This window comes from Vitis riparia, chromosome 7 (assembly GCF_004353265.1).
Source record: "Vitis riparia cultivar Riparia Gloire de Montpellier isolate 1030 chromosome 7, EGFV_Vit.rip_1.0, whole genome shotgun sequence".
Classification (NCBI taxonomy): domain Eukaryota; kingdom Viridiplantae; phylum Streptophyta; class Magnoliopsida; order Vitales; family Vitaceae; genus Vitis; species Vitis riparia.
This window is the reverse complement of record NC_048437.1, coordinates 8,513,326-8,574,592: the sequence shown is the minus strand read 5'-3', so window position 1 is coordinate 8,574,592 and position 61,267 is coordinate 8,513,326. Positions and strand designations below refer to the sequence as shown.

Sequence of the window (61,267 nt, the reverse complement as noted above, 5' to 3'; positions counted from 1 at the left end):
TTTAATTATATATGTACATTTTTTATTTTTTAATTACTTTTTAAAATTTTATAAAATATATAAATTATATATTTATGAATTATGACATTATTATCAACCGTTTCTTCAATAAAATTGCTTCAATAAAACTGTTTCTTCTGTATTTATGTAGATTATGTCAATAAAAAAATATAGCATTTGTTCATCATATCTTGAAGGGGTGGTTTCCAATTATTTTATACACGTTTTAGAAGGCGGTCGCCGACTAGTGTGTGTCCACCGATGGCTAGAGACAAACAGCTGACTGCAGAGAAACCACGCGAATGAATACGATGTGCTGTTTGTGTGGTATGACATGAGACTTGTAACTTGTAAGTGAGCTCTTCTTCTCGCGCTACGACTCCTGCATGGCTTCCACGTCTTGCCTCGGCTTTGCTACGTGTAGAACTCAAACAACTCCCCCTCTCGTTCAGTGCTACCTCACCTTTGAAGCCAATTCACCCAAATTTTCAAACCATAAGTACTATACTAAAACTTCCAATCTGCCATTTTCAGTTTGATTTAATCTTCAGTATGTCTTCAACAGAGAAAAGTTCACAACCCATAGTAGGTAAGCTCCATAGCGGTGAAGGTTTTCGCTCTCTCACTATTTATTTATTTATTTATTTTGGGTGGCAGATTTAGCGAGAGATATATTGCTATGGAGGAGAAAGAAGATGAGCGTGGTGGTGTTTTTCATATCAACAGCAACATGGGTATTGATGGAAGTCTACCAATTCAACTTCATCACCATTTTTTGTTGGGTGGGCATGGCGGTTGTTACTTCATTGTTCATATGGGGCAACATGTGCAGACTTCTTGGAAAGTAAGACCCTTCCGTTTCATTAATTTATTTATTCATGAGCTTTTTTATTTTTTTAGCATAATTGACCTAGCATAGAGTTTTGATTCTGGTTGATTGGGTTTCAGAGAGCCCCCAAGCTTGTCCGGATTGGAAATCACAGAGCAGTCAACAACAGAGATGACAACTTTATTCAGAGAATCGATAGAAGAGGCAGTACGATGGATGTTTCGCGTAGGAGCGGAGAGTGAGTGGTATGTTTTTGCAGGTGTAGTTACTGGTCTCTGGATACTCTCCATAGTGGGAAGCTGCATGGATCTCCTAACACTTGCTTACATAGGTACGTAACGTTTAATTGATCTTAATTAATAGAAGGCGCTGTAGTTCAATCTCCTGGATATATTTGGTTTGTGATGGAGTTACAGGTATTATGATGAGCATGACCATTCCTGTAATCTATATAAAGTACGAGGACAAGATTAAAAGGTATGGAGAGAGGGTGAAGGTGCATTGGAGAAAACTTGTCGAGATTGTGGATGAGAAGGTGTTTATGAACGTGAAGAACAAGTTATTCAAACAGAAGGAGAAGGAGAATGAGAAGAAGGGGATGGAGAAGGAGAAGAAGGTTGAGTAGTGGGTTGCCTTTTTCCAACCCAATAAAGGCCTGCATATATTCTTAGTAGTTCTTCTCGTTGATGTTGTTAGTAAGCATTGTAAATTTGCCGTTTCAGTATTTTCTTGAATGCGTAACAAAATATGGATGTAAATAGCAAGTTGTTTCAGCCCATAAAGGAGTATGATCCTTTTTCATTTTCTTTGATTATGTAAATTTACAAGAAAAGTCAAAAGTGGATCCGTGGCGCAATGGTAGCGCGTCTGACTCCAGATCAGAAGGTTGCGTGTTCGATTCACGTCGGGTTCAATGTTAAATGCTAATTTTTTGTTTGACGGAATTCCAGTTTTAGGCGCATGGGCTCTGGCTTCTGGGAAGTAGCGGGGTTGACTGGTCCATTGGAATCTTGCGAAGCAGCAACGAAATTAAGTGCAGTCAGTCCATTCCAGTTTTGGGCCGTGGGCCCTGGCTTTTGGGAAGTAACAGCGTTGACCGGTCCTTAAGCTGAAAAGTAAATGGGGAGTTTTAGGCCCGTGGGCTCTGGCTTCTGGGAAGTAACGGGGGTTGACTGGTCCATTGGAATTTTGCGAAGCAGCAACGAAATTAAGTGCAATCAGTCCATTCCAGTTTTGGGCCGTGGGCTCTGGCTTCTGGAAACCAACGGGGTTAGGCTGGTTCTTGAGCTGAAAAGTAAATGAGGAAAAAACTCAACTTCGCGTCGAAGTAACAACGAAATTAAGTGGGATCAGTCCATTTTAGCATGTATAAATGAATATACCAGGGGAGAGACATGGAGGCATCAGGTATGGCGAGGGGAGAATTCGAAATGAATATACCAGGGGAGACACGTGCAGGTATGGGAGGAGGAGGGGAGGCTGCTCTAGGAGCTGTGATGGGGCAGCTACTGAGGGCCGTACTGCGTGCAAAGGATAGGGTTGTGCGATTCAAACCCATGCTCCAAGAGCTCCAATCCACACTGGAGTCCATCATCCCAAAGATATCAACGAAATTGACAGATTAAATCAACAGTTGGATGATTCTCAAAAGGGGGATATAATTAAGCTGAGGGTGGCGTTGGAGAAAGCCCAGATACTCGTGGAGAAGTGTGAACGTCGCTTGCTGGAACTGCTGGAAAAGAATCGTTACGCCAAAAAGCTTCAGAAATTGGATCATGCGCTTCTCAGATTGTGTCAGATTGAATTGCAGGTTGAGCAGTTAAGGGATGCCAGAATGATATTGGTTGAGGTTAGGCAATTGTATCAGAAATTGGATTCCTTGAACAGGAAAATGAACTGGAGAGTAATGCCATGCACGACTATTTCAGCCACTAAGATATTAACAAGATCCCCCTAGTCCATACCATATAAAACGAAGTGTGCGATTGTATTATTTTAGATTTTCTGTTGTTGTACTCGTTGGATTGCTATTTTGTTCCCTTACAGTAAAAACACAATCAACTACTTCGAAGTTATTCTTAGTACTGTATAATCAGTAAGGGCAAAAAGAAAATACTGGAATGGCATAGGTGAATCATCAGTAGTCTCCACAAGAACAGTTCCCATCCTCAAAACAATGAAACCAATTCGAATCCCTCACAATTATTTTTTTCTTATCAATCTCGGAGATGAACTTAATGGCAGTGTGGAGTCTACACAAGTTCTTAAGTTCTTAAAAACCTTGATCAACATTCTTGCTGGGGTAGAAATAATGCCAACTGCGACTGCAAGCTTTTCACTGTGGCAGGAAAGGTTTTGTTCCTTCTGCTCCTCCTCCACATCATGCAACACGAAGTTCATGAATGACTTGCCCAAAACTCAGCTCTCCCCAGAAGTACAGATGCTGAAACAGCACATGTGAGCCTCATATCATCAACTGGTTCACTTGAAATAACCATCTTCTTGAAATACCACAAAGACTTCATCACTGCTTAATCAGTACTGTCATCACTGCTGTCACCTTCATGCTCGGAACAGTCATCATCACTTTCTGGGCTGCCGTGATCAATATAAGTATAGGCCAGAAAATAGTAAGTGGGTATATTCTTGACTACTTTAGCTGTCTGCTTGAAGCTAAAGACACAAGAGTGCACATATCCCTCAGAGCATCTAGATAAAAAGAGCAACATGCAGGGGTCCGAAAATCCCACAAAGGAGTCAACTCCTTTGAAACTTCAGGTCCATAAGCCACATTAACAGCCAGGTATAAAGGTATGAATATCAGCAAGGGTATCTTTATCACTACGTCCACACCCAGAAAGTAGAACCGGACAGCTTTTAGAATCTCACCTTTGTCCATATTCTGAATCTCATTCTGAGTTTCTGATATTTCTTTCACAGCTGGGTCCTTCACCTAAAATCTTATCTGCTAATAACAATTGGCATGTAATTACTGGCCCTGAATTTATGATTTGGTGCTTCACAGAGTAGTTGTCAAAGATGCCTTCCATCTGGGGGTCACTCAGTTCTCCTTTGTGCTGGTTTAGTCCCACAATATTGCCTCTACATTTCTGAGATCCACACAGGCATGGAATGTAACATGATACACATTTAATTCCCTACAAAGAAATCCACCACGCCTATGAACATATTCAGCAGTGGGAATATTATAATTCTTCTTCAGAAACATCCATCATCACATTTTCGGCCAAGTATCTTGATACTTCAATTGATGACCACTCCTTTGACTGCTCAACAAGACAACACATAGGGACCAAAAGAAACCAAACAATACATATCCCACTGGAATCATATTTACAGTTTTAACTAAAGGAAGAATCCCATCTATAAACCCAGAATTTTATGTTTACCCAGCTGGGCCATGGCAAGAATGAGGACACCCACTTAGGTGATTTAGAGAGAATATGAATTGTTTTACCACTACCAGTTTGCATTTGGACCCCGTAGTTGCATGGGTGAATGCTGGATTTCCTGGAACAGTTCTCCCCTGTCAGCACCATCAAGGACCAGAGCTCTTTTAGCTGCAGCTTCTGTTTTCAAACTGATAATGGCTATCCTTCTGATCTTTCCACTCTCAGGAAACGTCACACAGTGGAGTATCCTCAACTTGCCTGGTCGGAAATTCTTTCTTCCATGTTGCCGAGATACCCTTGGGAAGTACAACAAGAGGTCTGGCTTGGGAAGACTTAGCCAGGAAACTCTGCATGAAGCTGATGATCATGAAAGTTTTCCCAGACCTTGGAGTATGAGCCAGAATGCCACCCCTGGGATTTTCTGCCACCAAGTTGCTTAACAGAAACATGACTTGCCTATCCGTATGAAGCACTTGCGGTTTTTGCAATGCAACCAATTGGATCACTCTCAGAAACTGTCTCAGGTTGCCAAATATTCTTCTACTGCAGATAGTAATCACCGGCAGACCCATCCCAATTTACAACTTGACTTTGACCACTAAGGCATTTCAATCCATTATTTGCAACTTGCTCATGCTATGACATTTGTTGGTGAAGAAATTACCTGACAAAACATTTCTAGTTTGATTTTACTGATCATTGTCCACAAACACTGAGTGATTTACAGATGGATTATAAGACTAACAACCTCCATTCTTGGTCAAATGCACCATAGTACCCCCAGGATACTGTGGGTCAAAGAAGAGTAGCAGTTTCAACCACTTCCACCATCTCAGGCTCAGTGAAGGCAGCCTGATAGTGATTCCACTAATGAATTGCCCAACAGATAAAGCTGCCCAAGTGGTACATATGAAGGCAAATAAAGAACTCTACACCATGTCCTATTAACCGCTTGATATGGAGCTGGTAAGGTTGCATGACCTGTTCTTGGAATTCTTCAAGTGAGTGAAGGTAGCCACTGGTTTCTACCTCTCAGGCCTGGTTCATCTCTGGGACATTTCGTTTAAAGAAAAATTGAATAGTTTTCCAATAGTGGTCACCGCCAGCCAGCCATGTGTCCATATGCATGCCAGTAGGAAACCCCACAAAGATGCATTGGCTGGTATCTACAATAGAAACAAAATTGGAGGATGAAATACTTTCAAATCCATCTAGGTCATCATAATATTCAGTGTCACTCCCTTCTTCAGAATATTTGAGATAATCATTCCATTGAAATTCAGGAACTTCCTTATTTACCATGAGTGGAAAACAATCTGCATAGAACTTTCTGAATCCACCAATAGATGAAATTGAACTTCTGACATCTTCTCAGTTGGTTGAAGGCCACATGGACGAACATACATTTTCCCATAATCTCTCCTCTTGAGATTGAACAGAATACTGCACAAGCATGGGCTGCACTAGTCAAAGCTGGGCCATCGAGATGCTTCAATATATCACAGAAGATATCACTGCTCAAGGAAGCCATGTTGTCAACCTGTGAAACTGACCTTGCCAGTCCTCTGATCACCATAGATTAAACTGAAAACAGTTGCAAGCTTCCATCTTCATACTCAATTGTACCATCAATGAGCATTTTAGACATTGCAAGCGTTCTTCCATGAAGATAGTAGCTGCTTCAGTGGTTCTTCTAGAGCATTTTGATACCCATCCTCGAGTCAGAGATAGACAAGCCAGCATCTAAGCATATCGATCATCCTTGAGAATCCAAACTTCAAGATGGCAGGCAGTATTAGATATCCGTAGTAGCCAGGGAGGAGCATACTAGGCTCCTTCAAACTGATGAGTGGGTGAGACCAGGAATTGGAACTGGTTACTGGCCCAGAACAGAAAGGTCGAGGTTCAACACGGAGCTCATGAGGTAACCGGATTATTTTCCAAGTTGTGGTATAACCTGCTCCTTCACCTTCAAGTTTATCAGCTGAGCCACCCAATGGTAGAGCAATTCCCCACAAACTTTTCCTAGAAAGATCTGCGCAAGGGTTGACATACTCTTCCAAATATGCCTTCCCCTGCTCATAGAGGATCATCGTAGAGATATCTAGCAGAGTCACGTAAAAACTACCATCACCAATGCAAGAAATCATCACCCTCTTGTTTGGCAGGGCCTGTGCATACCCAAGAGTGACACCTACTAACCAACCAATTGATCCGTATTGCATTTGGAACTCATATCTGCATCCTCTAGGCAATTTCAGTTTCTGACAGTTAAACCAAGAATCCTCAGTCTCAGCAATGACAGCAGTCTCACTTGACAGCATTTTCTGTATATGCTGGAACAGAACATAAACCCTCAAAGGCTCCTTGGGATCAGACTTAGGAGACTGTCCCTCAGGAACATAGACTCTATGGTAGTTCTCATAAGCAGTGGTATTGCATTTGAGCCTCTTGGAGAGTGACTTGAGGAAATCTTTCATCAAAATGCACCCAAATGCAGGCCCGTTAGCACTCCAAACACCATTATTAGATTCATTACATCACCATGCTACAGAGTTTATATAACAGGAAGCACTAATTGATGGTGATTCTGGTAGTGATTTCCCTAACCAACCAGTTCAAACAGGGATAAGCAAAGTACAGTATAAAAAAAGATGGAAGAGCAAACAGAACAGTGATCAGAATGTACTGGGTCAAGATGGCTGCACTGGTAGGTATTGCATACAAAACAATCAGAAGAAATATGATTACCAATGGGAACTTGGCCATCAAGTGAACCTGATATCAGAAGCTGAAGTTCATGCTTTGTACTCTTCCATTCCCCCATTATCAGCAATTCCAATGGAAACAGTAGGAGAGCCTCAAGACTCTGTATCCATTCAATAACTGGAGGTACATCAACCACTTTCTGATGAGTTTGAACAGGATATCCATCATTAAATGGCTGAGGAAATTGACATCATCTATCACCTCTGTTTCTCAGTCAGGATGCAGAACTCCTCCCCAATGATTCTGCAACTGCAATCACAGGAGCCCCACTACTGCCAGTTCCTCCACCCATTCCGGCAGCAACAAAGACCAGACCAATAACTTGAGCTTTCGACTTCCCCAGTCCATCAAATCCAGAAACCACTTGGAGTTAGAAACATTTTCTACCATCATCCCAGAACTTCCAGGTAGTTTACAAAATAATGGTTGGTATTTTTCAAAAGCAAAAGAGGAAGGCTCAAGAAACAGAGCACGCTCAGAATCCATTAATCAAGACTCCATCTCATGCTGCACTCAATGGGTCTAAACAGGTGAGACAAGCAGAGAGCAGTGGCATGATTAATCAAATATCAAGCTCAAAAACAATCCATACGTCAGTTATTGGCATGAGAAATCAAAGAAAGCAGAAAAGAACCAAAACAGAGAAAGCATAAAAACAAACTCAAATTCAGCAAAACTCAATCCACAACCAAACAAACTAACAATGCTCAAGTAGCAAGAAAAGATGATGAAGAACAGTGATAATGAGGAAGACCCTGAAAAAACACGATACTCCATACCTGTGAAACTCCTCTCCAATGAAGCTCACTTAGCTTACGGCCATCCTCTGCCTCCAGAACCAGCCAGATTTCAAGAGCTCCTCTGCTTCCTGTATCCTTTCTTCTGCTCAAGAGGCTCTACCCCCCCTCTCTCTCTCTGTAAACCTCTCTCTCAGAATATCTGAATATTCCCCTCTCTGCTCTGGTTTTTCCCCACGTAGCCCCCGAAAATCCTAAAAACCTGCTCCCTCTCTCCTCTAATCACCACCAGAAAATGCCCTCTCTGCCACATGTCTTCTGCTCGTGTCTTCCCAGAAATGTGCTGTCTCCCTGCTGCAGAAAAATGTCTCCCACTATGTTACAGAAAACCAGTCTCCAGGTGGTAAAAAAAAAAGTCACAAAAGAGTGTTAAAAAGGAGAGCCCCCCTGTCCAAAAGGAGGGGTCTACAAATGGATTTGCCTTATATATGATGATAATGACAATGGATGGTTTCATTCTAATCTCTGGGTCTCTGATGAAACACACACTCCTGATTGGAGAATGATCTTCTCTCCCTTTGAATGGCTATTTGACCGATTTAGATATAAAAATGTTACTCCCATCAACTCAACCAAGCCTGGACACACCCTCCTGAATTCCTGAATTGGAGAATGATCTTCACTCCCTTGGAATGGCTATTTGAGTGATTTAGATAATGAAATGTGCAATTGTATTATTTTAAATTTTCTATTGTACTCATATTGGATTGCTATTCTGTTCACTTACAAAAAAACACAATGAACTACTTTGAAGTTATTCTTAACACTACATAGTCAATAAGGGGAATAAGAAAATACTGGATGGCATTAGGTCAAAATCAAATCACCAGTAGTCTCTACATGAACAGCTCCCATCCTCAAAACAATGAAACCGATTTGAATCCCTCACAATTATTTTTCTCTTAGCAATCTTGGAGATGAATTTAATGGCAGTGTGGCAGTCTACGCAAGTTCTTAAATTCTTAAAAACCTTGATTAATGTTCCTGCTGGGGTAGAAATAATCCCAAATGCGACTGCAAGCTTTTCGCTGTGGTAGGAAAGGTTTTGTTCCTTCTGCTCCTCCTCCACATCATGCAACACAAAGTTCGTGTCAGGAACATACCCTTCTTCCTTCATCCTCTTTGAAAGCTTCCCCAGAAACTCATGTATTTCCTTGGATTTTGCATGGGATGTGTCTCCCACTAAGAACACATGAACCTCTCGCTTAATCTCAATCCAACTCAGACCTGGTTTCTTTACCACTCCTCTAGCATCCATCACCTTCCTGACTTCTGCAACACCACCCCACAAACCAGCTGTAGCATAGATGTTGGCCAGAGTTGTATATGTAGCTGGGTTCTCAGGCTCTATCTCAAATAACGCTTCTGCTGCTCGTTTTGCAAGTTTAAGATTTCCATGAATTCTACAACCACCAAGCAAAGAAGCCCACAAAAACTTATCAGGCTTCATTGGCATTTTATCAATAATATCTTCTGCTTCTTGGAGTCGACCAGATCGGCTCAATAGATCAATGAGACAAGCATAGTGATCAGCAGTATGTGTTAGCCCATGTTTTTCCTTTATTGAGTCAAAATACTCGAGTCCTTTATCGACTAAGCCAGCATGAGTACAAGCAGAAAGAACCCCAACAAAGGTAATGTGATCAGGCTGAGTTCCTGATTTGAGTAGCAGCTCAAAGAACTGAAGAGCCTCATCAGGTTGACCATTCTGAGCATAACCACTAATCAGGGAAGTCCATGATACTAAATCCGGTCTCGGCATCCCATTGAAAACCTGTCTTGCATTCTTAATATTCCCACACTTTGTGTACATGTGAACAAGCGTGCTAGCTGCAAATGAGGACGGGTCAAACCCAATTCTTGTCATATACCCATGAACCTGCTTACCCAATTCCTCCGCAGCATGATCTGCACATGCATTTAGAACCCCAGAAAAAGTGAACTCATTGGGCCATATCCCAGATTTCAATAAGTCTGAGAACAATGCAAATCCCTCTTCCCTTCTACCCTCCTTGAAGTATCTATCAATCATTGCCGTCCATGAAACAACATCTCGGTCAACAGTTTTATCAAAAATGTGTCGAGCTTCCCCTATACTCCCACACTTCCCATACATATCCGATAATGCGCTCCAAACCACGCCATCTAAATCCAACCCTATTCGCAGTATATGCCCATGAATCTCCTTCCCAAGATGCAGGGATTGAATGGCAGCAGAAGCAGCAAGAGCACTAGACATTGTAAATTTATTGCATTTAAAGTTCTCATGCCTTTGCATTGCTCTAAACAACTCCAAAGCTTCTTCATGCCGGTCATGGCGAACATACCCAGATATCATTGCCGTCCAAGAAAAATTATCTCTTTCCGTCATTTGATCAAACAGTTTGCGAGCCTCCTGAAGCCGACCCGCTTTTGCATACCCAGAGATCATAATATTCCAAGAACACAAGTCTCTCTCAGCCATTTCATCAAATAGCCTTTTAGCATTAACAAGGCTATTACATTTGATATACATATCAAGAATGCGGTTGGAGATGACAACCCCAGGAACAAAGCCGGAGGTTTTGGTGTGGGCATGGACCTTCATGCCCTCATCAAGGGCTCGAAGCTGGAGGCAGAGCTGTAAAAGGGTGGAGTATGTTGCGGCAGAGGGTCGATCAACGTGGTCCAGTATCTGAATTGCCTCACGCAAACGTTTCTGTTCGCATAGAATGTCTATGGCTTCTTTGAAGTTGTTGTCTCTGCAGAGACGTTTTACAAGCTCATCTTTGGCACCTGATTTGAAGAAAGTATTGTGAATAGGAGGCTTACTCAACTGGGGCTGAGAAGTAGTAGAAGAAGAACAGATAGCCCTTCTGGGACTGAAGAGTGTTAAAATTTTCCCGACTTTATATACTTGCTCTGATTTCATCTCCAAAACACAGCAGAGAGTGGGATCACATACACAACTAGGATTCAATATGTTTATACACTGCAGCAGAGCCCCACTTCGTCTCTGGTGCAACAGGGATGGCGACGGGCGGGTGCGGACTGATTTCCATCCCACTCGATTTTATAGATCTATTCGCATTCATTCCCATTCCCATTTCCATTCCAACAAAAAATTTAAACAAAAGCGCAATTAGGTACGAATATTTATACCATCTTCTCGTACCAATTCCATTTTTTTTAATTAATTATATTAAAAATAAATATATCTTTTGAATAAATATCATACTTTTTCTAACCTAATAAGACTTGAATTGCAAAAATTTAATATAAATAATATGTTTTTCTATAAGTTGATGGTTATGAAAAAAAAAATGGAAAGTTACTTTGGAAAAGCAATGGATATATTATTTGAAAAATGGAGTGTTTTAGGGATTTATATTAAATTTAATGATTTATAAACATTAGTTCAATAATACTAGAAATAATATTTATTTAGTTTTGTTATAAATTATTTATAAAATGATATGTAGGGGGTCAATTAAGTGGGATAATTAGGTGTCAAGGGTTTGAGGAGAGAATAGAGTCAGAGTGAGAGAAAGGGAGGAGAGAGTTGAGTAGAGTTAGAGGGGTTTGGAGAAAGTGATGGTGGAACCAAGGAGAGCAACAAAGAGAGTGGGAAATAATTTTCTATTTTGAAGTCCTAATTCTTTATTTTGAAATAAATGATTTTTTTTTTTTATAGTGTTCCAAAATAGTAACTCTCACATTAATGGATTGGTAATAATGTGAAAGCTTTTGAAAATTAAAAGTGTCATAAAGGCATAATGGTCCTCCTTCCCTCTATCCCTCTTCTCATTCAGCCTTAAATGATTTGATCCATAATAATCCTACCTAGATGAACCTCTAAATCCATCTACCAAGGATAAGACACTCAAACCAATCCCAAAGTGCTTAATGTGGTAAGACCAATTCCACTATTGACATTACAAGCTCCACTTCCAACTCAAGAAGACATATTCACATCAGAGCATTATATCAAAGGTAACTCCTTTGAGGGGGATGTAGGAAATCATCTAACTACTTATGAAAGAAACATCCTTCTTGTAATAAAAATAAAGCATCTAACAGTCTTAAGTACATCTAGTTTCACCATTACCAAGAGATAGGGCAAGAGGGATCGCATTGCAAGTTTTACAAGCCTATTACTAACCTTAAAATATGTTTAGAGATAGATGTCTAAGTTCAAACAATGCAACATTATGGCATAGGAGTTCTATAAGGAGAACACAGATTTGTCCATGCATTGAAAATCAAAGGCAAGATGCACAAAGGGTCATGTAAAAGGAGAGTGATCTAGAGCGTGTACTATTACATACCACATGTGGCAATATTGTTATATCATAAAAATTGATCAAACAACCAATAGTAGGTACTTTCTCAAATCATTAAAAATTGCTCATGATTCTAGAAGCAAGTTGTATTTGATAGTTATGCGAATTGCCTTTTACTAAAGATAATCTAATAATACTATATAAAGATAATGTTGAATATATTGTTTATATCAAAAGAAAATATATTAAAGGTGGTCAAATCAAACACATTTCATCAAACGCGTCTACAATAATCTAACAAATCTATTAAAAAATGTATCACCATCGACTACATCAAAGAAGTTAAGACACAAAATTAGAATATAAAAATTTAAAGATTTTCAAGTTAATATTTTAAAGAAAGCGTGATGTGGATGTAGTATATTATACTATTTTTTCCCCTTGATTTACGCTTTGTCCCATTAAATGTTATTAATAAGACTTTTAATGAGGTAGAACAAGTCATTGAAAGAATATTATACTATTTCTTCTTTATGAAAATATTTCTTACAAATCTTTTCTAACAAGCTTTCAATGAGACATTTTAAAATGCCCAACATGCAAAGGGGAGAGTTGTAGAGGTATTAAAAAATGTATGGATATTACATTTTCCATTGAACCTTCATCCATATAACTTTCATCATCATGGTAAAAAGTATTTGTTTTAGCCATTATGATTGTGAACCTACAAATGAGGTCAAAGTTTAACTTTAGAGTTGATTTTGTCTGAATTTGTCTCTCAATTGTTCTCCTTACTTCTTTCCTTTTGTAATAAAAAATAAATTATTTCGATATCAAAACTTAAAAAAAGAATGAAAACTAGTTCCATTGTTCCATATCGCCTACTTGGGTTGAACTGGCCCGTCTGGGCCTACGACCGAGCCTGGTCCATGACAGGAGGCTGACAAGAAATGACCAAAGGTAATAAAGAGCGGGAAGGGGATATCAAAACTTTGTTCCTCAATAAGCAATTCTTCCGTTAAAAAAATAGAATCCGATTCGGTCAACTGAGTCTTTCGGGCGAACAAGTGGAAACTTCTTCTCCATCTTTAAGAACTCTTCCTCACTGATCTACAATTAAGAATCTCTCAATGCCCATATCCTCATCCCTTAGGTTGCTGAACAAACCCAAAAGGAGATTTGAGTTTTGGATCGTTGTCTCCGGGGACCACTAGAAGTTGATCGGTTGCGTTGCAGGGCTGGGTTGGGTTCTGTTTTTGTTCAACATCTTGATTAATTTCTTTGTATTTTTCCTCCATATTCTCGGCAAGCAAGCTCCAGAGTTCTGATTTTGGGGGACTGAAAGCGCTTTTTGGGCTGAGGAGAGAGGATGGCTTTGGAACTTATTGGAGGGACAGTCGTGGAAACACTGATCGGAGAATTGATAAAAGCGATTTTAGATGAGGGGAAAAAGGCAGCTGAGTTCCAGGCCATCTTCGATCGCCTCCAATCCACGCTCATCTCCATAGGTCCAACGATCCAAGAGATTGAAAGGTTAAACAAAGAGTCGGATCGTTCAAAGGAAACAGAGCAGTTGGTCCAAATGTTAAAAGATGGGAAGGAGCTTATTCAAAAGTGTTCCAAGGTCACATGGTGGCACTATCATAAGAAGTGGAAGTACAGCAATAAACTTCTGGACCTAGATGAGTCTCTTCTTCGTTTCTTTCAGGTGGATATGGCAGTGCAGGGATTCAGGGACATCAAGGAGATTAAGTTGGGTCAGAGAGATCCATACCATTTGAAATTGGGTCCATGCCAGGCTCCTGATCCCCCTCCTCTTACAGTTGGACTGGATATACCCCTGCAAGAGTTGAAGATGCGGCTGTTTAGGGATGATGCATCGGTGATTGTGGTTTCAGCTCCCGGAGGATGTGGGAAGACCACCTTAGCTAAAATGCTTTGTCATGATCATCAAGTTAAAGGTATATATCCAAAAGTAAATTTGATCCTGCCTTCTTAGTTTTAATATAGTAATTTATCGAACCAAAACAGAGCATTCTGTCCAACTCTAATAATTACTTTGCTCAATTTTACTTAACTTTTTATAGAGGAAATCTCATTTATGTTGCTTGAACAGAAAAATTCAAGAACAACATCTTCTATGTTACCGTATCAAAAGCCTTCAACCTGAATGCCATTGTACAGAGTCTATTTCAACATAATGGTCATGGGGTTCGAGTTTTTCAAAATGATGAAGATGCAGTCAACCAATTGGAACGACTACTGAACAAAATAGCACCAGCTCCTATACTTCTGGTTCTAGATGATGTTTGGAGTGGATCAGAATCCCTTCTTGACAATTTTGTGTTTAAAATACCAAATTACAAGATTCTGGTTACATCAAGATTTAAATTTCCAAGATTTGGTTCTACCTATAAGTTGCCATTGCTGAAGGATGAAGATGCCATGACTCTTTTTCGTAGCTCAGCATTCCAGCAAGATGGGAGGTCTTATATGCCTGATGAAGACCTTGTGGAAAAGGTGATGATCGCAATCATTTGAGTGAAGATTAAGAACTGGGCCTTCAATTGGTTGTGCGCAATTCTGCATTACTTTCTGTAGTTTTTGCTTTCCCCTAAATATACAACTAAATCCTTTTGGTGGCATTGAATTGCAGATTGTGAAAGGCTGCAAGGGATTTCCCCTGGCCCTCAGAGTCGTTGGTAGATCACTATGTGGCCAGCCTGCAGAGGCATGGGAAAGTAGACTGCTGACATGGTCAGAGGGCCAATCCATTTTCAGTTCAGATAGTGATCTACTTCTTTGCCTCCAAAGTAGCTTAGATGCCTTGGCTGACAAGGGTATACTGAAGGAGTGTTTTATGGACTTGGGCTCATTTCCTGAAGACCAAAAAATTCCTGCCACTGCTCTTATAGATATGTGGGCAGAACTGTACAAACTCCATACAGGTGGTGTCTTTGCCATTAATAACCTCCAAGAACTCTCCTTCCGGAATCTGCTTAGTCTTGTAGATGCAAGGTACTTACACATGCTTCCTTTTTTTTGTCTTCTAAAAGGACTAAGGGCTTGTTTTCTAACTTCAAAAAAATATTTGATATTGAAAACAGTTTTTTGAAGATTTATTTTGAATACAGGTAGTTTTTTAAAACAAGTTCAAGGTCTTTTCAGATGTTTTTAATATTCTGAGGAAAACATTATCGACTTTTTTTTTTATATTTGAGTTCTCAAACGCAATTATATTCTTAAAAATAAATGAATGGTCCTAGAAAGCCTGTTTTTTGATAGCTGTCTTTGAAAATGTTACCAGCCAGACCTAATTTTCTGTCATTTGTATTCTTTGTCTATTAATTAACTACAATTGCTACTAATAAAATGCTGCAACCTCCAAAATAATCCCTAGTAATAAAATTTCTACACCACCAACACAAAATGGGGCCATGGATTTTTCTTATTGGCACAATATCTCCATGAACAACCAAATTCTGCCTCTTCGCCAGGAAAGATGAAAGTGATGTTGATGGCTGCTACAATGACACCTATGTCATGCTGCATGATCTTCTCAGAGAGCTAGCTATTTATCAAAGCAGCCAGGAACCCATAGAACAGAGGAAAAGACTAATTGTGGACTTATCTGGAGACAAAGTTCCTAACTGGTGGACACAAGACAACCAACAACCCTTTGGGGCTCGCCTTTTGTCTATCTCCACAGGTTGGCCCTCTTTCTCCCTTTCTTAAAATATGATCAAGTGCATAATATATGGTACCTTGCCTTCTGACACCTTCTAGTATATATGCTTTTGCAGATGAACTGTTCTCCTCAAGCTGGTGCAACATACAAACACCTGAACTGGAGGTCCTAATACTGAACTTCCAGTCAAAGGAAAACTACACATTACCAGAGTTCATGAAGCAAATGGAGAAACTGAAGGTTCTAGTACTAACAAATAATGGCCCCAGCCCTGTCCAACTGATTAATTTTTCAGTGCTGGGCTCTTTACCCAGTCTAAAGCGAATCAGGTTCGAGCAGGTTCGAATTCCTCCCCTTTGCAACACCACAGCAGAATTCAAGAACTTGGAGAAAATATCCTTGGTTATGTGTAAAATCAGTGAGGCTCTCAGCAACCGTAGCATTCAGATTTCAAACATGTTTCCAAATCTTGTGGAGCTCAATATTGATTACTGCAATGACTTGGTGGAATTACTTGAGGGGCTTTGTGATTTAGTGGAACTAAAGAAGCTTAGCATCAGCAACTGTCCAAAGCTATCTGCTCTACCCAAAGGAATAGGGAAGCTGGGAAATTTGGAAGTGCTAAGGCTCCGAGACTGCGTGAAACTGTCAGGATTGCCGGACTCAATTGGAAGGCTCCATAAGTTGAGCGTACTTGATATTAGCGGTTGTCTGCAAATAAAGGAAATACCAAAACAAATGGGAGAGTTATGTAATTTGAGAAAGATCCACATGAGAGAGTGCTGGAGCTTGTGCAGGAGCGAGTTGCCAGCATCAGTGATGAATCTGGTGGGTTTGAAGAAGGTAATCTGCGACACAGAAACTGCCAAGCTGTGGGAACCTTTTGAGTACCATCTCAAGAACTTGAGGATATCAGTGCCAGAAGAGAATATCAACTTGAACTGGCTTTGAAGTCTTTCATTTCTGCGTCTCCAAAGTGGCGTAAGCACTGCTGTTTTCCATTCCATGCTCTCTTGCTCTTCGTGTGAAACATGTAACATTATAGAATGCCTTTTAGCGTAATCCAAAATCTTTTATTTATTTATTTATTAGAACTCCATCTTGTTGGAATTTTTTATGCGTGTGGACTTATATAATCAATGTGATAATGTCATAAATTAATGTTATTTTATTTTTACATTGTGATCCATAATGAGACTGGAGACATATTGTTGGTTAATTTTTTATAGGTTCACCCTAAGTTAAGTGGTCCAAATAATGTTGTTTGATTTTTTATGGGCTCACCCTAAGTCAAGTGGTCCAAATAATATGTGTAATATGTGATATATATATATATATATATATATATAAGTGCAAAGAAAGACTTCTTCTTTTTGGAGTAAAAAAAAAGCATGTACTGCACACTCGTCTTGAAAATACACACGAACTGAACCTTGGGTGTAGAAAGGGAAGAGCTCATTGAACCCAGATTTTCATACCATCATGGACTGAGCATATTCTTGGACATGGACACCAGTTGATGAGAATCAACAAGCATTCAAGGATCCATTGCATGTTCTAGTTGGACCTATTACTAAAGCAAGATCCAAGAAGATCAGAGAAACACTTAATGGGCTAATTCAAGATATTTGGGTTGATTCTAACACAGGACATTCGAAACTTGGCCCAAAGGAAGATGAAGGTGTAAAAAATTTAATCCAAGCTATTGAAGGCTAATCTGGCTTGATTGGGCGTGATTTATGGCGTAGATTATTTAGGGTTTTAATATTTAGTACGTTTTTTTTCAATCATCACATATAAATAACTTGCACTTATAAATAGCATGCACTCATTGTAATAGAGGATTATTGAATAAAAAATAAAAAAATGTGAGACTTTGCTCTTCTTTTGGTTTTTCAAGAACTGTAAACTTATCAGGGATTCTTTCTTGTGGCGTTCAAACTTTATACCTTCAGTTCATGATTCCATTGTAATTATTGGGTCAAGGTCTGTTACTTATACTTTTAGTTCACGTTTCACTTATAAACGTTGGGTCAAGGTTCTATCAAAAATCTGTATTTTAATTTTCTTGGGCAATTATTCCAACACTTTTTGTTGAGTCTCAAAGCGTGTCGATTGAGGTTTGCATCACCAGTGGAGTATGAAAATGACCTTTTATGATATTAATCAAGGTAAGTATTTCATTTATTGTCATTTAATGCATGTTTTAATGTCTACATGTGATCTTATGTCGTTTAAAATTTCATCACACCTATCATACCTGGAGAATTGAAGAGTGATTCTTTTATCCAGATACAAATATATAGATCGGAGAATTGAAGGGTGTATCATATGTGCCGTACAATTAATTTCATGAGTATGCATGAACTTGCACATAAAAAATAATAGGCGTCTCTTTATTTGCAGATGCCAATCTTTAACCCACCATCTCTATATCTGTTTGCCTGCTGAGACACCCTTGGAAAAAGGAAAGGAAATGAAGGAAGTTTGACTTGGAATCTTCGCGGTTCGGGGTTGTCGAATTACTTGTGTGACGGGCTCTTCTGGCTTCTATTCAGAATCTTGATAGAAATTGTCGCACAACCTCTCTCCCTGAGCAACTCCCCAGGAAATTAAGATGCAACTGAGGTTGATGGCTGCTACAGCGATGCCTTTGTCAGCCAGCAAAGGTCCAATATCAACTTCGCTGCATTTGTGTAAAGACCTGAAACTTGCTTGAGCTTGCAGGTAATGGAATACCCTCTAACCCAAGTTTGGTACGTGGAGGCGGGTATTACAAGGAACGTCTCATCCCTCTTCCCGTTCATTTCCATGTTTATGTTTCGACAATTCAAATGATGAAGAGAATTGAATAAAAAATTGATTTCAACTAAAATAAGATTCGCTTATGAATGAGACTTTGATTTATTTCTAATAAAAGATATTTTGATTCCTTCTCTGATATAATTTTATTTTAAATCACGTTTAAAAGAATACAAAATAAAAAACTTTTTTGAATAATTTAATTTTTAATTTGATTTTGTAAAAAAAAAAAGTAAATTCAACTTATATAATAAACTAAATTTAATTTAAGTTTTATTAAAAATAAAAATAATTTTTTAATTATAAATAAATTTAAAAATAAATAGTTTTTAATAAAATATGAATAATAATATTAAAATAAAATCATAAATTATATTTTTTATAATATATATAAAAAAAATATAGATATTAACGACTTTACAAAAATATAAATTGAATTATTATAAAAATATTAAATTAAAAATTGATTCCATCTTCTATTTATTCCTATTTTGGATTGTTTTGAGAATGAGAATAGTAGAATAAAAAAATTTATCATTATAAAAAAAATATTATTCTCCCCAAGATATTGATTTTATATTATTTCCCTTTGACCTCATCTAATTTTGGTCTTATTCCCCGTGTCAAACGCATCTTTTGGTCACGATTTGTAGGTGGATATCCGTGTCAAACGCATCTTTTGGTCACGATTTGTAGGTGGATACAAGAAATGGAAATATATATTTTACTTCAATTCATATTTCTCTCTTAAACCAAAACCAGCAAAACAATTAAAATTTTATAAAAAATTTAGTCAAACAAAAGATCAACTTAAAGTCTCTATCAATCCAACTTAAAAAAGTAACCTACCATGGATGTAACATGGAAATTTACGAGATATAAAGTAGTTTCACTCGTTCAATCTTGGTTGCAAAAGTCATTTTGAATTGAAATTGGTAAAAAAGACAAGTCGATGCAAGTAATTTATGACCAAATCTTTACATAGAAAATGTTCAAATGAATTCTCTAGTCATATGCCTCATATAAAATGAAGTAAATCATATGCTAAAATGTGTAAATAGTACAATAATAAATATTTTGACCGACTTTTGTTTTATGGAATCCTTTAAAGTACTCGTCTATTAATACACCTCAGGCTTAACTCTTTATAAAACGATGTTAAGTTATTAATTAATTCAATTTTTTTTTAATAAAATGATAACTTAAATTTATCCTTATTTATAACTTAACTTAGTTTAACAAATATTATAGAAATGTTGGAATTGGCGTAGAAGTTGTGTTGGAATTGTTAACAGTTAAATTACATATTTTTAATAAAATAGTGTAATTGACTTTGAATAAAAGAAAGTTGAATGAGATTCTTTCAAGGTTTTTTCACACGTTTGGAAAATAATCGGTTATCCCATTAGACTTAGACTAGTCTTTCTCATGTCTAGAAGATAATAACTATTCCATTAGACTAGTGTCATCAAAATATAAAATTTTAAAAAATAAAAATGAAAAAAAAAGGGGTTTAGTTATATTTAGTAATTATTTTCAAAAATAATTTTATATTTAATAGAAAAAATAGAAAAATATGTTTGATAACCAAAAACTATTTTTTATTTTGTTTTTAAAAATAGAAAATATGATATTTCAGATAATATCTTTTAATTGATTTATATTATTTTTACTTATTTTTCGAAACCTATTTTAAAGAATAATTATTCAAACATGTGGGATGATTAAAAATAAAAGACTACACATAAAATTATTTTTAAAACATATTTTAAAATATTTTAGGTTTCTTAACAAACTTTTGTTTTATAAAATATTATGAAATAATTTTTAAAAACTATTCTTAAAAACTATCTTTTTTTAAAAAAATAAAAAAAACAATTACCAAATAGCCCTTTTTGCACTTTCCGTTGTATTTCCTACCAAGTTTACCTTATTCCTCTTGGTCTTCTCCACTATTTCTTCATACGGTGTTTTTTGTTTTAAAAAAATTAAAATAAATTTTAATAAACACTAATATTTAAAGATAAAGAATTGAATTATTAAGTTGTCTGAATACTTCTTATTTTTTATTTAAACAAATATAAAATGATAATAGCTCCATATAAAAGTGGAGAAATTTTTAGACTTGACTAAAAAAAAGAACAAATAATTTCAAAAGTTGTTTAAGAATTATAATGTTCTACATAGATGTTACAATTTTTACTTTTATAGCAAAAAAAAAATGGAATTTTTTATTTTCATTTTAAAAGAACATGGTTTAAATATATTTATTAGAATACTCAAATTCTTAAAGCTATCAAATATTACTTATTTTCCATTTGGAACTGAAAGAATAAAAGAATACTAACTTTATTTTAATTTTCAATTAAATCTACAATTAAAATATGCACCAAATTTAAACCAAAACCAACAAAACAATTAAAATTTCATAAAAAATTAGTTAACAGAAGATCAGCTTAAAGTTTCTATTAATTCAACTTAAAAGAATACCATTGATATAACATGGAAATTCACGAGATATAAAGTAGTTTCACTCATTCAACTTTGGTTGCAAAAATCATCTTCAATCGAAATTGATAAGAGAGGCAAGTCTATGCAAGTAATTTATGACCGACTCTTTACATAGAAAATGCTCAAATGAATTTTCTAGTCATATGTCTCATATAAAATGAAGTAAATCATATGCCCAAATATGTACATAGTATGATAATAACGAATATTTTGACCGACTTTTGTTCTATCGAATCTTTCAAAGTACTCGTTTATCAATACACCTCAGGTTTAACTCTTTACAAAACGATGTTAAATTATCGATTAATTCAATTTTTTTTGAATAAAATGATGACTTAAATTGATCATTATCTATAACTTAAATTAGTTTAACAAATATTATATAAATGTTGGAATTGGCGTAGAAGTTGTGTTGGAATTGCTGACAATTAAATTACATATTTTTAATAAAATAGTGTAAAAGTCTTGATCTTTGAGCCCAATTGACTTTGAATCAAAAAAGTTAAAATGAGGTTTTTTCATATATTTGGAAAATAATCGTTGACTTTGAATAAAAAAAGTTTAAATGAGGTTTTTTCACATGTTTGGAAAATAATCGATTATCCCATTAGTCTTACACTGGTCTTTCGCGTGTCTAGAAGATAATAACTATTCCATTAGACTAGTGTCATCAAAATATAAAATTTTAAAAATTAATTTTTCTAAAAAAATATAAATGAAAAAACGGGGTTTAGATATATTTAGTAATTATTTTCAAAATTAATTTTCTGTTAAAAAAAAAAATAACATGTTTGATAACCAAAAACTATTTTTTATTTTGTTTTTAAGAACATAAATCATGAATTTTTTTAATTTTTTTATATTATTTTTACTTATTTTAAAGAATAATTATTTAAACATGTGATGATTAAAAATAAAATACTAGGCAGAAAAATTATTTTAAAAATATTTTAGGTTTTTAAATAGACTTTTGTTTTATAAAATAATTTTAAAAAGTTGTCTTTCAAAAAAACTTTCGAAGACAATTACCCTTTTTGCACTTTCCAATGTATTTCCAACCAAGTTTGTGTGGTCTTCTCCTCTATTTCTTCATATTTACTATACTTTTTTTTAAATTAAAATAAATTTTAATAAACACTAATATTTAAAGATAAAGAATTGAATTATTAAGTTGTATGTTTGAATACTTCTTATTTTTTTATTTTAAAAAATATAAAATGATAATAGCTCCATATAAAAGTGGAGAAATTTGTAGACTTCAATAAAAAAAACAAATAATTTTAAAAGCTGTTTAAGACTTATAATATTCTACATAGATGTTACAATTTTTATTTTTATAACAAAAAATGGAAAATTTTTATTTTAAAAATAAAAAATAATAGTACTTTTTATATAAAATAGAGGAATTTTTAGAAACTTAAAAGATAAAAAAAATTCAAGCTATTGAATTTTTTTATTATATTAAATTTTAAGGTTTAAAAAGGTAATTTTTAAAGGTATATGGTAAGTTTTGTATAAAAATTCTCTCATTTTCTTTAATAATTTTTATTTTAAAAATAAAAATAAAAATAAAAATAAAAAGTTGAAAATAAGAATTTATTTGGGAAGTGTTTCTAAAACTGATGTAAAAAATGGATTTTGATAACATGTTTTGAAAACTGTTATACGATATTTTTTTTAAAAAAAAGACCTATTTGAAAATTTAAAATAATTTTAACTTATTTGTTATATTTTTAAATATATTTAAATTTTTTTTTTATAATACTTTATTTTTAATCATTTTTTAAATTTATGTAATTATTTTAAAAAATATTTTTAAAAAATAAATAAAAACAGTTAAAAGATATTTTATCCAAACATCATATTTTCTTTTCCGTAATCAAATATATATATATATATATATATATTTTTTTTTTTTTGGAGTACCAAAAACTGTTTTTGAAACAGAGAAAAGGTAAAAGGGCTACGTCCCCGCTTGAAAAAAAATTTTGTTGTTGAATTCCGTACATTTTCTCTAGACTAAAAGTCAAGTTCTCACCCTAGGGGCGGAGCACTTTCCAAATGTTGATTTAAGGAAGAGCTTGAGTGAAGCAAGGGTCAACCTAGTGTCGGAGTTTTTTTAAAGAATCGGAAAGCAGCAGGTGAAAGGAACAAGCGCCCTACTGCCGCGTTTGCGAGTTTGCCAAAGGAACAAGCGCCCTCTGCTGCCGCGTTTGCGAGTTTGCCAAAGGAACAAGCGCCCTCTGCTGCCGCGTTTGCGAGTTTGCCAAACTTATGTTCAGCAGGTGAAAGGAACAAGCGCCCTGCTGCCGCGTTTGCGAGGTTGCTGAACATAAAAGCAGCTTCCTTATTACTATATATATATATATATATATATTTTTTTTTTAAGTTTAAGTTTTCAAATACCAAATTATATAATCTATTAATTTAAATTATATCACATATAATACTTGTTATAAAAAGGAAGAGACTTTTTTTTTTTTTTTTCCCAACTATATAAATATTTAGTAGATATTTTTTTGTAACTATCATGAAACTATTAAAAATTACCTTTTGTTATAGATTTTCTTTAATTAATTTAGCTAACTAATTTTGAAATATATCTTCAAGGTCTTTTTTTTACATAAAATTATAATCATATATTTTAAAATAATGAAAAATCTATATATGAAAATTTAAGATAATACTATTATTTCAATAAAGATAAAATTTTCAAAATATAAATAAATTAATATCTTAAAAATACAACAAATTAAATATCTTAAATTAATAAGTTATATAATTTTATATCTTATTTATATATCATAAAACTTTATTATATTAAGATTGTTAATTTATTGATAAATAAAATATTTATTTATTATTATATTTATCAATTTATCTTTATTGAAATAATATTAGACCATTAAGTTTAAATATATCAATTTTTTATTATTAAAATATATATTTTTAATTTCAATAATAATTTATAATTTTATATTTTTAATTAAATTTTAAAGTTAAAAAAAATAAAAACTGAAACCTCAATTATCAATTAAGACTTTAATTAAAAAATAAAATTTCAATTAATAATTAGACTTCAATTCAAAAATAAAACCTTAACTATCGATTTAAGCTTTAACTTAAATTTTAAAAAAATTATATTTTTTTATGTCGTGTTTACATTAAAAGGGCTATTTTGAGTTTTGTGAAGAGGGTAAGAGCGTATTAGGTAGTAATTTTAGAAATTACTTTTTAATGTTTTTAATATTTTAAATATAAAATTTTTTAAGTATTAAAAATGATATAAAAACTTCTTAAAATCCCATCAAACACTCCCTATAACTTATGTTATTTAATAGAAAAGACTTATTTTGTCCCAAAGCGTGTGCCTTCTCGTTTTTACATAAAGTCAATCACAGCGGATACCCGAAATTTCCATGAAGTACAGTGAAAACTCCTTGGCTACCTTCAGGTTCCAGACGCGTCGTTGCTCGTCTTTATAAGTGCAGATCGCTCACTAGCCAAAACACAGTAGGAGAAGGGAGAAACCAACGTCTGATTTCGAATCTATATGTTTTAATTTTGCTTCGTTTTGAGGGTAGTTTAAAACTAGGGCTCAGATTGGATCTTGTTTTCTATTCAAGTATCTTGATTTCTTTTCTGTTTCCTACAACTTTTCTCAGCTAGCAAACACAAAACTCCTTCTAATTTTGGGGGTTGTGGTGGGGAGATACTGATGGCTTTGGAGCTTGTTGGAGGGGCTGCTTTGGGAGCAGTGTTTGAGAAGTTGTTCGCGGCGGTTGTCGATGCAAGCAATAAGGCAACTCAGTTCGAGTCCAGCCTCAAAAAACTCGAAGAGACACTCAAATCCATAAATCCAAGTATCCTAGAGATGAAAAAGTTGAACGACCAGTTGGATCGTCCAAAGGAGGACATGGAGAAGTTGATCCAAATCTTAAAAGATGGGGAGAAGCTAATCCACAAGTGCTCCAAGGTCTCTTGTTGCAGCTACTTAACGAAGTGGAGGTACGCCAATAAAATTGAGGCCTTGGAGGACTCTCTTCTTAATTTTTTTCAGGTGGAATTGCAAGCCCAACTCGGTAGGAACAACGTAGAGATTCTGGTCACGCTCAAATCAAATAGATTCAGTTTGAGTAACAGAGGGGTTTCCGATAACTTCGAAAATTTGGGTTCCTGTGAGGCTACTGATCCGCCGGCTTTTATGGTGGGACTAGATGTGCCTCTCAAAGAATTGAAGAGGTGGCTGTTTACGGATGGGGAATCAAGGATTGTGGTGTCTGCTCCTGGAGGATGTGGGAAAACCACTTTGGCTAAAAGGCTTTGTCACGACCAACAAGTCAAGGGTATTCCTACAAAATCTTGCTTTCTTTTCTTTCCCTTCATGTTAGTAAACCAAATATGAAATATTCCATGCTATACAAGTGAAATTCATCCAAACAACTTCTTTTTTGGTCTAATGAAATATCGTATGAACTCATTGCTAAATCACTTCTTTCTACCATTTTGAACAGAATATTTTACGGACATTTGCTATGTCACGGTGTCAAAAACATGCGACCTAATTGGCATCATCAAGAAACTATTTTGGCATAATGATGAACAAGTGCCGTCGTTTCAAAATGAGGAAGATGCAGTCAACCAATTGGAAAGAATGCTGAAGAAGAAAGTAGAATCTGGTCGTATACTGTTGGTCCTAGATGATGTTTGGTCTGGGTCGGAATCTGTCCTAGCCAAGTTTAAGAAAATATCGGGATACAAGGTTCTGGTTACATCTAGAAATGAATTTCCAGAATTTGGTTCTACATATCACTTGAAATTGTTGAGTGAAGAAGATGCCATGACTCTTTTCCGTCACTCAGCAATCCCTGAGGATGGGAGCGGTTCTTCCATGCCCAGTGAAGACCTTGTGAATACGGTGGTTTCTCACTCTACATTAATATATCACACCTGCATTCATCTTGTTTCCCTGCAAACCAGAACTAATTTTATTTGGTACTGGCGCTGAACTGCAGATAGTGAGGTGCTGCAAGGGATTTCCACTGGCCCTGGAAGTGGTTGGCAGATCACTCCATGGGCAGCCTGTAGAGATCTGGAGAAGCACACTGATGAAATTATCTGAAGGTGAATCCATTGTCAATTCTGAAGATGAACTGCGTAATTGTCTTCAGAGTAGCTTAGATGCCCTTGATGACAAGGATATTATGCTGAAGGAGTGTTTTATGGACTTGGGCTCATTTCCTGAAGACCAAAAAATCCCTGCCACTGCTCTTATAGATATGTGGGCGGAATTGCACAAAGTAGATAAAGGCGGCATTTATGCCATTTCCAACCTTCAGAAACTCTGCTCTCGGAATCTGCTTAATCTTGTGGTCACAAGGTACACAGGCTTGCTATTTGTCTTTAAAGCAGTAACTTTTTGTCTCTTTTGTCTTTATAATCTTATAATTTAGTGTATCAGCATTTTATGCAATTAGTAATGTTCTATTACAATTGCTATAGAGAAAAGAAATCTATTAACGCTAGCATTGAAGGGGGATTCCAACTCCTGCTAATTTCTGCAATTTTTACCCCATTTGTTTTGGAGATGGTCAAATCAAATGAGCACAAAAACAAAATAAGACTTATATTTCTTGATTTGCAATTATATTCTTCAATCCATAATATCACTCTAACCAATTTCTGCGGGTTCTCCAGGAATGATGCAAATGAGATTGATTGGTGCTACAACGATGCCTTTGTCATGCAGCATGATCTTCTCAGGGATCTAGCCATTTATCAGAGCAACCAGGAGCCCATAGAAAAGAGGAAAAGACTAATCGTGGACTTGACAGGAAACAGACTCCCCGAGTGGTGGACTAAAGAAATGCAACCCCGATTAAGTGCCCGTCTTGTGTCCATCTCCACAGGTCCCCCCTCTCTCTCTCTCATTCTATTTCTTATAATTGGAATCTAATATTTCACACAGTATTTGGCATTACTTCTTTCCCTACCTTCTGACACTTTTATAGGATATTTTGTAGACGAAATGTTCTCCTCAAGCTGGTGCAACATGCAACTTCCTGAAGCTGAGGTTCTAATACTGAACTTTAATCAGACAGAAAAGAAATACGAATTGCCAGAGTTCATGAAGCAAATGGATGAACTGAAGGTTCTAGTAGTAACAAGTTATGGTTTCTGCACTGCTGAATTGACTAATTTTTCAGTACTTGGTTCCTTATCCAATCTAAAGAGAATCAGGTTAGAGCAAGTTTCAATTCCAACACTATGCAACACCAGTATAGAATTGAAGAATCTGGAGAAGTTATCCTTAGTCATGTGTCATAAGATTGGTCAGGCTTTTGCAAGTAGTACCATCCAGATTCCAGAAATGTTACCCAAACTTAGGGAAATCAACATTGATTACTGTAATGACTTGGTGGAATTACCAGAAGGGTTTTGTGATTTAGTCCAGCTGAATAAGCTGAGCATCGGCAACTGCCATAAGCTGTCTTCACTGCCGGAAGGAATAGGGAAGCTTACAAATCTGGAAGTGCTAAGGGTTAGTGCCTGTACATTGGTGTCAAAATTGCCAGACTCAATGGGAAGCCTCCACAAGTTGAGGGTTCTTGATATAACTGGTTGTTTACGAATAAGGAAAATGCCGAAACAAATAGGCGAGTTGCGTAGTCTAAGAGAGTTCCACATGAGAAGGTGCCCGGGTTTGTGCGAGCTGCCATCATCAGTGACGGATCTCGTGGATTTGAAGAGGGTAATCTGCGATGAAGAGACTGCCCAGCTGTGGGAATGTTATACGCACTTGCTCCCCGATCTCACCCTATCAGTGCCTGAAGAAATTATCAACTTGAATTGGCTTTAAAATACTGGCTTCTGAAAAGTTTTCATCCTCCAAAGTGCTGAAACGGACGCCTAATTATATTCAAACAAGGTGGACTTGTTTGAATAATTATAGCTCTATTCGACGTGTGAAATCTGGTGATAATTACAAGAAGCTGTGGTATCATAATTCATCGGCCATTTGTCATATTTGGTTCAGGCTTCAATCAAGGAATGCATTTTCCTACACCCCGTCCTCAGTGCCAACTTTGGCTCGCATTAAGGGAAATTTCGTGTGAACTTTTTTCACACTAAAACTGAATCTGGCTGGAGGTTAGTTTAAAATGGGACTTGATACTGATTCGGGTTGGCCAAGGCGCAGGCTTGTATTGATCTATGAAGTTCATCGACCACAAAGATCAAAAATGGATTCGGTTGCATTTCTGAACTTGGAAATTCCTATTACAGCAAGGTATATCAAAACCACCTAGAAGAGGTGGAGTCTCCTAACAATTATCCTACCTACTTGGAATTTTTTGTTTTTATTTTTTCTATCAATTCCGTTTGGAGTTTGTTTTTTTTTACTTTATTTTAAATATAATTTTAATGGTTAATAGTGTTAAATATTAGATTGTTTATTTTTTTTTAATATTTTATTTCAATTAAACATTAAAAAGTAAGGTAAAACAAACAAAATATTTTTTCTATTTTGAAAAAGTCAAATATTTTGATTTTTTCTATTCAACAAAAAAATATATAATAAATCATGAAATAATAGAAAAACAAACAATCTAAAGTTTGAAAGCAAATTACTTCAAAAAAAATTGAAAAAAAAAAAAGTCCTCTAAATCATATGTAAGAATGAATGCACCAACACTTTATCAATAAGTAAATAAATGTGATTCACAAATGAATGTAATAACATTTCCCAATCAAGAATTATATGAATGTCTAATTATACAATTCACAAACTTAAATATTCTTTACTTCCAATAAAAACAAAGCTGGAAATTATCATACTTTTTCAAGTACACAATCAAACTTTAGCTCAAATTCTTTATAAACATACTTATTAAAATATGGTAATTTTTTTTTAGCAAAGATAAACACAAAAAAAATTAACTAATGAAGATATAGAGAGAATAAAGTAATGACACTAAGATTTAATGTGAAAAAAATATCAAGAGAGATAAAAAATTATAAACCTATATAAGCAATCAAGAGCATTTACTACGAAGAAAAATTAACTCAATATAAAGTTTTACCTAACTCAAGTCTACATATCCTTCTGGAACTATTTGATCAACACCTTCCAACTTCAACTTCACACATTCTTCTTCTCAAATACACTTGAAGTTCACACCAAACTTGATCTTAGTTTTTTCTTGAATTTGCATAAGAAGAAAATAGGTTTTCATTTGAACCCAAATCAACAAGAGCACAAGAGATGAATGGAAGAAATGAATCAACCATTTCTCAAAAAGCTCAATCAAAAAACTAATTTGGAAATCAAAGTAAGGAGGACTTTCTTGACAACCAAACACTATCAATTTGGATGGGAGACAGAGAGAGCTCAAAGGACGTGAGAAAAACGGTTATTGGTGTTCTCAACTCCCAAAAATAGAAATATTTGTTTAAATAAGTTGAAGAATCCTTGATCCAATGATCGAAAAATGATTCAACAACAAATAAATTGATCCTAAAAGCTTCTTTAGAATATTTTCATTAATTTAAAAAACTTGGTTGATTTAATTTCATCAATATCACAACCTCAACTACATACCTTAACCTCTAATACTTAGAATAAGTAGTTCAAGGAAGGATTTGATAGACCCCAGTTGAGAGAATACTTAGAAGTTTTTGACCTAAAATTGCCAATCTATGTAAAACACTCACAGGTATGTTTAGAGATTTTCATCCTTAAGGTTTTTATATTATCTTTTAGATTTTATTTTATTTGATCCTTTGTGTTACAAAATAACTATTTGTAATAGTCTTATTTCAAAATTAGATAAGTGATTGAACTAAAAATATTATTCATTGATAGTTCAATGGTTAGGTCGGTGTTTGAAACACATTTGAAAGAATATATATATACTCTAAATTTTTTAATAATATTTCATTTTTACGATGTTGTTAAATTAAATAATAAAAATAAAAATAAATATATTAATATTTTTTAATTTTATTAAATAAAACATGTATAATATTTAAGTGTAAAAATATATTTAATATGAAAGAAAAAAATATAATTTTTAATTTTATCTACATTTCAAAGGTTATATATCTTATTATTTTATAATTTTTAAAAATTATTATATTATTTAACTTGTAATATTTTCATACTCATCATTATAAAATTAAATGTGAAGGTAAACATATATGTTTGTTTATATATATAGACACGCGTATGTATGTGCGTGTGTTATATTTTATAGCAATATCAAATAAAAGTGATCTCATAGCTCAATGGTTCAATTATCTTGCGGCTCGAGTCTTCCTAACACAAAAATTCTTTTTCGCACCTTATAAGCAGTCCCATGTATAAGAATATGAAGTTGATAGGTTGTATAAACACGTTACAACAGATATAAGCCTAACAAGTTGGTGCAGTGGTAGGTTGCTAGCATTATTGGGCCAAAAGGTGCAAACCCATCATCATTTTATGTTAAATAAGAGTTGATTGATTAGAGAACCGATCAATCTGCCCAGCTCGAATGGTTCAACACCAGCCTAACTCATAAGCTACTCAACTAAGCCAATCGAATAGGAGAGGTTGACAGTCTAGTCGATACAGTGCAGTTTTTAAAACTTTAATAATATGTACAAATAACTTCTAACAAGCTTGAGATCCTTTCTTCTCTACTTGAGAGAATGTCTCATGTTGATTTCATGCATTCTGCATTCAATGACTTCAAATAGTAGTGTCATTTTTCTCTTACTTTCTATTCTCAGCTAGCAGACACAACTCCCCTTCTGATTTTGGGGGTTGTGGTAAAGAGATATCGATGGCTTTGGCGCTTGTTGAAGGGGCTGCTCTGGGAGCAGGAATACGGAGTTTGCTAAGGGCGGTCATAAAAGCAAGTAAAAAGTTAGCCGGGTTCGACTGCATCCTCAAAAAACTCGAAGCCATTCTCGAACTCATAAAGCCATTTATCCAAGTGATGGAAAGGTTGAACGACGAATAGGATCGTCCAAGGATGGAAATGAAGAAGTTGATCCAAATCTTACAAGATGGAGAGAAGCTAATCCAAGACTGCTCTCGCTGCTACTGCTACCAGAGGATGGGGTACGCCAATAAAATTAAAGCCCTCGATGCCTCTCTTCTTAGATTGTTTCAGGTGGATGTGCAAGCCCAACTCAGTAGGAACGTTATGGAGATTCTGGCCATGCTCAAATCAAATAGATTCAGTTGGAATAACAGAGGGGTTTCGGATGAATATGAAAACTTGGGTTCCTGCAACGCTCCTGGTCCACCGGAATTTATGGTGGGATTAGATGTGCCTCTCAAAGAATTGAAGAGGCGGCTGTGTGAGGATGGGAAATCAAGGATTGTGATCGATCAGGGCTCCTAGAGGATGTGGGAAAACCACTTTTTGTTATTAATTTTTTAATATTACTTTTAGATTGCTTCAAATACATTTATTTCGCTATTTTATCTTCTACTTAATTTTTTTTATAAGTAAAAAGGACAATATATTAAAAGTGCTTAATTTTTTAAAAAATCATACTTATATAATAACATCAAATAAATTATAATAAAAAATAAAGAATTTTAATTTTTTTTTTCTAGCCAACCCTTTTATCTTTTTGTTAATTTTTTTAAAACTATAATAGATAAAATTTAAAGATAAATTATAATAATAAATATAAAATGCAAAATCAGTCAATAATTTTTTTTAAAAATTTAAATTATAGTAAGACTCATATAAAATAATAGTCTTGGAATAAAACAAAATTATTGTTTTAATGGGATCATAAATGAATAATTTATTGATTTATAGATAAATTAATATTTATTAATTTATGAATACTACCAAACAAAGCTTTAGCTAATATACGAAAGTATATACCATGATTCTTCTACCAATAGATGCATGCATTGTACCATGAATATGAAAAAATGGGTCATTATTTGTGCAACTTGTATTTGCAAATACCATGTTAAGAAGCATGTATGACTAGTGCAAATACACCTTTTTTTATCATTGCTTATTACGATACTTATGTATGGTTTGTGGATCTAAAAACAATTAATATAGTAAAAAGTTAATACATAAAAGCTTTAGAAATCTAGAAAAAGAAGATAAGGTTATTAATAGTAGAAGATAGAAAGACTCACCCCTTATACTAAAATTTCGGGATGTATATGATCTGACATAACCTAGACACCTTTCCGCACTCAAACCCATGTAACATAGGAATTACTTGTTTCTCCTATTTTTGAACAGAATATTTTAAGCACATTTTGTATGCCACGGTATCAAAACGGCCCAACCTAATTGCCATCATTAAGAAACTATTTTGGGACAAGGATGAACAAGTGCCAGAGTTTCGAAATGAGGAAGATGCAGTCAATCAAATGGAACTGAAACCGAAGAGGAAAGCAGAATCTGGTACTATACTGTTGGTCCTAGATGATGTTTGGTGTGGATCAGAATCCCTCTTAGCCAAGTTCAAGTTCCAGATATCAGAATCCAAGGTTCTGGTTACATCAAGAAATGAATTTCCAGAATTTGGCTCTACATATAACCTGGAATTGTGGAATAAGGAAGATACCATGGTTCTTTTTCGTCATTCAGCAACCCCGAGCATGGAAGCTGTTATTTCACACACAGTAATGATCTTGTGACGAAGGTGGTTTGTCACTCTACATTGCACGTATACTTCATCTATATGCATTCATTTGTTTTATCTCCAAACCACAAGTGATTTCATTTGTTAGTGGTGCTCAACTGCAGTCTGCAGACAGTGAGGCACTGCAAGAGACTTCCACTGGCCCTGGAAGTGTTGGCAGATCACTCCATGGGCAGCCTGTAGAGATCTGGAGAAGCCGACTGATGAAATTACTCGAAGGTCAATCCATTGTCGATTCTGAAACTGATCTGCGTAAATGTCTTCAAAGTAGCTTAGACGCCCTAAATGACGAGGATGTTATGCAGAAGGAGTGTTTTATGGACTTCACCAGGAATGATGCAAGCGAGATTGATGGATGCTACAGCGATGCCTTTTTGCACTTTCCCTTGTATTTCCTCTCAAGTTTGCCTTCTTCATCTGGGTTTTCTTCATCATTTCTTCGTATTTACAGTGTGCTATTTTTTTTTTTTAATTTCAAATAAATTTTAATAAACACTAATAATAATTAAAGACAAAGAATTGAATTATTAAGTTGTCTGTTTGAATACTTCTTATTTTTTATTTTAAAAAATATAAAATGATAATAGCTCCATATAAAAGGGGAGAATTTTTGAGACTAGACTTTAAAAATTTTATAAATAATTATTAATATTAATTATAAAAGGAAAGAAGAATTTATAACATATCAAATTAATTAACAAAAATATTTAAAATGTTGAAAAGAGAGTTTTTGATTTTATTAAAAAGTTTATCAGAAAATTCAAATAATATTTGTAATTTAAAAAAAATAGTAAAAAAAATCTTGTTAAAACATCTTAAATAATTTTTAAAAATGTTTTTTGTGGAGAAAATTTTAAAATAATTTATAATTTCACTAATAAATTTATTAGATTTTTTTTTTTAAATAACTAAGGCTTGATAGTGATAAAATTTTAATTTAAAAGTTGTGAATGAATATAAAGTTATTGTTAAAACTTAAGATAAAAAATATATTTGATAAAATATCAAATATTTAAATAAAATTAAAATTTATCAATAATTAAATAATATATATTGAATAATGTGTAATTATTTGCAGATTAGCAAATTTTTATTAAACGTAAAAGTCGAAACATTTAAAAAATATCAAAATCAAACAAAACCAACAAAAACATATTATTAAATAAAAAATTATAAAAAAAATATTTTTATTAAAATTTATTTTATAATAAATTTAATTTTATAAATATTAAATAAAATTTTATAAAATATTTTATAAAATCTATTTGATATTCATACTTATCTATTTTTTTTTACACACAAAATTAATTTCTTAGAGGGGCAAATTTGCATTTTTACTTTTTTTTTTTCAATATTAAAAAATTTCTAAATAAATATAAGAAAAGTTTTATTTTTTGAAAATTTGAGGGAGTAATGTGTCATTGTGTCCCCCACTAAGATTATGGCGTGCGCCCCTCTTAAGTTGTACGGATAACGCATACTAGAAGTCAAGAATATTGATTTAAGGAAGAGCATGAGTGAAGCAGTAGGTAAAGGGTTTGCCTTCTCATTTCTCAAGTCTACATAAAGTCCACCACAGTGGATTCCCAAAATTTCCATGAAGTACAGTGGAAACTCCTTGGCTACCTTCAAGTTCCAGAGCTCACTAGCCAAAACACAGTAGGAGAAGGGAGAAACCAACGTCTGATTTCGAATCTGTATGTTGTAATATTGTTTTGTTTTGAGGGGAATTTAAAACTAGGGCTCAGATTGGATCTTGTTTTCTATTCAAGTATCTTGATTTCTTCTGTTTCCTACAACTTTTCTCCTCTAGCAAACACAAAACTCCTTCTAATTTTGGGGGTTGTGGTGAGGAGATACTGATGGCTTTGGAGCTTGTTGGAGGGGCTGCGTTGGGAGCAGTGTTTGAGAAGTTGTTCGCGGCGGTTGAAGATGCAAGGACTAAGGCAACCAAGTTCGACTCCAGCCTCAAAAAACTCGAAGAGACACTCAAATCCATAAATCCAAGTATCCTAGAGATGAAAAGGATGAACGACCAGTTGGATCGTCCAAAGGAGGAAATGGAGAAGTTGATCCAAATCTTAAAAGATGGGGAGAAGCTAATCCACAACTGCTCCAAGGTCTCTTGTTGCAACTACTTCAAGAATTGGAGGTACGCCAATGAAATCGAGGCCTTGGAGGACTCTCTTCTTAAAATTTTTCAGGTGGAAGTGCAAGCCCAACTCAGTAGGAACAACGTGCAGATTCGGGTCCTGCTCAATTCAAATAGATTCAGTTGGAGCAACAAAGGGGTTTCCGTTAAATATGAAAGTTTGGGTTCCTGTGAGGCTACTGATCCGCCGGCTTTTATGGTGGGACTAGATGTGCCTCTCAAAGAATTGAAGAGGTGGCTGTTTACGGATGGGGAATCAAGGATTGTGGTGTCGGCTCCTGGAGGATGTGGGAAAACCACTTTGGCTAAAAGGCTTTGTCACGACCAACAAGTCAAGGGTATTCCTACAAAATCTTGCTTTCTTTTCTTTCCCTTCATGTTAGTAAACCAAATATGAAATATTCCATACTATACAAGTGAAATTCATCCAAACAACTTCTTTTTTGGTCTAATGAAATATTGTATGAACTCATTTCTAAATCACTTCTTTCTACCATTTTGAACAGAATATTTTCTGCACATTTTCTATGTCACGGTGTCAAAAACATTCAACCTAATTGGCATCATCAAGAAACTATTTTGGCATAGTGATGAACAAGTGCCGGGGTTTCAAAATGAGGAAGATGCAGTCAACCAATTGGAACTAATGCTGAAGAGGAAAGTAGAATCTGGTCATATACTGTTGGTCCTAGATGACGTTTGGTCTGGGTCGGAATCTTTCCTAACCAAGTTTAACTTCCAAATATCGGGATGCAAGGTTCTGATTACATCTAGAAATGAATTTCCAAAATTTGGTTCTACATATAACTTGAAATTGTTGAGTGAAGAAGATGCCAAGACTCTTTTCCGTCACTCAGCAATCCCTGAGGATGGGAGTGGTTCTTCCATGCCCGGTGAAGACCTTGTGAATACGGTGGTTTCTCACTCTACATTAATTTATCACACCTGCATTCATTTTTGTTTCCCTGCAAACCAGAACTAATCTTATTTGGTGCTGGCGCTGAACTGCAGATAGTGAGGCGCTGCAAGGGATTTCCACTGGCCCTGGAAGTGGTTGGCAGATCGCTCCATGGGCAGCCTGTAGAGATCTGGAGAAGCACACTGATGAAATTATCTGAAGGTGAATCCATTGTCAATTCTGAAGATGAACTGCGTAATTGTCTTCAGAGTAGCTTAGATGCCCTTGATGACAAGGATATTATGCTGAAGGAGTGTTTTATGGACTTGGGCTCATTTCCTGAAGACCAAAAAATCCCTGCCACTGCTCTTATAGATATGTGGGCGGAATTGCACAAACTAGATAAAGACGGCATTTATGCCATTTCCAACCTTCAGAAACTCTGCTCTCGGAATCTGCTTAATCTTGTGGTCACAAGGTACACAGGCTTGCTATTTGTCTTTAAAGTAATAACCTTTTTTCCTTTTTCTCTTGATAATCTTATAATTTTGTGTATCAGCATTTTATACAATTAGTAATGTTCTATTACAATCACTAAGAGAAAAGAAATCTATTAACGCCAGCATTGAAGGGGGAACTCCTGCTAATTTCTGCAATTTTTACCCCATTTGTTTTGGAGATGGTCAAATCACATGAACACAAAAACAAAATAAGACTTATATTTCTTGATTTGCGATTATATTCTTCAATCCATAATATCGCTCTAACCAATGTCTGCGGGTTGTCCAGGAATGATGCAAATGAGATTGATTGGTGCTACAATGATGCCTTTGTCATGCAGCATGATCTTCTCAGGGATCTAGCCATTTATCAGAGCAACCAGGAGCCCATAGAAAAGAGGAAAAGACTAATCGTGGACTTGACAGGAAACAGACTCCCCGAGTGGTGGACTAAAGAAAATCAGCCCCAATTAAGTGCTCGTCTTGTGTCCATCTCCACAGGTCCCCCCTCTCTCTCTCTTTCTATCTCTCATAATTGGAATCTAATATTTCATACAGTATTTGGCATTACTTCTTTCCCTACCTTCTGACACTTTATAGGATATTCTGTAGATGAAATGTTCTCCTCAAGCTGGTGCAACATGCAACTTCCTGAAGCTGAGGCTCTAATACTGAACTTTAATCAGACAGAAAATAAATACGAATTGGCAGAGTTCATGAAGCAAATGGATAAACTGAAGGTTCTAGTAGTAACAAATTATGGTTTCTGTGCTGCTGAATTGACTAATTTTTCAGTTCTCAGTTCCTTATCCAATCTAAAGAGAATCAGGTTAGAGCAAGTTTCCATTCCAACACTATGCAACACGAGTATGGAATTGAAGAATCTGGAAAAGCTATCCTTAGTCATGTGTCATAAGATTGGTCAGGCTTTTGCAAGTAGTACCATCCAGATCCCAGAAATGTTACTAAACCTTAGGGAAATCAACATTGATTACTGTAATGACTTGGTGGAATTACCAGAAGGGTTTTGTGACTTAGTCCAGCTGAATAAGCTGAGCATCAGCAACTGCCATAAGCTGTCTGCACTGCCGGAAGGGATAGGGAAGCTTGCAAATCTGGAAGTGCTAAGGGTTAGTGCCTGTACATTGGTGTCAAAATTGCCAGACTCAATGGGAAGCCTCCACAAGTTGAGCGTTCTTGATATAACTGGTTGTTTACGAATAAGGAAAATGCCAAAACAAATAGGGGAGTTGCGTGGTCTAAGAGAGCTCCACATGAGAAGGTGCCCAGGTTTGCGCGAGCTGCCACCATCAGTGACGCTTCTCGTGGATTTGGAGAGGGTAATCTGCGATGAAGAGACTGCTCAGCTGTGGGAATGTTCTACGCACTTGCTCCCCAATCTCACCCTATCAGTGCCTGAAGAAATTATCAACTTGAATTGGCTTTAAAATACTGGTTTCTGAAAAACTTTCATCCTCCAAAGTGCTGAACCGGACGCCTAATTATATTCAAACAATGTTCGACTTATGAAATCTAGTAATATTTACAAGGATCTGTGATATCATAATTCATCGGCCGTTTGTCATATTTGGTTCGGGCTTCAATCAAGGAATGCATTTTCCTGCACCCCGTCCTCAGTGCCAACTTTGGTTCGCATTAAGGGAAATTTCGTGTGAACTTTTTTCACACTAAAATTGAATCCGGCTGGAGGTTGGTTTAAGACGGGACTTGATATTGATTAGGGTTGGCCAAGGCTCAGGCTTGTATTGACCTATGAAGTTCACTGACCACAAAGATCGAAAATGGATTCGGTTGCATTTCTTAACTTGGAAATTCCTATTACAGCAAGGCATGTCAAAACCGCCTAGAAGAGGGGGAGTCTCCTAACAATCATTCTCCCTATTTAGAATTTTTTGTTTTTATTTTTTCTATCAATTCTTTTTTATAATGAGACTAAGATGGTGTTTGTTTTTTTGACTTTTTGTTGAAAGCAATTTAGTTTAAGAATTTAGGTTGTTTGTTTTTCTACTTTTTCCTAACTTATTATAAATTTTTTACTAAATAAAAAAAAACTAAAATATGTAGTTTTTTCTAAATAAAAAAAAATAACATATTAGTTTTTTTTTATTTTTTAATACTTAATAGAAATAAAATACTACAAAAATAAACAACATAATATTTAACAATATTAAACATTAAGGTTCTATTTAGAATTAAGTAAAAAAGCAAACACCACATAAATCTTTCTTATATGCATAACACTCTATCAATAAGTAAATAAATGTGAATCACATATTAATGGAACAACATTTTCCAATCAAGAATTATATCAACGTTGGACTACACAATTCACAAACTTAAATATTCTTTACTTTTGATAAAAACAAAATTGGAAATTACCCATCTTTTTCAAGGAATATACAATCAAACTTTAGCTCAAATTCTTTATACATATACTTATTAAAATATGATAATTTTTTTAGCTAAGATAAATACAAAGAAAATTACCTAATGAAGAGATAGAGAATAAAGTAATGACACCAAAATTTAGTATGACAAAATATCAATAAAGATAAAAAACTATAGGCCTACAAGAAATCAAGAACATCTGCTACGAAGAAAAACTAACTCAGTACAAGGTTTTATTTAACTCAAGTCTACATATCCTGCTTGAACTACTTGATCAACATCTTCCAACTTCAACTTCACACCTTCTTCTAAAACACACTTGGAGTCCACACTAAACTCAATCTTAATTTTTTCTTGAACTCAATCTTAATTTTTCTTGAATCTTTAGGAGAAGAAAATAGGTTTTCATTCAAACCCAAATCAACAAGAACACAAGAGATGAATGGAAGAAATTAATCAACCATTTTTCAAAAAACTGATTTGGAAATCAAAGGAGAATTTTCTTGGCAACCAAACACTTCCAATTTGGATTAGACCTCAAAGGGAGTGAGAAAAATAGTTGTTGGTGTTCTCCACTCCCTAAAATAGAAATATTTATTTAAATAAGTTGAAGTATTCCTGATCCAATGACTGAAAAATGATTCAACAAAAAATAAATTGATCCTACATAAATTTGGATCGATCTTGGAACATGGCACAAAAATACTTAGCCAAAAAAAATGTTTGCCCAAGTCTCCCAAAGCTTCTTTAAAAGATTTTCATTAATTTGAAAAACTTTGTTGGTTTAATTTCATCCACATCACAACCCCGATTACATACCTTAACCTCTAAACACTTATAATAACTAGTTCAATGAAGGATTTGATAGACTGAGTTGGGAGAATGCTTAGAAGTTTTGACCTAAAATTGCCAATCTAAGTAAAACACTCATATGTATGTTAAGAGATTTTCATCTTTAAGGTTTTTATATTTTCGTTTAGATTTTATTTTATTTGATCCTTTGTGTTACAAAACAATTATTTGTAATGGTCTTATTTCAAAATTAGATAAGTGATTGAATAAGAAACATTATTCATCGATGGTTTAATGGTTAGATCATTGTTTGATATATATATAATCTAAATTTTTTTAATAATATTTCATTTTTATATTAGATGTTGTTAAATTAAATGATAAAAATAAAGTAAATGCATTAATATTTTTAATTTTATTAAATAAAACATGTATGATATTTAAGTGTAAAAATATATTTAAGATGAAAGAAAAGTTATAATTTTTAATTTTATCTACATTTCAAAAGTTATATATCTTATTATTTTATAATTTTAAGAAATTAGTTTATCATTTAACTTATATTATTTTCATACTTACCATTATAAAATTAAATGTGAAGGTAAATATTTATGTTTATTTATATATATAGCGTATGTATGTGTGTGTATTATATTTTATAGCAATATCTAATAAAGTGATCTCATAGTTCAATGGTTCAATTATCTCGTGGCTCAAGTCTTGCTAATGCAAAAAAAAAAAAAATTCGTACCTTATAAGCAATCTCATGCATAAGAATATGAAATTGATAGATTGTATAGACACATTACAACAAATATAAGCAGTGGTAGGTTGCTACCATTATTGGGCCAAAAGGTGCAATTACACATTATCATTTTGGGTCAAATAAGACTTGATTGATTCTTAGAGAACAGACCAATCTGTCTAGTTCGAACAATTCAACACTAGTTTAACTCATAAGCTACTCAACTAGGCTACTCGAATTGGATAGGTCAACGGTCTAGTCGTTTCAATGCAATTTTTAAAACCTTAATATGCACGAATAACTTCTAATCTCTATTTGAGAAAAATAGAATATCATGTTAATTTCATGACTTTTGAATTCAATGGGATGTTGTGGTTCAAACATATTACGATGGTAATGATGCTTCTTGTATTTATAAACTTATTGTTAGGATCATGTGTAAATGAATATAAAAAAGCAAATATAATGGAGGAGCAATTGCATATAAAAGTAAATAGAGATAACGAATAGACAAATGCAAGCATGAGCTTTTATAGTAGCTTAATGCAGCCCAACCTACATCCACTCTCCTCAAGCTTCAACATTAAGTATTCCGCTAACAATACTTCCAACCAAAGCATTCAAATTTTGCCCTTGGATTGTGGCTTTAAGGGATCCTTTATGACCATAAGACTTTTAAAACCAAAGTCTCCAAACTATCTCCCTTGGATTATGGTTCCAATGAACCCTCTCAAAAGATACCCTACTCTTGAGTCCCCTAATGATCCTACACTAGATATCCTCACAAGGTATACAAATGAAACATAAATAAGATCCTAGTTTATATTTTTGGCTTAAATTGGATACAAAGAAACTAGGATTGAGAGGTGTCCTAAGACGAAATGTAAGTTTTGAAGCAAAATGCAATCAAACACATAACTCCTCATTCAATACAAGAAGTTTAGAACCTTTAAACATGGGTTAGAAGCCTAAACTTGTTGTGGGAAAAATTTAGGGCCGATTGATCATCCAACTAGTTAAATCTTACTACTAGTCATTGAAGAATTGTAGGTGATCATTAGGTCATAAGAGTTTAACCAGTTAATCTACCAATTCAATCCATCCTTGACTAATTGAGGCTCAAACTTAATCAATTAAAATTGCCTTCTAGACCGAAGGAGGACATTTGGCCCCCTTGACAAGTTGAACCATTCCGACTCAACCAATTCCTATATATCTCAATCGATTTGAAGAAAATGCAAGTTTTGATATCAAAATGAGCTTGAGAAACAACAATTATTAACTTCCATTTGTTGAAATTTTTAAACAAAATTTCCGCTTCCAATAGCTATAGTATTATTTAAAAGCACTAACTACAATTTGGAATTAATGGAAATTATACAAAAATAAAATAAAATTAAAACTTGAAAATATGAGAAATTTGAGGAGAATACTAAGAGTGTGAGGTTTGTACCCTCCAAATTTTGTACTTTTGTGATTTTTTTTTTAAATTCTACTCGCAATAGCTATAATATTATATAAAAATACTAGTTACACTTAAGATTAATGGAAATTATGCACACAAAAATTAAAACTTAAAAATACTTAAAAATTGAGAAGGGCATGAAAAATGTGAAAATTTTCACTTTTTGGAAAATTTAAAATTCTTTTCCATTTCCAATAATATTATTTAAAAAACTAATCACACTTACAATTGATGAAATTATGCACAAAAATTTAAAATTTGGAAATACTTAAAAATTGGGGAAGCTTCATGCCCTCTAAATTTTGTAATTTTTTTAATTTGATTTTTTTTTTCACTTTAAATAGCTATGATATTATTTATGCACACTAATTACGCTAAACATTGATGGAATTTATGAAAATAAATTAAAAGGTTAAAATACTTAAAAATTCATTAGGGCATGAAAAATGTGGATAATCCTCTTTTAATTTTAATTTCCAAAATTTTCAACTTTTTTAATTAATTTTTTTTCCACTTCTAGTAGCTCTAATATTACTTAGGCATCCTAATCACAATGATCATAACTTTTTCACTTGTACTTTTTATACCCTTCAAATTTTACATGTTTGTCTTATTTAAAAAAAAATTCTTCAAAAAATACTTTCAATATTTCATCCAATATTCTCCATAAAAAATGGAAATTATAATAAAAATTTTAATAATATAACTTTCGGTTATTATTTGATAGATTACCAATTTAATTTTTTAACAATAAATATTTATTTTGATTTATTTATAAATGATTTTTTTTTCACAAAGTCTTAATGTTATAATTTACACCATAAAATTAATAGCAACTTTGATTTTCTTTCACAAAAATTTTTATTTTTACAAAATTTTAATTAGTTTACAACTTTTATAAAAGTATTTATTAAATGATATAATTGGATGTTGCAAACATATCTTAAATGTTATATGCATAGAATTCGTACCATCTGGTTGGAGGTATCAGGTATGGTAATAAAAAGCACCATACCTGTATGTTGTAATATTGTTTTGTTTTGAGGGGAATTTAAAACTAGGGCTCAGATTGGATCTTGCTTTCTATTCAAGTATCTTGATTTCTTTTCTGTTTCCTACAACTTTTCTCAGCTAGCAAACACAAAACTCCTTCTAATTTTGGGGGTTGTGGTGAGGAGATACTGATGGCTTTGGAGCTTGTTGGAGGGGCTGCTTTGGGAGCAGTGTTTGAGAAGTTGTTCACAGCGGTTGTAGATGCAAGGAATAAGGCAACTCAGTTCGACTCCAGCCTCAAAAAACTCGAAGAGACACTCAAATCCATAAATCCAAGTATCCTAGAGATGAAAAAGTTGAACGACCAGTTGGATCATCCAAAGGAGGAATTGGAGAAGTTGATCCAAATCTTAAAAGATGGGGAGAAGCTAATCCACAAGTGCTCCAAGGTCTCTTGTTGCAACTACTTCAAGAAGTGGAGGTACGCCAATGAAATCAAGGCCTTGGAGGACTCTCTTCTTAAAATTTTTCAGGTGGAATTGCAAACCCAACTCAGTAGGAACAACATGCAGATGCTGGTCCTGCTCAAATCAAAGAAATTCAGTTTGGGTTCTTGTGAGGCTACTGATCCGCCGGCTTTTATGGTGGGACTAGATGTGCCTCTCAAAGAATTGAAGAGGCGGCTGTTTACGGATGGGGAATCAAGGATTGTGGTGTCGGCTCCTGGAGGATGTGGGAAAACCACTTTGGCTAAAAGGCTTTGTCACGACCAACAAGTCAAGGGTATTCCTACAAAATCTTGCTTTCTTTTCTTTCCCTTCATCTTAGTAAACCAAATATGAAATATTCCATGCTATACAAGTGAAATTCATCCAAACAACTTCTTTTTTGGTCTAATGAAATATTGTATGAACTCATTTCTAAATCACTTCTTTCTACCATTTTGAACAGAATATTTTACGGACATTTGCTATGTCACGGTGTCAAAAACATGCGACCTAATTGGCATCATCAAGAAACTATTTTGGCATAATGATGAACAAGTGCCGTCGTTTCAAAACGAGGAAGATGCAGTCAACGAATTGGAAAGAATGCTGAAGAGGAAAGTAGAATCTGGTCGTATACTGTTGGTCCTAGATGATGTTTGGTCTGGGTCGGAATCTGTCCTAGCCAAGTTTAAGAAAATATCGGGATACAAGGTTCTGGTTACATCTAGAAATGAATTTCCAGGATTTGGTTCTACATATAACTTGAAATTGTTGAGTGAAGAAGATGCCAAGACACTTTTTTGTCACTCAGCAATCCCTGAGGATGGGAGCAGTTCTTCCATGCCCAGTGAAGAACTTGTGAATGGGGTGGTTTCTCACTCTACATTAATTTATCACACCTGCATTCATTTTTGTTTCCCTGCAAACCAGAACTAATTTTATTTGGTGCTGGTGCTGAACTGCAGATAGTGAGGCGCTGCAAGGGATTTCCACTGGCCCTGGAAGTGGTTGGCAGATCCCTCCATGAGCAGCCTGTAGAGATCTGGAGAAGCACACTGATGAAATTATCTGAAGGTCAATCCATTGTCAATTCTGAAGATGAACTGCGTAATTGTCTTCAAAGTAGCTTAGATGCCCTTGATGACAAGGATATTATGCTGAAGGAGTGTTTTATGGACTTGGGTTCATTTCCTGAAGACCAAAAAATCCCTGCCACTGCTCTTATAGATATGTGGGCGGAATTGCACAAACTAGATAAAGGCGGCATTTATGCCATTTCCAACCTTCAGAAACTCTGCTCTTGGAATCTGCTTAATCTTGTGGTCACAAGGTACACAGGCTTGCTATTTGTCTTTAAAGCAGTAACTTTTTGTCTTTTGTCTCTTTATAATCTTATAATTTAGTCTACATTTTATGCAATTAGTAATGTTCTATTACAATTGCAATAGAGAAAAGAAATCTATTAACGCTAGCATTGAAGGGGGATTCCAACTCCTGCTAATTTCTGCAATTTTTACCCCATTTGTTTTGGAGATGGTCAAATCACATGACCACAAAAATAAAATAAGACTTATATTCCTTGATTTGCAATTATATTCTTCAATCCATAGTATCACTCTAACCAATTTCTGTAGGTCCTTCAGGAATGATGCAAATGAGATTGATTGGTGCTACAACGATGCCTTTGTCATGCAGCACGATCGTCTCAGGGATCTAGCCATTTATCAGAGCGAACAGGAGCCCATAGAAAAGAGGAAAAGACTAATCGTGGACTTGACAGGAAACAGACTCCCCGAGTGGTGGACTAAAGAGAAGCAACCCCGATCAAGTGCTCGTCTTGTGTCCATCTCCACAGGTCCCCCTCTTATCTCTTTCTATTTCTCATTATTGGAATCTAATATTTCATACAGTATTTGGCATTACTTCTTTCCCTACCTTCTGACACTTTATATAGGATATTCTGCAGATGAAATGTTCTCCTCAAGCTGGTGTAGCATGCAACTTCCTGAAGCTGAGGCTCTAATACTGAACTTTAATCAGACAGAAAAGAAATACGAATTGCCAGAGTTCATGAAGCAAATGGATGAACTGAAGGTTCTAGTAGTAACAAATTATGGTTTCTGCACTGCTGAATTGACTAATTTTTCAGTACTTTGTTCCTTATCCAATCTAAAGAGAATCAGGTTAGAGAAAGTTTCAATTCCAACACTATGCAAAACCAGTATAGAATTGAAGAATCTGGAGAAGCTATCCTTAGTTTTGGGAGCAGTGTTTGAGAAGTTGTTCGCGGCGGTTGTAGATGCAAGGAATAAGGCAACTCAGTTCAACTCCAGCCTCAAAAAACTCGAAGAGAGACTCAAATCCATAAATCCAAGTATCCTAGAGGTGAAAAGTTTGAACGACCAGTTGGATCATCCAAAGGAGGAATTGGAGAAGTTGATCCAAATCTTAAAAGATGGGGGGAAGCTAATCCACAAGTGCTCCAAGGTCTCTTGTTGCAGCTACTTCAAGAAGTGGAGGTACGCCAATAAAATTGAGGCCTTGGACGGCTCTCTTCTTAATTTTTTTCAGGTGGAATTGCAAGCCATACTTCTTAGGAGCAGCACGCAGGTTCTGGTCCTGCTCAAATCAAATAAATTCAGTTTGGGTTCTTGTGAGGCTACTGATCCGCCGGCTTTTATGGTGGGACTAGATGGGCCTCTCAAAGAATTGAAGAGGCGGCTGTTTACGGATGGGGAATCAAGGATTGTGGTGTCGGCTCCTGGAGGATGTGGGAAAACCACTTTGGCTAAAAGGCTTTGTCACGACCAACAAGTCAAGGGTATTCCTACAAAATCTTGCTTTCTTTTCTTTCCCTTCATGTTAGTAAACCAAATATGAAATATTCCATGCTATGCAAGTGAAATTCATCCAAACAACTTTTTTGGTCTAATGAAATATTGTATGAACTCATTGCTAAATCACTTCTTTCTACCATTTTGAACAGAATATTTTCAGGGCATTTCCTATGTCACGGTGTCAAAAACATACAACCTGATTGGCATCATCAAGAAACTATTTTGGCATAATGATGAACAAGTGCCGTCGTTTCAAAATGAGGAAGATGCAGTCAACCAATTGGAACTAATGCTGAAGAGGAAGTAGAATCTGGTCGTATACTGTTTGTCCTAGATGATGTTTGGTCTGGGTCGGAATCTGTCCTAGCCAAGTTTAAGTTCCAAATATCGAAATTCAAGGTTCTGATTACATCTAGAAATGAATTTCCAGAATTTGGTTCTACATATCACTTGAAATTGTTGAGTGAAGAAGATGCCAAGACTCTTTTCCGTCACTCAGCAATCCCTGAGGATGGGAGCGGTTCTTCCATGCCCAGTGAAGACCTTGTCAATACGGTGGTTTCTCACTCTACATTAATATATCACACCTGCATTCATCTTGTTTCCCTGCAAACCAGAACTAATTTTATTTGGTACTGGCGCTGAACTGCAGATAGTGAGGTGCTGCAAGGGATTTCCACTGGCCCTGGAAGTGGTTGGCAGATCACTCCATGGGCAGCCTGTAGAGATCTGGAGAAGCACACTGATGAAATTATCTGAAGGTGAATCCATTGTCAATTCTGAAGATGAACTGCGTAATTGTCTTCAGAGTAGCTTAGATGCCCTTGATGACAAGGATATCATGCTGAAGGAGTGTTTTATGGACTTGGGCTCATTTCCTGAAGACCAAAAAATCCCTGCCACTGCTCTTATAGATATGTGGGCGGAATTGCACAAACTAGATAAAGACGGCATTTATGCCATTTCCAACCTTCAGAAACTCTGCTCTCGGAATCTGCTTAATCTTGTGGTTACAAGGTACACAGGCTTGCTATTTGTCTTTAAAGCAGTAAATTTTTGTCTTTTTTCTCTTGATAATCTTATAATTTAGTCTATCAGCATTTTATGCAATTAGTAATGTTCTATTATAATCGCTATAGAGAAAGAAATCTATTAACACTAGCATTGAAGGGGGATTCCAACTCCTGCTAATTTCTGCAATTTTTACCCCATTTGTTTTGGAGATGGTCAAATCACATGACCACAAAAACAAAATAAGACTTATATTTCTTGATTTGCAATTATATTCTTCAATCCATAGTATCACTCTAACCAATTTCTGCAGGTCCTCCTGGAATGATGCAAATGAGATTGATTGGTGCTACAACGATGCCTTTGTCATGTTGCATGATCTTCTCAGGGATCTAGCCATTTATCAGAGTGAACAGGAGCCCATAGAAAAGAGGAAAAGACTAATCGTGGACTGGACAGGAAACAGGCTCCCCGAGTGGTGGACTAAAGAGAAGCAAACCCCGATTAAGTGCTCGTCTTGTGTCCATCTCCACAGGTCCCCCTCTTATCTCTTTCTATTTCTCATTATTGGAATCTAATATTTCATACAGTATTTGGCATTACTTCTTTCCCTACCTTCTGACACTTTATATAGGATATTCTGTAGATGAAATGTTCTCCTCAAGCTGGTGTAGCATGCAACTTCCTGAAGCTGAGGCTCTAATACTGAACTTTAATCAGACAGAAAAGAAATACGAATTGCCAGAGTTCATGAAGCAAATGGATGAACTGAAGGTTCTAGCAGTAACAAATTATGGTTTCTGCACTGCTGAATTGACTAATTTTTCAGTACTTGGTTCCTTATCCAATCTAAAGAGAATCAGGTTAGAGAAAGTTTCAATTCCAACACTATGCAAAACCAGTATAGAATTGAAGAATCTGGAGAAGCTATCCTTAGTTATGTGTCATAAGATTGGTCTGGCTTTTGCAAGTAGTACCATCCAGATTCCAGAAATGTTACCCAACCTTAGGGAAATCAACATTGATTACTGTAATGACTTGGTGGAATTACCAGAAGGGTTTTGTGATTTAATCCAGCTGAATAAGCTGAGCATCAGCAACTGCCATAAGCTGTCTTCACTGCCGGAAGGAATAGGGAAGCTTACAAATCTGGAAGTGCTAAGGGTTAGTGCCTGTACATTGGTGTCAAAATTGCCAGACTCAATGGGAAGCCTCCACAAGTTGAGGGTTCTTGATATAACTGGTAGTTTACTAATAAGGAAAATGCTGAAACAAATAGGCGAGTTGCGTAGTCTAAGAGAGTTCCACATGAGACGGTGCCAGCGTTTGTGTGAGCTGCCATCATCAGTGACGGATCTCGTGGATTTGAAGAGGGTAATCTGCGATGAAGAGACTGCCCAGCTGTGGGAATGTTTTACGCACTTGCTCCCCGATCTCACTCTATTAGTGCCTGAAGAAATTATCAACTTGAATTGGCTTTAAAATACTGGTTGTTGAGATATTAGGAATGTTTTCCTTATATCATTCTTTCCTTGTATCATTTAGTGTTGAGATATTAGGAATGTTTAGATATTAGGAAAGTTGAGATATTAGGAATATTGATATATTAGGAAAGTTGAGATATTAGGATATTAGTTGTTATTTCCTTATATCATTCTTTCCTTGTATCATTCTTTTCCATTCTTAGAATGGTGATTACCCTTTATATATACTCTGTACATGAACGAATGAAAGAATGAATGAAAAAACTACCATTTATCAATTTGAAGATGGTATCAGAACCATGGAATTGAAATCTTGGATATTTTGTAGCTATGGTAGTTCGACAACAATCAACCATCTTAAGACAAGCCCTAATATTGATAAGTCAACCTTCAAATGCACTCACTGCAATAAGACTGGTCCCACCAGTTTGGATATCCCACAATTTCAAAGCAACGACTCTTGGTATGACTAGGAAAACAATGAGGAATCGAGGGTTTGAACCATGGACCTTTAGATCATGTTTAGGTTATCACCACTTTGTTATTAATGATAATAATCGTGATCAACGGAAGAAGGATTCCAAGAAAACCTCGACTGCAACTGTTGCCGGAACAAAAACAAAGGCTAATGTAGCTGCTACAGATCATGGTGGTAAGTTTCTAAATACTTTTACACCTGTTATTAATAGTGCATGGATAATTGATTCTGGTGCTACAGATCATATGATTTTTGATTCTAGACAGGTTTCACCCTTTAAATCTTCCTCACAAAAAATTGTTTCTACAACCAATGGTAACACAACCCCAGTCATTGGGGAAGGATCCTTAACTCTTACTGATACTTTGAATTTGGATTTTGTTTTAGTTGTTCCATCTCTAGATTACAATCTTTTGTCAGTTTCTCAAATCACTACAGCTTTATCTTGTATTGTCATTTTTTGGCCTGAATTTTGTGTGATTAAGGACATCCAAATAAGACAGACGATTGGTTGTGGTATTAAGCGGGGAAAACTCTATTACTTGGACTTGCAGTCAAAGGATTCAAATAAGTTGCAACAAGCCTTGATGGCATATGGATATGAGGAGAAGAAGAAAAAGTTTGAAATTTGGTTGTGGCATCGACGTTTGGGACATGCTTCCTTTGGTTATTTAAAAAAATTGTTTCCTAGTTTGTTTGCAAAGAGTGATATTTCTGGTTTCTGTTGTGATATTTGTGAATTGACTAAAAGCCATCGTGCTTCGTTTCCGTTAATTTTGAATAAAAGTCAACTTCCTTTTATGATTATACATTCTGATGTTTGGGGCCCATCCAAAGTCCCAACTTTGAGTGGCTCACGTTGGTTTGTTACTTTTATTGATGATTGTACCAGAATGACATGGTTATGCTTAATGAAGACCAAAGATGAAGTGAACTTGTTCTTTAAAAAATTTCATAAAATGATTGAAACTCAGTACAATGCAAAGGTTCGAGTTTTGCGTAGTGATAATAGTGGAGAATATCAGAGTTCTAATCTTCAAAAGTATTTGGAAGAACATGACATCATTTATCAGACTACTTGTTCCAATACACCCCAGCAAAATGGAGTCGCTGAACGGAAAAATCGACACTTGTTAGAGGTTATTCGTGCTTTCTTGATAGCAGCAAAAATACTGATATCTTATTGGGGAGAAGCAATCACATTTGCCACATACTTGATCAATCAGGTACTTTCTAGCTCAATTAACTTCCAAACACATCTCCAAGCTATTACTAATGTCGTAGTTGCCCCAACCGTCCCAAATCTACCTCTTCATGTTTTTGGTTGTGTGGCATTTGTGCATCTACACAAACACCAACGCACCAAGTTAACTTCCCATGCATTACAATGTGTGTTTGTTGGATATGCATTGCACAAAAAGAGATATCGATGTTTCCATCCTCCAACTCGACGAATGTTTATTACAATGGATGTGGTGTTTCATGAAAATTCGATGTATTTTTCATCTGAGTCTGAACTTCAAGGGGAATACCATAAGGAAATTCAGACTCTCGATTATGATTGTCATATATTTGAGGATGATGAATCTGGATAATCTGAACTAGTGAACCAGGAAGCAAGTGAGTTGGATATGAGTGGTCAACAATTTGGGTCCGAAGATGTCTTCATTGAAATACCAAACCAATCGTCGTCTACTGAGGGTGTTCTTAATTTGGAACCTGATCCATTCATGAAACGGTTACCACACCGTCATAATAAAGGTATTCCTAAACCCACATATGAACCTGAATTGTCTACCAAAGTCAAATATCTCATGAGCAACTATGTGTCTAACCATCGTTTGTCTGAATCAAATAAGTCATTTGTAAATCAATTATCTACTGTAGCTATTCCTAACAGTGTGTAGGAAGCCTTAGCTGATCCAAGGTGGAAAGCAGCCATGAATGAAGAGATGAAATCATTGCAGAAGAATGAAACATGGGAACTTGTAGAATGTCCACCAGGAAAGAAGCCAGTTGGGTGTCGTTGGATCTATACTGTGAAGTACAAGGAAGATGGTAGTATTGAACAATTTAAAGCAAGACTGGTAGCAAAATGGTACACTCAAACTTATGGAATTTACTACACAGAGACATTTGCACTTGTAGCTAAGATCAACATAATTCGAGTATTACTGTCTTTAGCTGCAAACCTAGATTGGCCATTACAACAATTTGATGTGAAAAATGCCTTTCTGCATGGCGAGTTATCTAAAGAAGTATATATGGATCTTCCACCAGGATGCATGGTGTCAGAAAAGCAATGTCAGAAGGTATGCAAATTGAAGAAGTCGTTGTATGGGTTGAAGCAATCCCCGAGAGCATGGTTTGGAAGGTTCACAAAATCAATGAGAGCTTTTGGCTATCGTCAAAGAAATTCAAATCACACTTTGTTCCTGAAAAAGAAACATTGTAAGATTACGACACTTATCGTATATGTGGATGACATGGTAGTTATAGGAAATGATCCCGAATAAATAAAAGCTTTGCAAAATTATCTATTTAGAGAATTCGAAATGAAAGATCTAGGTCATCTGAAATACTTTCTTGGGATTGAAGTTTCTCGATCAAGTGAAGGAATTTTTCTGTCTCAAAGAAAGTATGCCTTAGATCTTTTACAGGAGACTGGAATGTCGGGATGTCAACCTGTTAATACACCAATAGAAGAAGGTTTGAAATTGTGTGTTGAGCCTAATCAAGTATCAATCGATAAGGGAAGATACCAGAGACTTGTGGAGAGATTAATGTACTTAGCTCATACAAGACTAGATCTTGCTTATGTATTGAGTGTAGTGAGTCAATACATGCATAATCCTGGAGAGCAACATATGAATGCAATCATGCATATTTTGAGGTATTTGAAGAATGCTCCTGGGAAGGGAATTTTGTTCGCTAAAAATATTGATCATCAGAGTAAAGAAGTATATACTGATGTTGATTGGGCCAGTGCAGTGGATGATAGGCGATCTACACTTGGTTACTTTACTTTTGTAGGTGGTAATCTTGTGACATGGAAAAGTAAGAAGCCATATGTCGTCGCTCGTTCAAGTGTAGAAGCGGAATTTAAAGGTATGGATCTAGGACTTTGTGAGGCGTTATGCCTAAGAATCCTCTTACAGGATTTAGGTTACCTATCTAGGCAACCAATCCAGTTGTTTTGTGATAATAAAGCCGCATGTGACATTGCTTATAATCCAGTACAACATGATCGTACAAAGCATGTCGAGGTGGATAGATTCTTCATTAAGGAAAAGTTGGATGATAAGATTGTGGAATTGCCTAAGATTCGATCAAAAGATCAATTGGCCGATATCCTCACCAAAGCTGTCTCAAGTCAAGTGTTCTAAAAAATTTTAGACAAGTTGGGCATGTGTGACATCTATGCACCAACTTGAGGGGGAATGTTGAGATATTAAGAATGCTTTCCTTATATCATTCTTTCCTTGTATCATTTAGTGTTGAGATATTAGGAATGTTTAGATATTAGGAAAGTTGAGATATTAGGAATATTGGGATATTAGGAATATTGAGATATTAGGAAAGTTGAGATATTAGGATATTAGTTGTTATTTTCTTATATCATTCTTTCCTTGTATCATTCTTTCTCATTCTTAGAATGGTGATTACCCTCTATATATACTATGTACATGAACGAATGAATGAATGAATGAAAAAACTACCATTTATCAATTTGAAGACTGGTTTCTGAAAAACTTTCATCCTCCAAAGTTGTGGAACGGACGCCTAATTATATTCAAACAATGTGGACTTGTGAAATGGGAAACAGTTCTATTCGACATGTGAAATCTAGTGATGATTATAAGAAGTTGTGGTGCCATAATTCATCGCCTATTTGTCATATTTGGTTCGGGCTTCAATCAAGGAATGCATTTTCCTGCACCCCGTCCTCAGTGCCAACTTTGGTTGGCATTAAGGGAAATTTTGTGTGAACTTTTTTCACACGAAAACTGAATCCGGTTGGAGGTTAGTTTAAAACGGGACTTGATACTAATTCGGGTTGGCCAAGGCACAGGCTCGTATTGACCTATGAAGTTCATCGACCACAAAGATGGAAAATGGATTCGGTTGCATTTCTTAACCTGGAAATTCCTATTCCAGCAAGGCATATTAAAAATGGCGGTTGACAGGTGTGAACAATGTTGCGGATGAATCTTCACTATAGATTATACCTAAAAAATTATTTAGAATTTTTTGTTTTTATTTTTTTTATATCAATTCTTTTTTATAGTGAGACTAAATCACATGTAAGAATTTACAATCTTAAATATTCTTTACTTCCAATAAAATCAAAGCTGGAAATTACCAAACTATTTCATGGAATATACAATGAAACTTTAGCTCAAATTCTTTATAAATATACTCATTAAATTATGGTAATTTTTTTTTTAGTAAAGATATATATATATATATATATATAGAGAAAATTAACTAATGAAAAGATAGAAAGATTAAAGTAACGCCACCAAGATTTAATGGAAAAAAATATCAATAGAGATAAAAATCATTGGTCCACAAGTAATCAAGAACATTTATTATGAAGAAAAACTTAGTATAAAGTTTTACCTAATTCAAGTCTACAAATCCTTCTCTGACTACTTGATGAACATCTTTCAACTTCAACTTCAAACATTTTTCTTCTTGAACACACTTGGACTTCACATCAAACTCGATCTTAGTTTTTTCTTGAATTCACATAAGAAGAAAATATGGTTTTATTCAAACCCAAATCAACAAGAACAAAAGAGATGAATGGAAAAAATTAATTGACCATTTTTCAAAAAACTTAATCAAAACTCTAATTTAGAAATCGAAGTAAGGAAGATTTTCTTGGCAACCAAACACTTCAAATTTGGATTGAAGAGAAAGAGTGAGAGGGCACTCAAAGGGAGTGAGAAAAACGGTTATTGGTATTCTTCACACCTTAAAATAGAAACATTTGTTTAAATAAGTTGAAGAATCATTGATCTAGTAACTGAAAAATGATTCAACAACAAATGAATTGATCCTACATAAATTTGGATCAATCTTGGAACATGGCACAAAAATACTTAGCCAAAAAATTGTTTGTCCAAGTCTTCCAAAACCATTTTTAAAAGATTTTCATTAATTTGAAATTTTTGGTTAATTTAATTTCATCCATATCACAACCTCAACTACATATCTTAACCTAAAAACACTTACAATAAGTAGTTCGCGAAAGGATTTAATAGACCCAAGTTGGGAGAATACTTAGAAGTTTTTGCCCTAAAATTGCCAGCCTAAGTAAAACATTCTCAAGTATGTTTAGAGATTTTCATCCTTATGATTTTTATATTATCTTTTAGATTAAATTTTATTTGATCTTTTGTGTTACAAAATAATTATTTGTAACGGTCATATTTCAAATTCATATCAATGATTGAACTAGAAACATTATTCATTGATGGTTTAATGGTTAGATCAATGTTGGAAAATTATAATTTTTAATTTTATCTATATTTCAAAAGTTATATATCTTATTATTTTATAATTTTAAAAAAAAATTATAGTATTTAACTTATATTATTGTCATACTTATCATTATAAAATTAAATGTGAAGGTAAATATCTATGTTTGTTTATATGTATAAGTTATATATATAATAACTTATACTTATCATTGAGCCACATGTATGTATGTGTGTATTATTTTATAGCAATAACTAATAAAGTGATCTCATAGCTTAATGATTCAATTATTTTGTGGTCTTGAGTCTTCCTAAAGCAAAAATTCTTTTTTTGCACCTTATAAGCAATCCCATGTAGGAGAATATGAAGCTAAAAGGTTGTACAAACACATCACAACAAGTATAAGCCTAACTAGTTGGCGCAATGGTAGGTTGCTAGCATTATTGGACCAAAAGTTGCAACTACCCATTACCATTTTGGGTCAAATAAACTTGTTGATTCTTAGAGAACTGACCAATCTGCCCAATTCAAACAATTCAACAGCAGTCTAATTCATAAGCTATTCAACTAAGCCAATCAAATTGGAGAGGTCAATAGTCTAGTCTATTTAGTGCAGTTTTCAAAACCTTAATATGCACAAATAACTTTTAATAAACTTGTGATCCTTCTTCTTTACTTGAGAAAAAGAGCATGTTATGTTGATTTCATGACTTCTGAATTCAATGACTTCAAATGATAGTGTCATTTTTCTCTAGCTTTCTATAACTCATGTCATTTGGGATGTTGTGGTTCAAACATACTATGATGGAATGATGTTTCTCATATTTCTAAACTTATGGTTAGGGCTATGTATTAATTAATGTAAGGTAATCATCTAAGAGAGTGGACGAACTAGGTGATGGTCTCTTTTTATAGTTTTAATAAATAAGAACTAGGATGAATGCAAGAGACAATTTAATTACTAAGAAAGCAAATATAATGGGGGAGCAATTACATATAGAAGTAAATAGAGATAACGAATGGAGAAATGCAAACATGAGCTTTTATAGTAGCTTAATGCAATCTTACATCCACTCACTTCAAACTTCAACATTAAGAGTTCCACTAACAATACTTCCAACCCAAGCCTTCAAGCTTTGCCCTTGGATTGTGGTTTCAAGGGATCCTTTACGACCATAAGACTTTTAAAACCAAAGTCTCCAAACTATATCCCTTGGATTATGATTCTAATGAACCCTCTAAAAAGATACCATACTCTTGAGTCCCCTAGTGATCCTACTTTGAAATTCTCACAAGATATATAAATGAAACATAATAAGATCCTAGTTTGTAGTTTTGGCTTAAATTGATGCAAAGAAACTATAACTAAGAGGTGCCCTAAGTTGAAATGTAAGTTTTGAAGCAAAATGCACTCAAACACATAGCTTCTCATCAATATAAGAAGTTTAGAGCCTTTAAACAATAGTTAAAAGCCTAAACTTGTTGGAAAATTTGGGGCCAACGAATCATTCAACTAGTCAAATTTGCTACTAGCCACTAGGGAATTGTAGGTGATTGTTAGGCCACAGGAGCTCCACCAATTGCTCTATCAATTCAATCAATCCTTGACCGGTCTAGACTCTAACTCAATAAGTTAAAATTGCTTTTTGGACCATCATAGGACATTTGGCCCCCTCAATGAGTTGAACCATTCCAACCTAGTTCCCATATATCTCAATCAATTTGAAGAAAATGCAAGGTTCGATGTCGAAATGAGTTTAGGAAACAACAAATACTAACTTCCATTTTTTGGAACCTTTTTTTTTTAAAATCTACTTCCAATAGCTATAATACTGTTTAAAAACACTAATTACACTTGGAATTGTTGGAAATAATACAAAAAAAAAAAAAAAAAAACCTTAAAACTTGAAAATATGGAGAAATAAAAAATAAGGAGGATACTAAGAATGTGAGATATGTACCCTCCAACTTTTGTGATTTTTTTTTTAATTCTACTTGAATAGATATAATATTATTTAAAATACTAGTTACACTTAAGATTAATGGAAATTATGCATAAAAAAATTAAAACTTGAAAATACTTAAAATTTGAGAAAGGTATGAAAAATGTGAAATTTTCCATTTTTGGAATTTTTATTTTTATTTTCCATTTCGAATAGCTTTGATATTATTTATAAACACTAATTACCCTTAGGATTGCTGAAATTATGCACACAAAAGAAAAATAATAATTGGAAATACTAAAAAATTCGGGAAGCTTCGTGCCTTCTAATTTTTGTAAATTTTTTAATTCTAATTTTTTTTTCAATAGCTATGATATTCTTTATGCACACTAATTACACCAAACATGGATGGAATTTATGAAAATAAATTAAAAGGTTAAAATACTTAAAATTTCGAGAGGTGAATGTGGGAAATCCCTTTTTAATTTTAATTATCAATTTTTTCCACCTTTTGAATTTAATTTTATTTTTTTTCCACTTCTAATGGCACTAATATTACTTAGGCATTACACATTTTTCATATTCTCCCCATATTTTTTATACCTTCAAAATTTTACATGTTGATCTTATTTTAATTTTTTTTTTCAAAAAATACTTTTAATATTTCATCCAATATTCTTCATTAAAAAATGGAAATTATAATAAAAAAATTAATAATATAATTTTCAGCTATTATTTGATGGATTATCATTTTAATTTTAACAATAAATACTTATTTTAATTTATTTATAAATGATTTTTTCAGAGGGTCTTAGTGTTATATTACACCATATAATTAATAGCAACTTTGATTTTCTTTCACAAAAATTTTAATTATTTTACAACTTTTATAAAATTATTTATTAAATGATAAAATTGGATGTTGCAAACATTTCTTCTATGTTATGTGCATGGAATTCGTACCATCTGGAGGTATCAAGTATGGTAATAAAAAGTACACCTGAGTTATGACCCACATGGAAATTGTTAAAAGAGACCATTTTCAACCTGGTCAAAGCTATGGTAAAAATCTTCAATACTTCTACTACTACTACATTTGAAGCCCGTATCAGCCATCGACCGCTCCATAGTCGCTTAAGGCAGTGTAAACAGCATTAAGCGTTCACATTAGGGAGAGAAACCAATTTATTCATTTGTCCATGGAACCTACACAAGTCAATGTACTCCCAAAATTTGGACGAAGAAAATTGGAAGCTTCGTTGTTTACCTTCAAGTTCAAGACGCGTCATTTCTGGTCTTTGTAAATCCTAACTGCAGATCACTCACTGGCCAAAACAGGCTAAGAAAATGGGGGAAAGCAGAATGTGGTTTCGAATCTAGATGTTGTAAGATGTATTTTTTCTTTTTAGGGGAATTAAAATCCAGGCTCAGATTGAATCATGTTTTATGACCAATTATCTCGATTTCTTTTCTGTTTCCTACGACTTTCTTAGCTAGCAAACACAAAACTCCTTCTGATTTTGGGGGTTGTGGTGAGGAGATATCGATGGCTTTGGCGCTTGTTGGAGGGGCTGCTTTGGGAGCAGCATTTCAGGGTTTGCTAACGGCGGTCATAAAAGTAAGTAAAAGGTTTGCCGGGTTCCACTCCATCCTTAAAAAACTCGAAGCCACACTAGAACGCATAAAGCCATATATCCAAGAGATGGAAAAGTTGAACGAGGAGTTGGATCGTCCAAGGAAGGAAATGGAGAAGTTGATCCAAATCTTACAAGATGGAGAGAAGCTAATCCAAGACTGCTCTCGCTGCTACTGCTACCAGAGGATAGGGTACGCCAATAAAATTAAAGCCCTCGATGCCTCTCTTCTTAGATTGTTTCATGTGGATGTGCACGCCCAAGTCAGTAGGGACGTCAAGGAGATTCTGGCCATTCTCAAATCAAATGGATGTAATTGGAATTACAGAGGGGTTTCTGATGAACATGAAAACTTGGGTTCTTGCAACGCTCCTGGTCCACTGGAATTTATGGTGGGATTAGATGTGCCTTTCATCTTCAAATTGATGAATGGTAGTTTTTTATTCATACTTTCATTCGTTCATGTACAGGGTATATATAGAGGGTAATCACCATTCTAAGAATGGGAAAGGATGATACAAGGAAAGAATAATATAAGGAAATAACAACTAATATCCTAATATCTCAACTTTCCTAATATCTCAATATTCCTAATATCTAAACATTTCAAATATCCTAACATTGAATGACATAAAGAAAGAATGATATAAGGAAAACATTCTTAATATCTCAACATTCCCCCTCAAGTTGGTGCATAGATATCACACATGCCCAACATGTCTAAAAATTTTGAGAATACTTGACTTGAGATAGCTTTGGTGAGGATATCGGCTAATTGATCTTCTGATCGAATCTTAGGCAATTCCACAATCTTATCATCTAACTTTTCCTTAATAAAGAATCTATCCACCTCGACATGCTTTGTACGATCATGTTGTACTGGATTATGAGCAATGTCATATGTGGCTTTATTGTCACAAAACAATCGGATTGGTTGCCTAGATAGGTAACCTAAATCCTATAAAAGGAGTCTTAACCATAATGCCTCACAAAGTCCTAGAGTCATACCTCTAAATTCCGCTTCTGCACTTGAACGAGCGACGACATTCTGCTTCTTACTTTTCCATGTCACAAGATTACCACCTACAAAGGTAAAGTAACCAGATGTAGATCGCCTATCATCCACTGCACCGGCCCAATCAGTATCAGTATATACTTCTATACTATGATGATCAACATTTTTTGCAAACAAAATTCCCTTCCCAGGAGCATTCTTCAAATACCTCAAAATACGCATGACTGCATTCATATGTTGCTCTCCAGGATTATGCATGTATTGACTCACTACACTTAATGCATAAGCAAGATCTGGTCTTGTATGAGCTAAGTACATTAATCTCCTCACAAGTCTCTGGTATCTTCCCTTATCGGTTGATACTTGATTAGACTTAACACACAATTTCAGACCTTCTTCTATTGGTGTATTAACAGGTTGACATCCTGACATTCCAGTCTCCTGTAAAAGATCAAACGCATAGTTTATTTGAGACAGAAAAATTCCTTCACTTGATCGAGAAACTTCAATCCCAAGAAAGTATTTCAGAGGACCTAGATCTTTCATTTCGAATTCTCTAGATAGATAATTTTGTGAAGTTTTTCTTTCTTCAGGATCATTCCCTGTAACTACCATGTCATCCACATATACAATGAGTGTCGTAATCTTACCATGTTGCTTTTTCAAGAACAAAGTGTGATATGAATTACTTTGACGATAGCCAAAAGCTTTTATTGACTTTGTGAACTTTCCAAACCATGCTCTCGGGGATTGCTTCAACCCATACAATGACTTCTTCAATTTGCACACCTTCTGACATTACTTTTCTGACACCATGCATCCTGGTGGAAGATCCATATATACTTCTTCAGATAACTTGCCATGTAGAAAGACATTTTTCACATCGAACTGTTGTAATGGCCAATCTAGGTTTGCAGCTAAAGACAGTAATACTCGAACTGTGTTGATCTTAGTTACAAGTGCAAATGTCTCTGTGTAGTCAATTCCATAAGTTTGAGTGTACCCTTTTGCTACCAATCTTGCTTTAAATCATTCAATACTACCATTTGCTTTGTACTTCACAGTATAGATCCAACGACACCTAACTGGCTTCTTTCCTGGTGGACATTCTGCAAGTTCCCATGTTTCATTCTTCTGCAATGATTTCATCTCTTCATTCATGACTGCTTTCCACCTTGGATCAGCTAAGGCTTCCTGCACACTGTTAGGAATAGCTACAGTAGATAATTGATTTACAAATGACTTATTTGATTCAAACAAACGATGGTTAGACACATAGTTGCTCATGGGATATTTGACTTTGGTAGACAATTCAGGTTCATATGTGGGTTTAGGAATACCTCTATTATGACGGTGTGGTAACCGTTTCATGAATAGACCGGGTTCCAAATTAAGAACACCCTCAACAGACGACGATTGGTTTGGTATTTCAGTGAAGACATCATCAGACCCAAATTGTTGACCACTCATATCCAACTCACCCACTTCCTGGTTCACTAGTTCAGATTGTCCAGATTCCTCCTCCTCAGAGATATGATAATCATAATCGAGAGTCTGAATTTCCTTATGGTACTCCCCTTGAAGTTCAGACTCGGATGAAAAATACATCGAATCTTCATGAAACACCACATCCATTGTAATAAACATTCGTCAAGTTGGAGGATGGTAACATCGATATCCCTTTTTGTGCAATGCATATCCAACAAACACACATTGCAATGCATGGGAAGTTAACTTGGTGCGTTGGTGTTTGTGTAGATGCACAAATGCCACGCAACCAAAAACACGAGGAAGTAGATTTGGGACGGTTGGGGCAACTATGACATTAGTAAGAGCTTGGAAAGGTGTTTGGAAGTTAATTGAGCTAGAAGGTACCCGATTGATCAAGTATGCGGCAGATGTGATTGCTTATCCCCAATAAGATATCGGTATTTTTGCTGCTATCAAGGAAGCACGAACAACCTCTAACAAGTGTCGATTTTTCTGTTCAGTGACTCCATTTTGCTGGGGTGTATTGGAACAAGTAGTCTAATGAATGATGCCATGTCCTTCCAAATACTTTTGAAGATCAGAACTCTGATATTCTCCACCATTATCACTACGCAGAACCCGAACCTTTGCATTGTACCGAGTTTCAATCATTTTATGAAAATTTTGAAACAACAAGTTCACTTCATCTTTGGTCTTCATCA

At 34.9% G+C, this 61,267-nt stretch overlaps 7 protein-coding genes, 1 non-coding gene and 1 pseudogene across 11 annotated transcripts in view; 8 read left to right on the top strand and 1 right to left on the bottom strand.

Annotated features, from left to right (window-relative positions):
* The first annotated feature begins 523 nt into the window (after window positions 1–523).
* Window positions 524–1,596, top strand: LOC117919226 (reticulon-like protein B13). Its single transcript, XM_034836359.1, has 4 exons — window positions 524–589; window positions 658–844; window positions 949–1,160; window positions 1,246–1,596. The coding sequence occupies exons 1-4, from the start codon at window positions 553–555 to the stop codon at window positions 1,452–1,454; spliced, it is 645 nt and encodes a 214-aa protein (XP_034692250.1). The 5' UTR covers window positions 524–552; the 3' UTR covers window positions 1,455–1,596.
* A 74-nt stretch (window positions 1,597–1,670) lies between these two features.
* Window positions 1,671–1,742, top strand: TRNAW-CCA. Its single transcript has one exon. It is a non-coding gene; the product is annotated as a tRNA-Trp (tRNA).
* Window positions 1,743–2,929: 1,187 nt separating this feature from the next.
* Window positions 2,930–10,882, bottom strand: LOC117917393 (pentatricopeptide repeat-containing protein At4g37170). Its single transcript, XM_034833657.1, has one exon. The coding sequence runs from the start codon at window positions 10,717–10,719 to the stop codon at window positions 8,632–8,634; it is 2,088 nt and encodes a 695-aa protein (XP_034689548.1). The 5' UTR covers window positions 10,720–10,882; the 3' UTR covers window positions 2,930–8,631.
* Window positions 10,883–13,092: 2,210 nt separating this feature from the next.
* LOC117917348 (probable disease resistance protein At5g66900) lies at window positions 13,093–16,935 on the top strand. Its single transcript, XM_034833590.1, has 5 exons — window positions 13,093–14,031; window positions 14,187–14,590; window positions 14,727–15,088; window positions 15,568–15,779; window positions 15,874–16,935. Exons 1-5 carry the CDS (start codon window positions 13,440–13,442, stop codon window positions 16,707–16,709), a joined length of 2,406 nt encoding a protein of 801 aa, XP_034689481.1. The 5' UTR covers window positions 13,093–13,439; the 3' UTR covers window positions 16,710–16,935.
* A 7,677-nt stretch (window positions 16,936–24,612) lies between these two features.
* Window positions 24,613–28,456, top strand: LOC117918722 (probable disease resistance protein At5g66900). 4 transcript variants are annotated; one of them, XM_034835577.1, is made up of 5 exons: window positions 24,613–25,417; window positions 25,586–25,989; window positions 26,087–26,451; window positions 26,769–26,980; window positions 27,095–28,456. In XM_034835577.1, exons 1-5 carry the CDS (start codon window positions 24,790–24,792, stop codon window positions 27,928–27,930), a joined length of 2,445 nt encoding a protein of 814 aa, XP_034691468.1. In that variant the 5' UTR covers window positions 24,613–24,789; the 3' UTR covers window positions 27,931–28,456. The 4 variants fall into 4 exon arrangements, with proteins under 4 accessions (XP_034691468.1, XP_034691466.1, XP_034691467.1 ...); XM_034835575.1 differs by having other exon boundaries at window positions 27,083–28,456; XM_034835576.1 differs by having other exon boundaries at window positions 25,586–25,992.
* Window positions 28,457–31,087: 2,631 nt separating this feature from the next.
* LOC117917463 (probable disease resistance protein At5g66900) lies at window positions 31,088–33,827 on the top strand. Its single transcript, XM_034833751.1, has 4 exons — window positions 31,088–31,454; window positions 32,339–32,724; window positions 32,849–33,146; window positions 33,823–33,827. The coding sequence occupies exons 1-4, from the start codon at window positions 31,088–31,090 to the stop codon at window positions 33,825–33,827; spliced, it is 1,056 nt and encodes a 351-aa protein (XP_034689642.1).
* Window positions 33,828–34,261: 434 nt separating this feature from the next.
* Window positions 34,262–38,119, top strand: LOC117918723 (probable disease resistance protein At5g66900). The gene is made up of 5 exons (XM_034835578.1): window positions 34,262–35,234; window positions 35,403–35,809; window positions 35,908–36,272; window positions 36,584–36,795; window positions 36,907–38,119. The coding sequence occupies exons 1-5, from the start codon at window positions 34,607–34,609 to the stop codon at window positions 37,740–37,742; spliced, it is 2,448 nt and encodes an 815-aa protein (XP_034691469.1). The 5' UTR covers window positions 34,262–34,606; the 3' UTR covers window positions 37,743–38,119.
* Window positions 38,120–42,729: 4,610 nt separating this feature from the next.
* LOC117918721 lies at window positions 42,730–48,564 on the top strand (annotated as a pseudogene).
* A 9,308-nt stretch (window positions 48,565–57,872) lies between these two features.
* Window positions 57,873–61,267, top strand: part of LOC117917461 (probable disease resistance protein At5g66900) — an 8,817-nt gene continuing 5,422 nt past the window's right edge. Inside the window, exon 1 of the mRNA XM_034833749.1 lies at window positions 57,873–58,492. Coding sequence (XP_034689640.1) covers window positions 57,973–58,492 — 520 coding nt within the window. The 5' untranslated portion in view covers window positions 57,873–57,972. The remainder of the gene's footprint in view (window positions 58,493–61,267) is intronic.

What these genes read in the sequence shown, in the direction of transcription:
- LOC117919226 (XM_034836359.1), top strand. Translation starts at nt 553, where the DNA reads ATGTCTTCAACAGAGAAAAGTTCACAACCCATAGTAG. An exon ending in ATGTGCAGACTTCTTGGAAA is followed by an intron (nt 845 to 948) that starts GTAAGACCCTTC and finishes ATTGGGTTTCAG; the next exon opens with AGAGCCCCCAAGCTTGTCCG. An exon ending in CCTAACACTTGCTTACATAG is followed by an intron (nt 1,161 to 1,245) that starts GTACGTAACGTT and finishes ATGGAGTTACAG; the next exon opens with GTATTATGATGAGCATGACC.
- LOC117917393 (XM_034833657.1), bottom strand. Translation starts at nt 10,719, where the DNA reads ATGAAATCAGAGCAAGTATATAAAGTCGGGAAAATTTTAACACTCTTC.
- LOC117917348 (XM_034833590.1), top strand. Translation starts at nt 13,440, where the DNA reads ATGGCTTTGGAACTTATTGGAGGGACAGTCGTGGAAACACTGATCGGA. An exon ending in TCATGATCATCAAGTTAAAG is followed by an intron (nt 14,032 to 14,186) that starts GTATATATCCAA and finishes TTGCTTGAACAG; the next exon opens with AAAAATTCAAGAACAACATC. An exon ending in CCTTTTGTCTATCTCCACAG is followed by an intron (nt 15,780 to 15,873) that starts GTTGGCCCTCTT and finishes ATGCTTTTGCAG; the next exon opens with ATGAACTGTTCTCCTCAAGC.
- LOC117918722 (XM_034835574.1), top strand. Translation starts at nt 24,790, where the DNA reads ATGGCTTTGGAGCTTGTTGGAGGGGCTGCTTTGGGAGCAGTGTTTGAG. An exon ending in CTTAATCTTGTGGTCACAAG is followed by an intron (nt 26,452 to 26,768) that starts GTACACAGGCTT and finishes CGGGTTCTCCAG; the next exon opens with GAATGATGCAAATGAGATTG. An exon ending in TCTTGTGTCCATCTCCACAG is followed by an intron (nt 26,981 to 27,082) that starts GTCCCCCCTCTC and finishes ACACTTTTATAG; the next exon opens with GATATTTTGTAGACGAAATG.
- LOC117917463 (XM_034833751.1), top strand. Translation starts at nt 31,088, where the DNA reads ATGGAAATGAAGAAGTTGATCCAAATCTTACAAGATGGAGAGAAGCTA. An exon ending in AAGGATTGTGATCGATCAGG is followed by an intron (nt 31,455 to 32,338) that starts GCTCCTAGAGGA and finishes ATTTTTGAACAG; the next exon opens with AATATTTTAAGCACATTTTG. An exon ending in AAGCTGTTATTTCACACACA is followed by an intron (nt 32,725 to 32,848) that starts GTAATGATCTTG and finishes GCTCAACTGCAG; the next exon opens with TCTGCAGACAGTGAGGCACT.
- LOC117918723 (XM_034835578.1), top strand. Translation starts at nt 34,607, where the DNA reads ATGGCTTTGGAGCTTGTTGGAGGGGCTGCGTTGGGAGCAGTGTTTGAG. An exon ending in GTGAAGACCTTGTGAATACG is followed by an intron (nt 35,810 to 35,907) that starts GTGGTTTCTCAC and finishes GCTGAACTGCAG; the next exon opens with ATAGTGAGGCGCTGCAAGGG. An exon ending in CTTAATCTTGTGGTCACAAG is followed by an intron (nt 36,273 to 36,583) that starts GTACACAGGCTT and finishes CGGGTTGTCCAG; the next exon opens with GAATGATGCAAATGAGATTG.